Here is a 65,549-nt window from a genome sequence, read left to right as displayed (position 1 = left end):
CCAATTTCATCCAATCAGGAGAGAGAACTCATACAGCATTATATAGGATCAAATTGAAAGTGACGAAACGAAACAGAAAGCTGACAAAAGTGGAACTGGAACACTATTAAATGTAAGCTGATAGTGTAAATGGGTTCTCTCTACTGATTGGGTGAAATTGGCAACCCACCTGAAATGTTCTTTTTTAGTAAAGAGCTGGAGAGACAAGGAGCTTCCTGTACTGAACGAAGACTCTGATTACTATCAGAATATAGAGCTTTAACCATTTAACAAAAACCTTTTAGTTTTAACCATAAATATCACTTACAGCACCTTTAAGCCTAATTTTCCTCCATAGCATGCGATGTGTTGTGAGCTTCAAAATTTGTTCTTGTAGGCAAGCAACGCCATTGTGCCATGGAGTATGAATTAAGCATTAAGGATACTGAAATGTACTGTACATACGATAGAAGATGAAATATAAATCTGTACAGTCCACGTTATTTTAATGCAAGACCAATCCACTGAACAGTCCGAAAATATGTTTCCATAACATTTCACTATAATGTATAGTAGTATTATCCACTTGAACCACAGCATCCATATTCTGTGGGGGAACCAAAAATATCCGATCTACAAGCGCACAATACATTGCACTGTGAGCTTGTAGATCGGCATTTTTTTGGCATTTGGTGTAGGTGGAAAAAGGCTGCCCAACTACAGTTGTAACTCAAGTCCGTTTTACTAAGACTAGAGGGTTTATAGTGGTTATGTCCACCTTTTGTAGAGCAGCATGCCACAAGTCACCATCAGTAGCCTAACATAATCTTTCGGTAAGCGAGTATTTATCATGGTGATTTTAAAGTTTATTCAACAAATGAAGTAAATAAACATTATGTCTTATAGTCTAGTTGTGCCGTTGGTAGAAATTGAGCATGATCTATCTATGACATTGTTAATTTTCTATTAGCTTTATGAAAGCTTTTGTTTGAATCACATTTCTTACTGTGGAAAAAAAAATGCCATTTTCAAATTGTTCCAAATAAATGTATTTTTTTATGGAAGTACATCTCTCTGCCATACACATGCCTACATTATGTACCTATGGGAATATGCATTAGTCTCTTACTCTGTCGAGCAAGTTGTTGTCTGTCATCACAGATTTAAACTTTATGAACTTTATGAACTCACCTCTCTATAAAGCCTAATTTATAATTTGCCATACGAAGCATCACTGGCTGAAAATAACAGATTTTCAACATAAACGTATAGTTGAAAATATAGTTGAGATCGAAGAAAAGGCTATTTTCTGTGGGAGACACTGAGCTATGAAGAAGTATAAATTAGGCTTCATCCATAACTGCAGCAAGTCCTTTCTGAAACACACTAACCTTTTATCTGCCATGCAAGTATCACTCCTGACCTTGGCTATTACAGTAGCAGTGGCCCCTATAACAAATTGTTGCTGTCGGGTGGAAACCTTGTATGTCCAAGACCGTTCCTTTCCTTTGTAAGCTTGTTAGATGTGCTATTTTCACTACTTCTGTGCGACACTTTTGTATGATGATTGATGAAGTAGTGCATTCATTTTAGAAAAAAACATAAAAAAGTTCAAATATGGAGATATGAGGTTTCTGCCTGATGAAAATTATATTGAGGAAATTGCTGTTAGAAGCTGAACTTTTTCTCAAATCAGATGAATGTGTTTGCTACTTAACCACTTAATCGTGTTATACTTCATCTCATGACATTTTTGGACTGTTAGGAAACTTTTCACTAACAGTATGTTGACATACCCAAAATGAGGACAGCAGGTTTAAAGTGGTTCAACTTCAACATAATCTAAGGCACTCAACTCAACAGCTCAAAGCACAGCACTTACACAATATTATGTTACAACTGGACAGCGAACAAGCTCTCGCTCCTAAATTAACATCATTCACCCAGTGATCAGAACATTCCATTACTCTAAAATGATTAACAGTCCACTACAATGGCCGTGCCCACACAAAGCATTTTTGTATTATTATTATTTTTGACACGGCCCCTAACACAACACACCATCAAGTCTGCAACAGGTTCTCTCTCTCGCCAATGCTGACAGCTGGCTGGACAAAGCCAGCCAATAGCAAAATAACAAACCAATAGCTAAACGCAGCATGCAATATAAAACACACCTGTGTGATAGGCTATACTGACGTTAAAAAACATCATAAAGAAATGTTCCTATTTAATAATCTCTCTGATGTTACGCCAGGGGGCGTGGTTTTGATGTCAGGACTTGGGCCTTCAGGACTGGATTGTTGATAATGATTTGGACATTGTTTAAATGGTGCATGTCCAATAGCCTATAACAACATCCAGTAAAAGGGAATATAACATTGAACTAGCAGAACCGAACTGTTTACATCTTGCTGTCCCATTTCAAAGCTTACTTTTCCTTCCCTTACACTTTACTTATCACTCACTCATACAGGTACAAGCAGCGAAATGTTGATGGGATATGTTCCACAATGACTATGCTAAGTACACATCAATACAATATTACAAGATAATAATAATAATAAAAATACTGAATGTAATGAAATAAAAATGAAATTAATAAAAGTATAGATAGTATATAAAAAGACTAACTTTAACCCCTTCCAAAACCATGTCTAACCTTAAACCTACATGTACCAAAACCATGCTTAACCTTAAGCCCACCAAAACCATGGTTAAATTTCACCTCACCAAAACCAAGTCCTACCTTAAGCCCACCAAAACCATGTCTAACCTTAAGCCCACCAAAACCATGCCTAAACGTAATCCCACCAAAACCATGCTTAAATTTAACACCACATTCTCATACCCCACATCAAATATGTCCGCTTGGTCAAGTGTCACAGCCAGGCGTCCCTTTCCGATGCCGTGAATGCCCTCTAATGTCTTGTTTACATGCTAGCTAGAGGATACCAGTACAGTTCTAGAACGCCCACAACAACAGATAGAACGAAATAGACGCCTCAGGCATGTACTGACACATGAAGATGAAATGAGGACGATGTACTGTATACTCGCCATCGAAAACGAGCCAATGTTGCCATTAAAACACTGACAACAAGGGAGATGCGCTGTCAGAAGCGGGCTTGAGCCATGTGAGGCATCCAAGTCCCCGAAAATCCTCACTGTCAGGTGAAAAGAAGCAGCTGGCGACTCCATGTGTATCAGAGGAGACATGTGGCTGTCAACACCCTCCTCAAGACCAAGGGATTGACAGTGACAGGGACTATATATGCATACATGAGGGGAAATTGGCAACAGCTAAATTGGGAAGAAAAAAAAACAATAATATGAATGTGATTAAGAGGCATGGAAGGTCAGAAGAGACTGATGTGTAGTTGTTTTGTGTGAAACAAAACAAGGCAAACAGTCTGCCAGTACCCCTCAGGTTTGCCACAGCAAAATGGCCTTTTGTTTCTTTATTTTGCGTATTCTGGTCGGACCACTTTGACACAACGTAAATGGGGCATACCAATGTTCATCATTCTCTGGACTACCCAGAGAGCCTTTCTCCCCTACTCATTGTAAATTAACACTAGGACCTTCCAATAACTGTCCAGGGATTGCATGTGGTCCACAATCAAATCGAACAGTGACAATCGCTAATGGATGATTCGTTGCACACTAATGCCACACTCGATGAAAGAAAAAACATGCTCATCAATTTCACACTGCAGCTAACACAATATTGCTGTGGGCTATAATTGTTGTGGGACATTTTTCATTCAAGGTGTTACCCTGTCTATGAAAGCCTCCTCGAGTGCAAGTAAGTGTGTGTGTGTGTGTGTGTGTGTGTGTGTGTGTGTGTGTGTGTGTGTGTGTGTGTGTGTGTGTGTGTGTGTGCTGATTTCCTAGTAGGGAGGGGATAATTAATTTGTTGCACAGTGGGAGAGCTATGGAACTATTCCATTAGAATCACTCCAGGCTACTTTCCATTGTCCTCTCAGTGGGCCCTATGGCATTATGCAAATGGTTTCAAGCAAACTTCTGAGGTTATGCTAAGCAACACATGCTACAGATAAAGTAGGAAAGGCAATGGATTGGACAAATAGAAAACGTCCCTATCAATCAAAAGCCTTGCATTCTCATTTTTTCATCTCATTTAGTTGACCAGCTCACTATTGTGTTCACTCTGCATTCAGTAGCTGGTCCTTCATCAAGTCTGATGATTTGCTAAGTCAAATGTCAATAACTGCTGAACTTTGGATCACCTTCCCAAGAGATAAATTGTAAAAATGCACAACTCGAAAATTAATGGTCTCATATGGCTTATGAAAAACAGCGGGCTCTACTTTAGAATCTAAAGTAGCCTAGATGGTTTGCTTAATTTGGCAACTTTTATTATCTGGTGCAAGATACAAACAAAAAAATATCAAGCCACAAAATAACAAGCCACAGAATAATCACATTATGCGTAATGAATGAGTTTTCCAGCCATTTGGCAAATATAAAAATGCCATAGTTCACATTTTAAACATGTAATTTCTCCCAATAAACACCTGCCTCAAGTATTTTGAAGGAAAACATCATGCAAATACGTACACAGTCCAGTCCTATTAAAAATAAAAAGAAGTCCTAAAAACAACAAGCACAGAATAAAAGCACATCTTCTGATAATCGGTCTTCAGAGACCATAACAGATTTCTGCCTGATGGAGGACGTTATGCTTGTTTATGCCTCCGTCTCAATCCCATTGAAGAAGCATGAGGAAGAAGCTTCCAGTCAATTTGTCTTACTCACGTCTGATGCTGACAACACTTAAAAAGGAAAGTTTGATGAACAATAACTTCAGCGCTTATCCCTAAGAGACAGTGGCTGACCAACCAAAGGCAGCCGTAGCTCTGTGCGTAGGTAGAGCCTTGTTGTGTGTCTCTCTCGCAGGAAAGGAGACAAGCAGATCGGCAGCCTTTTTGATGGTTTTCCTTGACGGTAAACCTCGTTCAAACCAATGAGTAACCTCTTCTGAATCACTGTAACCTCAGCAGCAGACAGCTACAAGACATTGCTATTGTGACAATAGATACAGGGCCCAGACTGAGAGTAACTCCACAACAGAAAGTAAAAGAGAATTTGTACACAACTTGAGAGGAAAGACATGCGTGTAGCAGGCTACAGGTGCATCTCTTTGTTGTTATGAATAAATGTCAGATACATTTCAATGCCATGGGAGGTACTCTTGAGAAAGCTTCAAGGATTTTGCTGCGACCTTACCCTCAGGTCAGTTTGAGGAAGCCGTCATAAAACAGAACATAAGATTGGGATTCTTGTTTGTATTGCGTGGCAAAATATGAAATCCATTGTGCCATTGTAGATTTTCCACTTTTACGTGTTTGCTGCGATAGAGCAAGTGTTTGCTGCATTGCAGCTTCTTATTCAAATAAGATTCAAATTGTGTTCTCCTTCCAGGTGCAACCATAAATACGAGACAACCTTTTTTGTTTCAAGAAGTCTACTCAATTTGGCTTTGCATCAGTCAAGGAAAGTGCAACACTGATACAGATGCAAAATACACCGTATGTTTGATGAGGGTTCCTACCACAGTATAGTACTGCTTCTTCGAATCTGTATAATGGGTAGCCAATGCTAGCCATATAAAGCCAAGAGACACCGTTGTGAAATGGGGTATAAATTATGTGTTAACTTGTACAATGTAACAGTACACAGAAAAATCTTGCGTGTTAATTTCCCTCTGACCCTTATGGACCACACTTTCAGTTAAATTAATACCCTGGACTATGCAGTGTGTGATTTAATGTAATGCCTTCGAAGTTCCTCCAGTAAATCAGGTCTGGCATCTCCCTATATCACTTTAATCTACTGCTCTTGTGTTTGTTTTGACGTAGTACATCAGATTTTACTTTACAATGGGCCAGGTTTTATGAAATACACAGATGTGGGACACAGGTAGAGTCCTCCTTGGTTTCCTATTACAAACTTGTGATAAGATTACCAGATTTTACAAACAGTAATGAATCTGGCTCATTGTCTCACACCAGATAAGGTGTGTACTGTGTACGTAGTTAAAATATCTCCCCATCACAAAAGTGAGGCCAGAGACCAGAAACGGAGTCATAGCTTGAAATATTACCATAAATCTGTTTTGTTCTGCTGTTTTTATCTCTTGGAGAAGACATATTGCTCTGACCAGCTAAGACAAATAACCTCTCCAGCTCCCTCATTTTCGGGATTGTACAATATTTACATGAATAGATCAATGTCCTTGCAAAAATACATGTATTTCAAGTCAAAAAATTGTCCCCCTTTTCGAGGCGCAAGTATAAATCTGTACACTCTCCTCGGAGGCTTTGGGCTGCACAGTGTGAACTGGTCCATCCATGCATGGGCAGGAAAACACTCGAGACCATTCACTGAGACCACGGTTTCATAGCTTGCTGGAAGTAACTGCCAAAGAAGATGTATTGCTTTCGAGTCGGCCATAGACTCTCAACATTAAAACACATGGGGCGCTTCATCAGAGAGCTTGATGTCTGTGTGAGATGGCAGGTAGCCTGGCGAGGGAGAAGAGAGAGAACAGACAGTGGGGGAATTTTATGTGGCGACATTTGCATACGGGCGTATTTTCACATGCAAACACATCTATCTTGAATGGTAGCAGGCAGCTATTGTTAAGCTGTGTGGGTAAAAGTATAAATCAATCAATATTTCCTTTGATGAAAATGCTTTCAACGCTACCTTCCTGAAGCACTAATTAATTTATCGGCACCAAAGAACTGCTCCTGATACTCTCTGCACATTACCTCACGCTGGTAAATTGTTGAGTTATCTGTGATTTCTAAAAGCATGTACCGTTAAAAAAGAAGGTCAGCAACTAAAAACTAAAGTATATTGGCAAAACATATCAATACAATGATATACTTGGGGCACAATATAATACAACAACAAAAAACACTGAAACTTTTTCAACAAAATATTGAATGCTGTGTGAGAACTGATCGGCGTATTGCCTGTATTATCCTCTGTTGTACGACAGCGTCCGGGACGAAAATGGCAGATCTACGAGCTCACTGCGCATTGCATCGTGATTCGTTGTGAGATATTTTTGATTAGGGACACCATCGTACGACTAAGTATAAATCAGGCTTTAAAAGAAATCTGGAAATAAAAGAGATACTTCTTGTACCTATACTTTGTGAGTCCAACTTGATGTTCACATGTTCTTGTGAGGTCACAACAGCTCCCCCAGGGCTTGGGATGGCTATAGAGGTCACTGCTGGGATGACCTCTTGTTCTTTTTCTGGCTGCTCTGTTGTGTATGTATTGATGCCAGGAATCTTCCTGCACAGTGGAGAGGAAAAAAACAAACCTAAAATGCTTGGAGCTGAGAAGGCAGGGTGATGAAGGAGAGTGAAGAAAACAACTCGGTTTCACTAAGGCCATTCAATAAGCATGAAAAGTGTAACATTCTATTTTTAAATGGTGGACAGCAGAGCATTGCTGGAAAGCCATTGCGTTTTGTGTTCCATAGGTCAGTGCTCACTTTTGACATGGTGTACCAGATCAGTTTTTCATTCTTCATTCCATTTCTACTTTTGACATACAATCTTTCATTGGCAATTTCAGATGCCGCTTCATTGATGTTGTTCTACAGCTCATGCTGTTTTTTCTGCTCCCGTTTACGTAAAATAATCCAGTCTCCAAGTGTCATGTTTGACTTCCAGTAAGTGAAAAATAACATTTGTCCATTTGAAATGCGTTGTTGTTGTCGAGTGACACTTTGTTGCCAAAGCATAAAATCACCACTAAAGCCCTGCTTTATATTTAATAGTACAACAGTGTTGTACAAAAAAACAAAATGTTAAAATAGCCCATCTATAAGCTCTCAATATGTCAATGTGTTGTGAGGATGTAGATTTGCTATTTTCACTTTTGTGTGTGAAAATGTGTGAACAGAATTTATTTTTTTAATCTTTAGAAAATCTTAACAATGTAGGGAGCCAGGTTGAAAGTGCTTAAGATGATTCAAGGATGCTGACTACTGTCCGACTAGAGCGTTTTCCTTTGCCAGAGGGTTGTAGAGGATGATGTTTATACCACGTGAACCCCCTCCCCAATGCTGTATAATATATGTTGTCTCAGGACTTATCTCTTCAACCTTTCCTGCCATTCTGCAGTGTGCGACTCACCCTGAATGACTGTGTTTAGCATTTCCTAAAGGTCAACCCTCACATTGTCAGATAGATGAATATTGATAACTGCAGGACTCTGGCACTCATTCAGGTCTCCGGGAGAATTGATTAGACTGTCATTCGAAGTAATATTCTGCAGATTGAGACAGAGGAGAATTGTCTTATTCCTCAGGCTATTATTGTGTCGCTGATGTCCATAACTCAGAATTATATCGACTCTGAAACCGCTTTGGAAAGTTTTAGGAGCTGAGAACTGAGGTGCTTACTCCGAGGATAATGGGACTGACTGACTATAACTTGGGCCATTATGCAAGGGAATCTATATTATCGTTCTGATATTTACTCCAATGAGAGGAGAGCCTGAAACTCCTGACTGCTTTCAACTTCATTTGACTTTGCTGTTAAGTGTCACTGTATGTTACATTCAGGATACTGTACCTTTTAAACTTGTATATTACAAAGACGGCCAAGCCCATCAGTACGACTGAGACTAGCATGATGACTGCAGCACTATTGTGGCGGCCATCACTGCTGTCCACAAGAGGGGCTTTGACAAATAAAGAGACAGAATGCAAATGCTGGTCAAATGTAGCAGAGAACACATATTTTTTAGATTTGTTATGTATTACAGAGATGGTATGCCATAATATAACTGTAATATAAGCTGTTTCCGCATGGCAACAACAGCGAACCAGGGGCAGGTTTTGGATGGAAAAGGTCATAACGTTACCTACATTAATTTCCTGAGTGAAAAGATTACAAATCTTCGCTGTCGGGCAGAAACCTTGCATCTCCATATTTCATATTTTGTTACACTTCATGGTTACGCAGTGTCGTGCAAAAGGAGTGAAAATAGCCAATAAACAAGCTTATAACGCATCACACTGTGACGCATTGTGACTAAATAACTACTTTGGAACACGGGTACTTTTTTCCATTTCCTGAAATGTAATGGTTTTGGACATACAGGTCAAGGTTACCACCCAACAGCGACGATACGGTGTTGAACATAACTCATCTTATGCAAATCGACCCAATACCAGGGATTTCACTATTTCATGCCCCTTCACTTTTAAAAAAAAACATTGTATGGGAAGGTAAAGGTTTATGGCTGAAGCGGTGGACTCACCTGGAGACAAACGAGCTGCGTAGACATTCACCTTTACCCCTGGTCTGACTGTGAACCAAATAAGGTCTTGGTTGAGGGCACTTAACAAGACCTGGGAAAGCTTGAGGGGTGGGTGGAGGGGGAAAGACAAGCGTCTCTGTTAGCAGCAGTGGCAGCGCCATTACACGGTCATCAATATTTTAACCTCAAGTCATTTCATCCAGCAGTGTGAATTATGAATCATAATTTTTACTTGCCGCTAAAGAGGAGCAAGCGTTGATACGACATGGAGAACTAAACCATAAGTCAACTTTAGCTGCATGGAACGTCATCTATACCTGGCCTGGCGTGGCCTAAGACAACAATGGAGTTCCTTTGTGAAAGGGGCTCTGCTTAGGGCTGAGATCAATGACATGTTTACATCTTTTACCATTTCCATTGACCACACAGACTCTTTGATCCACAGTACAGGTACGTGCAGTATGTGTTTGTATATATAATTAATCTACCCATTAAGTGATTTAAAAGCTCAGTGACTCGGGAAAATGGAAATCAAGGCATGTTCCACGTAATATGAAAAATCCGGTTTAAGTATTTTTTTTTCTCTCTAAAATGCCCTGAGTTCCCCTGCTCTTCACACCTAAATGAAGCAGTGATTTAACAGGAGACCAAAACGCCTTCCCAGAGCCCATTTGAGTCCTTAGCCATGCACCGGTAATTCCATCTCGCTCTTTCTAAAATCTTTCCACTGGTTAAAATTAGACTGCTCGACACAGTATGAATAATTACTTTTTATTCTAGTGGCATATCAGGGTCAGTAAATCTATTACACATTTTAATAAGCTGCTCCAGACATCACATCACACGCACGCGCCAACACAAACACACGCACGCGCGGACACGCGCACACATACTCGTCCGCGCGGTTACACTCGCCACACATATGCAATGCACACTAACTCGTTTGTTGAACAACAGTGAATTGAAGATTTATTACCCTATTGTCTGTAAGGCTCTGCCAGGTAATCAGACAGGCTTTGGATAAATACATCCCTTTTAATTCCCAATACAGGCTGCATGCCCCACCGTTTGTCTCCTTTCTCGAAAGCGCCAATTATATGATGCATCAATGTAATTAAATACCTATTAACTTAGTTCAAGTCAAACTCTGAGCCAAAGGAATTGAGTTTACTGCTAATACATGGAGCCTCTATCTGTTATGATGCACAAACGAGCCTTGTGCCTGCACAGAAGTTCGACAACAGCTCCGGTTTATTGTTTCACATACATATTTCATAGCTTTCTAAGGCAACAAAAGCAATAAACAGCACAGCAGAATATCTATGAGTCAAAGCCCCATGTTGCAAAAATCTAAGTGCGCTATAATGACCATAAAGCATGATGATTTGAAATGTTTATGGGCCCCATATAAATGAGTAAAAATTCATACAAGTCTCACAAAGATGACAGTGAAGGTGTGAGGTATACAGAGATTTAAGAATGAATGTAATTGGTACTGATGTGAGGGATGCTGCAATACAGTATCTAGTTGTGTGTGGATGGGAAAAGATTGCCCTCTAGTGCTCAAGTTGTATGTTACGTTGCTAGTGGAGAAATTAATGTAATGGTGCACGTGTATCTCTAATAAAAGAACATTAATTCTCTTCTCTACGCATGTGTGATTAAAGCAATGAAGAGGGAAAAAAACTCATTATTAAAATAGAACCATGAAACCACTGACATAATGAATATTATCAAGGGAACAGTGTTTTCTTGTTATGTGGCTAAATAAACAAATCTAAACGATTGACGTTACCATTGCATGATTACACCATTGCAGTGCTGTGGATGCAATTATAATTTCTGGAGCTATAATGAGAAAAGCATTCTAATAGGTAACATTTACTCACTTGATTCCACCACCTTGTATTATGGCTGGTGGATGGTCAAACTATAGCCGAGATATAGGCATCAGTGACTATTACTGTAGATAGATATAATATGCATGTTTTTTATAGTTTACTAAAAATAACAAAATAACAAAAAACTAAAACAACAAATACAAAAACAAGATAACTGAAAAAAATAAAGATATTGAGAACATTTCCTAGATTGTTCTTGTCAATATTTCATACATACTGTAAGCCTAGTATTTTGCGTGGATATGAAATCTATCATGTATGCTGTGCCAGTTTAACTGTGTGTGTGTCTGTCTGTGTGTGTGTGTGTGTGTGTGTGTGTGTGTGTGTGTGTGTGTGTGTGTGTGTGTGTGTGTGTGTGTGTGTGTGTGTGTGTGTGTGTGTGTGTGTGTGTGTGTGTGTTAACAAAATACTTTTTCTGACCTTTTTGAATCTCGTCCCTGACAAATACCTCATATTACAATAAAAGCTACAGTAGAACTAAAAGTAATAAAAACAAAACATACTAATCTAGAAAATCTACTTTAAAACCAATTAAAACTTAAATTGAAGTTAACTAAATCAAAATAAAAAAATAACTGAATTTATTTAAACTATAATAACCTTGGAAGAGTTCAGTTCAGGCTTTAGTTTTGGGATGCTGTTCATGATTATGCACCATGTCGTCTGCCTACTACTGTATGTTCCTAAAATGGGAACATAGTAAACAATGTCCCCTTGTCCTCTGTGTCTCTTCATCACTTTGGAACTCTACGTAGTCTACAAAGGATAATGAAAAGGCACTGCAGTGACATTAGCTGGGTTTAGTTTTTCTATAAGTCAAAGACAAAGGCACCTTCCCAGGAAAGCAGCAAAGTGAGAAGGCATCCACATTTACACATCTGTAAATTCATAGTACTTACTTTATAATACAGCAGATGAAATAGAAAATCTTATGAGTGCTGTGACATTGTCTATTGTACAGTACTTATATCCAATTTTGGCAAACATGCAAAACAGTGCTACACGGTAAACTCTTCAGTGTTAATTTATCCACATAACTTCAGAGTGTACAAACTCTCAGATTTACCACTTAAGCCCTATATATAGTACTTTGTCATACCGAATGGAGAAAAAAGCCTACACGCCTACAATCCACAAGCTTGGAATTATGAATTTAATGTTTATGTTCACCTACAGTATAAAACAGGGACACAAGGTTTAATAAATTGAGACTCAGGATTTTACAGTACATTTAGAGAGATTGGTGGTTCATTAAATAGACTGTGACAGTACCTGATCTAAGTGTGCCCACTTGCCATCTGGTGATTGGTCCTTTGATCTCTTCTCAGGAACAATGAAAAACTCTGCAGCCGTGGGTAAACCAGGAAGTACTGAGACCAACAGCTGGTCTTCACTGATTCCTGTGACCTTTAGAAAACAACCACACACACACAAAACAAAATCCTAGTTTTAGTACCTTAAAGGGATAGTTCACCCCAAATTTTTTTTTCTTCTTTCTATCGATTAGTCACCCCATGGAGACTTGGTTTCATGGATATATATATATATTTATTTTTTTTGTCGCATTCCTAAGCCAATAATTTGATGACCGGCAGCGGTTACGGTAGGAGACACAAAGAGTCTCCTTTGTATCTCCTACCGGAACCGCTGCCTACCTACCTGCCTACACGTATGTGTGCTGGTCATCAAATTATTGCCTTAGGAATGCGACAAAAACTAAAACATATCCATGAATTCAAGTCTCCATGGGGTGACTAATCGATAGGGAAACAAAGTCATTTTGGGGGTGAACTATCCCTTTAATTCACACTGTTTTGATTTATATGGTCAAGCCGTAGTGAAGACCAGTGAAGACCATGCTTTTCTTGTTTTGTTTGCTAAAGGTCATAGAAATCACTGCATTTATGTGACCTTTAGAAAAAAACATGGTTGAAGTTGTCACAATAAAATGCTCAGTGAAAAAAAATGTATAGCTGGGAAACCAGACGAATCGGCAAGAGCAAATTTCATGCTACACCAGGCTACAGTTTTGACACTTTTTTTTTTACTGTGTAGCATCTTTTTTTTGGGTATTGTATGGTCTAGCCCTCAAATGGGATTGAGTGGCTCTAACTATATGAAAGTCTTCACTATTCTGCTTCAGAAGTCATCTATGTACAGTAAGTACCAGTCACTGTCAGGATAACACATAGATCTAGTTAAACATGCAAGTTCAATTTGACAGTCTATGGTAAAGGGCAGAGCTTTTAAGTGCATTTGCGCCGTAACCAGAGGTCTGCTGTCAACTTCCTGGTGTAAACCATGGTAATATATGACAAGACAGAAGGTCAGAGTGAATGTTTCATACTGAGGGCCACTGCGGGATATATATAACTCGGTATCCAGGCCTTTTACATAACCTGCTGTTTTTTTGACATCGATGGAGCTTCTGAGACAGGAAAACTGGAGGCACTTTGGCACTTTACCACAAAATTCACTCTGTACTATGTACATGACATGAGGATTTGATGTTTCCTCAAGGCTGAAGCCTTGCGGCTTACAGCGGCTTGATGGGCAAATGGCCACCATTGTGTGTGGGTGTGCTTTTATTGGCTTTCAGTGTTTGACGAAGTTTACTTTAACGCATGTGCAGTAGTAATACTAATGATACTTTTTCTGTTTGTGCTTTCTAGATCAGAGCTTACAGGTGTGTATTCTGTCCCTTAGCCATTTTTATATTTTTGTAAATTTAACCACTTTGACCCTGGAGTCCCTATTTTGGATATTTCATTATAGAGCACATTTTCTAAATCTTTCACAAAAACAACAAAGAAATCACACCCAGTGTGAAGTGAGCGGTGTTATTTAGAACACATGCCTGATGTATTTGACCGACTACATCAAACGTGAGGTAGACGCGGGCAAATACTGCGGCATGGTCATGTTGGACCTCCAAAAAGCGTTCGACACTGTAAACCATTCAATTTTACTTGATAAGCTGAGGGCGATTGGTTTTGACTGCACATCATTAAACTGGATGAGATCCTACTTGGAGGGTAGAGAGCAAGTGGTTGACATCAACGGAACCATGTCCTCTTCCCTCCCGGTGAGCTGTGGGGTTCCTCAGGGCAGCATTCTTGGGCCGTTACTGTTCCTTTTATACATTAACGACATGAATGCTGCCTGTAACTGCAAATTGTTCCTGTTCGCTGATGACTCGGCACTCCTGATCTCGGGAGAGGACAAGTTGCAAGTTGAGGAGGCGCTCAGCTCTGAACTCTCAAAAATCCGTACTTGGCTTACCGATAACAAACTGTCACTACACCTTGGGAAAACTGAATCCATTCTCTTTGGGACCAAACATTCCCTCAGACAGATGGAGGTAAATGATTTCAAGGTCAAAGTCGATGACACAATTATCGCTAGCAAAGAAGAGATTACCTATTTGGGTTGTATTCTCGACAAATACCTGTCGGGTGAAAGCATGGGGACAAAGGTGGTCAAAATAGTAAACCAGAGAACCAAATTTATGGGCAGAGTTTCCTCTTTTGTCAACCCACAGGCCCTCAGGACCCTCTCAGGGGCCCTGATTCAACCACATTTTGACTATGCTAGCACCTCCTGGTACTCCAACACCTCAGTGTCACTGAAGACTAAGCTTCAAACCTCCCAAAACAAACTGATTCGGCTACTCCTCGGATTGGGGCCCATGACCCACCTTTCTCCCGCCCATTTTGCCAGCCTAGGCTGGCTCAGGGTGGAAGACAGGGTTAAACAACTAAAAATGGGACTGGCCTTCAAAATTGTAAACGAAAATTTGCCCGATATGCCCCCTATTCCCGCATATCTGAGTAAATACCTCCAAAAGGTTAGTGACACCCACAGTCACAATACCAGAGGGAGCGTTAACAACAATTTGGTACCACCCACCCATAAAACAAACATGGGCAAATTCTCCTTCTACAGCACTGCCACCCAGGATTGGAATGGGCTAACCCCATCCCTCAAAAAATGCAGTTCGCTGGGCTCATTTAAAAGAGCCTTAAAAAATCACCTTTCAGGAGGCCAAAAGAGGAGGTAGTACCATTTTCCCATTAGATAGCCGACCCCCCCCTGTTCTTGTACATATCTCCCCCCCCCCCCTTTTTTTATTTTTTTATTTTCTTTTGTTGTACTTAGTATTATATGTATGTATATATGTATGTATATATATATATATGTGTATAGATATATATATAGATATATAGATGTATATATATATTCTTGCTGTTTTTTTTATTTTCTTTGTGTAATGATATTCGAACTGTGATGCCACTATATATGTCTATGAATTGAATACCAAGGCCCTCATTGGAAACAAGTCCGCAAGGACTTTTATGAACGGACCTGTTAGACAAAGTATTTTAAATGTAAATGTGTTGTTTTACATTTTTTTTGCCTAATAAAATATTCAATCAATCAATCAATCAAAAGAAACAACAGCGGTCATCACAGTGATGGAAGCTCACTTTAAAAAAAAAGAAGATTTTTTTGAACTGCGTGGTGCTATTTATTATTTCATCATGCGTCTCGCTAGCCAATCAAAGCAAAGGGTCTGAACAGAGTCAGCCAATCACGGTACGGCGAAAAGGGTGTGAATAGAGTCAGCCAATCACAGTACAGGGAAAGACGAATTCCCAACCCCACTTATAGGAGCGGCCACACCGCTCAAAAATAAAATCATCCACATCTACAAGGGAAAGGCGTGGCTGCAATATGGATCTCAGAGTTCATGTGGACAGCCTGTTACGCCAGTCATTAGTCATTTAACACTTAAACGACATATTTCCTCGTGGATGGACGGTTGTGTCACAAACATGCCCATATATGGAAAGATAGGCGTCACAAACACGGGATCGTAGTAACATGGCGATGCCCCCCCTTCTGTCACTGCTCACGCCATCTGGTAATGCATGGGTTTTGGGAGTTATTTAATGCGGTCCACTCATGTGAGAGGCTTCAGAGAGCTCATCTTCCGCGTGAAAAGGGCTTCGCCAAGTTACTACGATCCGGTGGGAAAGGCCTGTTCGCGTCACAAAGACTGGGTTGGGTGCACAGTGGACGGTCACTGACGTAACATGCCGTAACATGGACTATGGAGAGGTGGGCATAACAAACGTAGCGTATCACAGAGGAACTGAGGGAGAGTGGTGCCTGGTGTGAATCTCTGACAGATATGCCCATATATAGGTATACTTGGGGATCCAGTGGAAATACGGTTTACCAGAACCCCCGATCAGACGATATGCCCATATATTGCCAAATATGGGCAATGGACATATAATGATGACATCATGGTTCTCCATATATGGGCATATGACAAGGGAGCTGAGAAAAACCCTGACAAACAGAATTACACAGCAAGTGGCACTGTGTATAACCCAGGCCATACTGTACTACCATAGATAAAGTAAAGAGTATAGCAGTAGAAGTAAAGATAAAGAAACAAGGAAAAGAAAGTTTGCTAGTCAGAAGATACTTTTTCACCTCAGGCTAGCTTAAAATTGTCCTTACTGAGCAGAACTGAATAAGGACTGAATGTCCAATTCAACTAATCTCTGAGCAGAACATCACGCTCATTAGAGCCCGACCCATGCCACATATCTGGGTCTGAAGCCAATACAGATTTTAGAGAGTCCTAAACCACCAATTACCGAACATATTGACCGATATTTTGTCAGAAGGTGCAAATTGTATTCTTAAGCTTTGTGAGCTTGTAGATCTGCTATTTTTGACCAAAATAGGGACTCCAGGTTGAAAGTCTCCTGTATGATTCCGTACCGATGTATCATACCACTGTCGTCCAAAAAGTTAAATAACGCTCATTATAGCAGCTATCAGTTACAACTGACCTGAACCATGGAACTCTTGACAACTCGGCCGATGTCCTGTCTCCACTCAGCCACCCCGGGGTTCAGCTCATCCAGATTAGAGGAGAACGCCAAAATGTGTGACTGGAAATATTCTGCAGTGAAACAGAGACAGAAATGCAATTGACCAAATACGTAAAACAGTTGAACTTCACCTCTGGGAAACTGCCATTTAGATATCCGTAATCGCCTCCATAAAGGTCTCCACCAGGCCGGGGTTTCCTAACCAGGGCCCGCAAACTTTGGTCATAGCCAACTCAAGCACATCTTGAATCTTGATCACATGACCCCAGAGATAATGTGTACCAATTTGTGTGAGTTTTGGACAAAATTTGTAGGAGTAGTAGCAAAAAGTGTGTTTTGAAGAAAACACACTATGGCAGAAAATGTAATCTGGCACAAACAGGGCCTATAAATTGCGTCATTATCCACGGAATCCAGGGGAAAAAAATATGTTGATGTTGTAGCGCCACCATGAGGAGATTTTAAACATTTGGGATGGAGGTTCTTCCTTGGCTTAGTGGGAATGTGTGTGCAAAATTTCCCAGCAATCGGGCACTGCGTTCATGATGTGTGGCATTTTGTGCACCACCCCCACAAACTTTGGAAGCCAATCATAGCCAATTGGAATGGAATATGAGAAATGTGATATGGCGGAAGACTTGAAATGTGCATGGCTTATTTGGGGAGTTGCGTGATGATCCAAGGAATCCAAGGGGAAATCATTTTGATTGTATTCAAGAGTTATAGGTCAAAATGTGAATCGGCCTGTTATAGCGCCACCATGAAGCCGTTTTGAAAAATGTATGGTGGCATTTCTTCCTTGGCCTATTGGGAAATAGTGGGAATGTTTTTCCTTGGCCTCTAGGGAGTGTGCGTGTTGGGCGGGAGGAGTAGGACGAAGGCACTACGTTCTCCCGGTGGGGGCTCTTCTACTGGCAGGTGAGTCAGTGGATACAACAGCAGTTACAACACAGAAATGTGTGTGGGGAGGAATCAATTGGCATAACGAGGAAAAGGTGGTAAAACATTATTGGCTACTCTAAATCTAAATAAATAAATACATTTAAAAAGGAATGAAGCCCAGCTATCCAAGTGGTAGGCAGTTTGACACCAGCCTATATTAGATCACCACTGTTGGGATTTGTGTTGTACATAGAAACATGGCCTCACCATAGACAATTACAGTCCCTTTGTCCTGAAGGACGGTGCTGCCGAGTGATGCCTGAACAGTGACTGTGTGAACTCCCTCTGTGTGGAAAGTGAAGGACATCCCTCCCACCAAAGACACCATGGGCTGACGGAGAGATAGAGAAACAAAGAAAAAATTGATTCACAAATATAGCTCATGAACATGGAATGCCACTCTGCGACTATAAAGTTGGTACAGTAGCAGCAAAGCTGTATTTGTACTTGGTTGTGTGTCAGGTGTCACGCACCGGAAATAGCAGATCTACAAGCTCACAACACGTTGCACTGAACCGTGTTCGGAGCTTGGGAGCTTGGTGCGCGGCACAGTGTGCAACTAAGTATATCAAGCCATTAAGTAGTGAGAAAAAGTAAGGCTGACCTCAGTTCTGTTATCAAACCACCAGTAATAGGTGACAGTCCCTGCATTGCTGGGGTGCAGCACTGTGGTGAGGTTAACTGCTTTGTTTTTGACAACCACCGAGGGAGCCAAGAGCTGGACCTGCTCCAGTCCACCTTCAGTAGCAAAACACAAAACGGCATGAACGCGTTCAGGCAGAAAGGCAGAAAAATAATGTATGTTTTAGGAAATTGAGTCGTACATAGCCATTCAATCTTGCTCATTCATGCGGCTCATTGAAATACCACTAACAATAGGTTCATCTCTCCTATTCTGCAAGCATAGCATAACATAACATCACAATAGTGCTATGATAATCATGCCATAATCATTAGATTATGACATTATGACATTAGAAGTATGCATAATATGACTACTTATACACTAGCTCACACTGGTGATTGGTGAATCCTGACTCACAGGTGACGTGGAGGTAGAAGACCACCCGGTCGGACCCCATACTGTTCCGCGCTGTAGCAGACACTTGGTAGATGCCCACCCTACTGTAGACATGCTCAATTCCGTCCTCAATAGAGCTTATGTTAGCGTAGGATATGCCCGTGCCATCACCAAAGTCCACTGTTATACTTGTCGATGAGCCGAGACCCTACAAGAACAGAATTATAACACATTATTACACTGTTGTTTCAAAAATTGCCAAAAGAGAGTGTGTGTGTAATTTATCTCCACAGCAATTAAGTTGGTGAATGTACACCTGAAGATAATATCTACAGGCAAAAGCATATCTGATATGTTGCTGCCTCTGACACTGCTACGCAATATGGCCTTTGTTACAACCACGCTCAGAGGCAGCAATAAAGGTTAATTTATACTCGCACAGCGGTGTCGTTTGCTGACAAGAACGTATCTTCGTGCTTTGAAGATCTGTTCCTGTCATAAAGTGACATGGAGTATAAGGGAGACAGCAACTGAAAAGACACACCTCAAGAAACCAGCAGGTGGAGTCAGGGAGCACGTCACAACTCCTGGCACCTTTATTGTTCTGACTAAAATGCCTAATTGACTTCTGCCTAATGATGGTTCCACTGAAAATGGGCCTGCTGTTTGGATTTTATCGACTCCACTTTGTGGTTTTATTCATCATGTTTTGTGCTGTGCAGGTTTGAATGGTGTGTGTTGAATGTTCTGCTTTGTTGTAATTTGTTTTATGTTTTACTGTAATCCCTATTTAATATCCCTATCCCTAATATCCCTATCCCTATTCAACATGGAATTCTCAAAGTTTGAAACACCATACGGGTAACAACTATTTATTTTAAAAGAAAAGTAGCACAAAATGAATACAGTACATTCGTACAAAAATAATGCATGCAAGTTATAATGCGTACTGGTCCTTAACCAATTGAACCCTAGCATCTTTGTTCCTGGGTAAACATTCAGCTAATATATTTAGTGTAGAGCAAAAACAGGAGGGAACCTAGAATAGAGTCCTTGGGAATCCTACCTGGGTATAGGGTTTAAGTGGTTTTTCAGTATTTAACCTTTTTTCCCACACATTTTCAGCTAAAAAGCATTTAGAGTTTGACAAATACATGCCAACGCAGGTCATCAGTTACTGCTTTTGATTGACCACTGGTGAGGTCAGCAAGAAAAAGGAATTAGAGAACATTATATGCATCAAGCTGTACTACCTGACATATAAAAGTAGTGATTAGAGTTTAGAGTGTATACCATTAGTGTTAATCACTATGTAAATGCTTTTACTGTAAGTGCACTGTGTGCTTAGTGAATAGAATGCTGTAGCCTGCATATCATTCTCACACAGCAGATGTGACTGAGAACTCATTATTTAGTGTTTGCTATTGCATCCCTGTACAACTTCACACTATGGCTTTCACAGTAGCGAATATACGCAGCGTGATATTAGTCTGACAACATGGAGATATGTCTATCTTATCACAATCACAATCACAATACAGTATTATATTAAAAGAAAAAAACGATTTCAGCCATCATAAAGTATTGTTTAGCATTTTGAGCAAGCCTTGTCCCAGGCTATAAACTGAAACTAGACGACCTGGCACTCAGTGACATCAACATGCCTATGGATGGTTGGCTCAACAAAGTGGCCATGACTTGACACTGAAAAAAAAGATGCAGTAAACATTGCGGTTGTGTTCGGTCAGTGGGTTTAAAGTGGAAATGGAGAAATCTGGGCGAAATTCCTTGTGGCTAAACGACTGTATAAGTGAACAGCTGCGCGCGCATACCTGGGCATTACTGTATATTCTGCCCTCTGTGAGTTTTGTGTAATTTATGTGACAAATCTCTTCCGTTCACAAATGATCCATGTGAATTTCGAAAAGTTTTAGAACTATTACTTATGTAAAAGATAACATATTTAATTATTAATATTTGTACCAGGCCATGTGTGTATTTGTGTGTGAAACAAAGGCATTAATCAGAGGGATTACATGTACCAGCACTCAGTCCTTCAGGCACGTTGTATTTATTTGGCACGGGCAGTACGCAGAACAACAAACACATTTCGGCACACAGCCTTCTTCAGCATTGAAGAAGGCTTTGTGTTTGCTGTTCTGGGAGCTGCCTGTGCCAACCAAGTACAAAGTGCCTGAAGGACATTTCCGTGAGTCCTGGTAATCCTCTGATTGTAAAGAACTTTTCTAGACTGTGCACCCGGTACAGGAATTACCAGAAGGAACTTGAGTAGTGCATTGTCTTTAACTCACAAAGGATGTAATGCCATGCGCTAATCATCAAAACGATTAGCAGACATCCAAGAGTATAGGCAATGCATGTCTTCATCTAGTCCATGCATCTGAGACACAAGCAAAGATCATTCAAAATGTTGCTTTAGTGTAGCCCAGTTTAGTTAGCTTTTATTCACTTTAAAATCAACAACTCTTCTTCCTTTGTTGAAATGTTAAAAATGTATGTATTTTGTTCGAGGGGGGGATGTCCTTGTACCACATTCTTGTAGCAGAATCATGGACCTTGTACCACATTTTCTCCCTTGCAAGAAAGCCAAAAATAGCAGATCTAACTGTACAAGCTCACAAGACATCACGTAGCAACACGTTGTGAGCTTGCATTTCGGCTATTTCTGGCAAAGAGATGTGTCGACGGAAAAAAGTACAGAGCCAACTCATTTACTAAGTCTTGAGGGTTTAAATGGTGAAAGGGTAACAGAGATTCTCAACACATGGACGTCAGGCAGACACAGACGGTATGAAAATGTTATGGTTATGAACCAGGGTGGCAATGTCGATTAAGTCGGTCGGTTCAACCACTTTGACCCGTTTGGATGTAAGTTGCAGCTCTAGGAACTGCTAGTGGGGCTTTTAGACTTGTTTTACTTATTCATGTTTGGCCAATTACGGATTACGGCTATGGAACACCAGCATATCTCTTAAGCATTCATGCTTAACACAAAACACTCAAAGGGGACTGAACACAGCTTTCAATGCACAGTCTACTAGAGTTAATTTGTCCTAACTCTGAGAGTGTACAAATGGAACCAAATGGACCCAAAAGGGTCCATTTGGTTCCATTTGTACACTCTCAGAGTTAAATTAACATACATTTTACGTGAAGTTCTACTATGTACACAATACACATTACTATTATTTTGAGGTAAGAGCAGCACCTCTTCCAGGAAAATCAGGAAAGAGACATTCTTCCCCAGAGTGGCTACCATGGTTCCCTCGCTGGTAAGAAGCTGGAGCCCCCGGGGGGCCTGACTGGGACACCTCTGTCGCCTGGGGCTGTACCTCCACAGGGTCCCCGCTGTGCAGTTGTTGGACAAAGCCCTGCGATATCTGTGACACGCACCGTTGAAGGAACACACAAAGAGAATACCCAGGTAAAGCACTGCGCACTTATGAAAAATACAGATCAGTGCACTCACGAAGAGTCAGACACAAGCGGCCCGACACACTCGCGCCCGGACACTGCACAATCTCAATCTGCTTGCCATACATTTACTGTACGTGAAAATGCATGTGCATACAGTATGTACTATACATCCCCACAGAGAGCCACCGAGAAGCACACACACACACACACACCAACACAAGCACATACTGGAGACACTTTCATGCATGGTCTCTCTCTCTCTCTCTCTCTCTCTCACACACACACACACACACACACACACACACACACACACACACACACACACACACACACACACACACACACACACACAGAAGACACTTTCATGCATGATCTCTCTCCATCTCTCTCTCACACACACACACACACACACACACACACACACACACACACACACACACACACACACACACACACATACACGCACACACACGCACGCACACACAGAGGAAATAAAAAATACAACCAATTAATTTGTAGTCACACCTCCTCAAACCTTTTTGGGGGCCAGGAATCGTTACTGGCTAATGTATAATTCTGACTGTTCCTGTACAGAATGACTGGAATCGAAAGACTGAGCTCACAGAGCTGTTTGGTATTCAAGCGCTGCCTACTTCTATTTCTACTTGTTTCCTCTGTCAACACAGATGCATTTGGTATACCCAGTGGTGTTGAGGAAACTGTCTCCAGTGACGCAGTCTCTGGATGCGGTCGATGGAACGAACCAGAAAGCTGGGGAGCAGCTCCCATCAGGCTGCCTCTGGAACCCATAGTCACTGTTTGGCATAAAAAAACAACACACAATACTGTGTCATAAAGAGCAGTCACCATTTAATATAGGAAATCAAATATATTTTTTTATCAACTTTCTGTTGCTTTAATTTTCTTCAGAATTTGGTCATTGACAAATCCCCCCCCCCCCCTCTTTCTGTGTGTGCTGGAGACCCTGTCGCTGCCAACGCACTCTGTTGGCACTGTTGTTTTGGGGAGGGTGTAGAAAACCGCGTACCTCCTCAGATACACATAGAGTCAGCTGCCACTTTGTTTCACCTGACAGCAAGGAGTTTCACTGGAAGGGCACTATCTCCCTCAGTTCCCATCCCTGCTGAAAAGGTACCCCGACCAACCAATAGGTGTCGCTGGTGCAGCTGCCGGCTTCCAACCCGTGAACACTGCCAATAGGGTTCTTTGGAGCGCCCGGAGGCACTGCTGCCAGGAAGCAAACCTAGGGCCTATGCGGTGGCGACTGAGTGCATTAAACATATACATTAATAATAACCATATCTCCTGTGGTTAGAGGGAGATATTCCTACCCAAGGCAACATGTAAAGTATTACAACCCACACCATTGGAGATTTGGACGATTGGGGCATAGCAGATGTTGTACCTATTCATGTTAATTACAGTTTTGCCTAGACAGAGTATGTGCGTCGCTGTCATCTTATTTTCATCATGGAACACCTCTCGGAGGTCTAACTCACAGCTGGAGTAGACATTTATTAGGCACTTGAGAAAAAGAGCATTGAGATTATTTGATGGGTAGCCTACAGGCCAATACAGGTCTCTGATCAGTGCTTTTGACTGACCAGTGGTGAAGTCAACAATAGGACAATTTAATAAAAGAAAAGAAATCAAGAAACACACCCCACACTATGACCAATGAGCGATGACAACGCAACTACCAAGTGGCTACCGAGAGATAACTGGGCTGGCCAGAGATGCTACATGGAAGGTGAGGCATGACTTCCTTGTCTGATGTAAGAATTAGTGCCTGGTTATCATATCACAACTGTGTGCATGTCTGCATGATAATGAAAACCTATTTTTTAGTTAATAGAGTTGATCTACACTGTTGTCCTCTTTGTATCTGGAATCATTGATGAGTTTTGAAATAACTTACAGAAATGTACAGAATGATTGACAACAAATAAAAACAATCTTAGTTTTTTTATGGATATTACAAATTCTTAAATCTTTGGGTCGTATTATTATTATTATTATTATTATTCTAAATTTAGAGCAGCCAATTATTTTTACCCCCTTTTTCTCCACAATGTAGTCGTTATGCCAATTAATTCCTATCCTATTGACTCATGCACCTGTCAGTGAGGAGCCCCCACCAGGAGTACGTAGGGCCCTCGTCCTACTCTTCCCGCCCAACACTCCCTGCTGACAGGTGCCACTCCAGCCCGTAGGAATACATGTAGTAACAGTAACAAATATCACTCTCCCCATCCGGCTTCCCTGCCCCTCAATTGTGTTCGCATAGACCCCGACAAAGCCGGAACACAGTGAATTCGAACCCACAACCTCTGTAGTGATGGTCAAGGACTTTACCACTGCGCCACCCGAGCGTCCTATCTTTGGATTGTATTTATCTATAATTTCATAACTACAGTATACTGTATATATGTGTAAAATCCCCATACTAAATGATACAAACTTACAACTACTGCAAATTTCGCCATTTATCAGAAGCACGTCCAGGGAATAAATTAACACAACTCTGCTGTCCCAAAAATATCATGTAAGTAAGGCAAAGTAGAACACCCACAAAGCTGAACCTATGCCAGTCCTCAGTCACCTCTGGGGGACACTACAAGAGGTGCTTTGACATAGAGTCTAAAAACCCCACTAGAAGCCCGACTAGAATCCCCTAGAGGCCGTGCAACCATCCACTGGGATTCATGAAGCTCAGAAAGCACAGAAAACGTCATGGCAACAGCAGTTTTCGAGATATGTTGTTTGGGGACGAAAGTGTTGGCTAGATGGACAGGCTGACTGATTGACACAGTCATCCTTAGAGCCCTGCCACTAGTGGGGATAAAAATAATTCTGTCTCTCAGGATATGTTGCACAATATCAATAGCAAACTTCTAGGGGAAAAGATCCAACTCACAACCAACTCAACATCCCCAGCTAAATATTAAAAGCCAGCACTGCCCCTGAAAATGCACTCATGGTCATTTCTCTGATTGTGATGACAGGAAAAACATACTCTGTAATTTCTTTTCATTTCCATTTACTATTGAAATACACATGGCTTCGTCCAGGTGTACAGTATATTATTCAACCATACAGTATGAGAAAAAATAGCAAATTCTCCTTTAATAACAAAAAGTAATTCTGTTCAATATTCATAAATAAGACCCCTTGATTGATAAAATAAGGTTACTTCTACATAATGGATCTTATTTCTTTCAGAAAATTATATAAAGTGCTATGGAAGGGAACTTTTCCTGGTGTCTTCCTGTGTCCCAGTTTTACTGCATAAATTCAGTCTATGGAGATCAATAACATTAGATATAATAAAGCGAACACTGTAGCCTGCAGAGGAATAGACTCACCACTCAAAGTCTGCCTCTGTGCACGGGCAGGGGTCTGACATGTGTGAGATGTGCTGATCTCTGCTTTTGACACATCGGACGTCAGCTTTCAGATTTTGGAAGATTCTCTTCACCCCCATGATACAAACTTCACCCTACAACAGCAAAGAACAGTGGGTGAAAAACTTCACCAAACTTCACCCTGTCATAAATGATGCATCATTAAAGATTAAAGATTTCAGTTGTCTGTTTTCGTTTTCTTTTGCAAAGATATCAAAGAGACCACGGTACTTTATGTGCATCATTTTGATCACATATCCAGGCTTTATTTGCCCTGGATCTGGCGAAGGTGTGATATGCACATGGTGATAAGCCCGACCTATCAGCACAAGCTAAAGAGCCACACTGGACATTTAACTGTCACCATGAGGCAACTCAATATGTCAAGCATGGATGAAACCTGGCTGTCAAACTGATGTGATTTAGATTTTACCAAAATGATGTAATATTGATGTCTGAGGACTGAGACACTGGAGTTCATTTGGGAGCAAAACAAAACACAAAAACAGCAACCTCTCACCGACGCCAGTTTTCCTGGGGCTGTTCCGCATTGTCAGTAATGCTAAGCTATTTATTAAATTAAAGTGTTGATCAAATGCTATTTTCTCGTTGTTATTGTGAATAAATAAGGCCATGGGTATGTCATAAACAAACCATCACCCAGCATTTATTTTCCTTTGAACGTCTTTAGAGGCAGAAGTTCTAAGACAACTGAATGGTGCATTATTTTAAGGACATCTCTGTCTGAAAATAGTAACTCTCTATGAAAATAATGATAGGTCTCAAACAGAATCACAACATTATCAACAGTGAAATGCTACGTTATTATGCTATTCTTACTTCATTGTTTAGCTGCCATGTCTGGTAATCTTTGGGAGTACACCTTCGACTGAAAATAGAACCGAAGTCGATTTTGACAAGCTGCCACTCAGAGCGATGACTGAAGTGGCCGAATATTCTGTAGAGACACAAGGAAAGAAAGAAAATGTTGATTACTTGACTCACAAGGACTCCTATAGACCAGTGGTTCTCTTTTTCATGCCAAATTTATATGTATTTGGTCGTGGACCTCCAACTGAAAAGATGTTGTACCAAGGACCCCATACAAAATTTGTGTTGTTTCAAAAATATATATTTTCCCCCAAATCTTTCAAAATTCTTTGAACATAGCTAATCTACAAGCTCACAAAATGTTGGTGCCCCCATTGGCTGGTGCCCCAGGTCACTCGCCCCCTACGGCCTATAATCCGGCCCTGAGCACATTGCTGCTCTTCATTCATACATAATAAATGAAACAATGCTGCGGTCATGTCTAAATTTCTCAGGGGTGTGATATAAATAACAAAACTAACTACTTTTGACTTGGTTGTGTCTTACGTCATTATGAGGGTGTCCTCGCCGGGCTCCCCTAACACCCCATCCACGTAGAGGGGGGAGGAGGTGAAGCTGTATCTGTTCCAACTTCTGCCTTCATCAAAACTCAGCCTGATGGGAGAAGAGTGGGCAGAAATCCCAGAGGAGACCAGTCACAAATCAAACAAAAGCAAAATCTGACTTTTCGAGTTGCAAGGTGTCTATTCTGTTTTCTTTGCCTTCTTCATCCAATTCAGGGTAACAGAGTTGGTGGGTGGTAGCGGTGGTGTGTGTGTGTGTGTGGGGGGGAGGGGTGCATGCAATGGACTGAACGTAGGAGGAAACACTGGACAGGTGCCAGTCCATCACGTGGCCACCCTAGGCAGTCAATCACTCACATTCAAACCTATGGGAAATGTACTCTAGGTTCATCCAATTCACCTGCTTTCAACGTGAAAATGTTTTGCACCGGTTTGCAATGTTTCTCTAGCTGAACGATACGTCTACTCCCTACGGTGCAAAACGTTTTGCAACAGACTGATACAGTACATTTGCTCCTGTTTGGTGAGTGTGCCGCGGTGTAACCAGAAGAAACAGTGATGTACCTGAATGACTGTAAATATTTGGGAAATTATTAATTTACCTTTACAAAACATTACTTCCATAAACACTCACTATCCCATTTTTCTGACACCCACTTCCAAAACTCAAAGTAGTAAGTATCATTCTAATATACATTATTCAGTTGCATTCTAATAATTCTAATTCTAAGGTATCTCATTCAATGTAGTTTATTCATTAGCGTTGTAATGTTCGGTATACATTTCTCATATTCCATTCAGATTGGCTATGATTGGCTTCCAAAGTTTGTGGGGGTGGCCGTTTTGCACAAAATGCCACACATCATGAATGCAGCTCACGATTGCTGGGAAACTTTGCACTCACATTCCCACTAAGCCAAGGAAGAACCTCCATTCCAATTCTTTCAAATCTTCTCATGGTGGCGCTACAACAGCCCACTTCACGTTTTAGCCTATAACTCTTGAACCGGAGGTTGTACAATCAACATATTTTTTCCCCTGGATTCCTTGGATCATGACGCAATTCAAAGGCCCTGTTTGTGCCAGATTCCATTCCAAGTGGCTGGGTTTGCGGGCCCTGGGGTAGGCAACCCGGCCTGGCAGAGACCTGTGCTCCGAGGAGCACACTTTTCAAGTTTAGTATCATTCTAATGTAGTTTCAGGAGCATTCTAATGTAGCTTATTTATTAGCAGAGTTAGGGTTATCTGATGTAGTTTATTCAGTGGGGAGCTGATGGCTGAGTGGTTAAGGCACATACCACACATGCTCTGTTGCCTTAACATTGTGTCCCGGGTTTGATTCTCGTAATAAAGGCAAAACGCTCAAAACTAATCTTTTTTAAAAAGGTAGTTTATTCAGTAGGATTATAGTCTAATACAGTATTAATTCAGTACCATTCAAATGTAGTTTATTCAGTAGGATTCTAATGTAGCTTATATAACCTGGTTCACTGCCATAGTGACAACTGGTACCAACGTGTTGCAACAGGGCGTTTAATGCATCGTAGTTTTAAAATAAAAAGTTTCGTATTGGAGCAGGCTGAAGCAACTCTGAATTACATGGGTAGGGTGAGTGATGTTAGATTTGTAACACCTGGCATGAGCCAAACTAATTAGACTCTGGGCTGGGTGTGACAACACACCCAAAGATGTAAGGAACACAAGTGAGCAAGAGGTACGCACAACTCACAGAGTCATCGATCACATATAATGTTGTCAAAGTAAAAAATAAAGGTGGTTTTGAGCCAGAGGATGGGAAAGAGTGAGAGATAGAGAGGAAGACACGATGATCAAGAACTTCCCACAAAATCCTGTGGAGCTCAAGGCACTTTACAACGAGTACTATGTCCATTTCAAAGAAAGCCAAGGAGATGGAGAAGAGTGGGGCACCTCTGCAAACTACTGGAGGTATGGATAGAGTTTGGTTGCAAGTTTTACCAGGTCAAGCTTCCTCAGGGACTGCATTTGATCTAATAAATGAATGCACACAGGATAAATCTGCCAATACACACACTCAGGTAGTCTCTTTCAAGTTTGTTCGATCAAATCTTGTTTTTAACACATGGCACCAAAGGGGCCTGCCATCTAGAACAGGGCTGGTCTGTATGAGCGTCCGTGTGTGTGTGTGTGTGTGTGTGTGTGTGTGCGTACTGTATGTATGTGTGTCCCAAGGAAAGTAGATAAATCACAGTGAACTACGCAGCTAAGCCAGTGTTGCCAAGTCTGCTCATTATAAGCGACTTTGGGCTTGAATTTCTGTAAAGTTGCTTGTACTGTAAATATTGGTGGTTGCGTTTTTTTGGCCTTGTTACCAAAGTGTAGCTGCTTATTTGGGCTTGCTTCCAAATGTTGTGTAAATCAGTAGTTCTCAAACATTTTCATGTCAAGGACCCCCAAATTAATGTGTATTTAGATTAAAAACAAATTAAGGCAAAATTAGTTGGTGTGCTCATGTGGCTTAGTCTCTTCTTATGGCCTTGTTTTCGTAGACTGCTTGTTTCTCTTACAAAATCTGGCACCTCTGTACACAAAGCTCACGTCAGCATCTTAGCTCATTGCTGATGTGTAGCCATTATTCAAGAGACACGTTACAATGGTTCTCAAACCTTTTCAAGTCAAGGACCCCATCTGAAAATGTTTTGTGCCAGGGACCCCCAGAAGAGAAGATTTATGTTCTTCATTGTTTTTATGTATTTTCTCTTGTGCAGCACTTTGGAAACCGTGTGTTTGTAATATGTGCTATATAAATACAGTGGATTGGATTGGATGTTTTGGGAAAAAAAATAGCAGATGTACTAGCTCGCAGTTAACTTGTAGATCTGCTATTTTTGAATAGTCAACATATAAATGGATAATATGGTTAAAATGATTGTGACGCTACTTTAGCTGCCTGGGGACTAGCCCCTTTCGGGACCCTGTTTACCTTTTTTGTATAGGGAAGGCGGTATCCAGGGTCCCTTGACACTCAAACCACTCTCTAGTCTAGATGACATTTTGCAGAACCAACTTAAAATGTGTTATGAACCATATACTTGTTGTCCACGAACCAGTGACTGAACACCATAATACCAGACGGTAGGCCTACAGTTGACATGAAGCTGTCAACAGCCTGCAAGTCTCCTACAAAATCACAGCTTATATAAATGTTCAATTTGCCACTTGTTTGTTGATTGCCCTTCTGTTTCTGTTCTGTTTGTCTTAGCCCGGTGGCACACTTGAACTATTTATTACAGATATTCTGTTGGAAACCTGTAATTTCATGCTACAGTGAATTGTTCTTGCACATAAAGTGTGCTTAATTAGGAATGTTTCCACAAACACAGTGGCAGACATTATTATATTCATATGTATTAACAGCACCATATGCGCACTCGCTCCATCGTAGAACGGTGCGCACCATATGCGAACTGACAGGTTGTTGGATGCTTGGACATTGGAGTTGGAAAGCTCCTTTATATACCAAAGCAAGAAATGCAAATAAAATACTGTATAGTATTGCTGTTTAGTCCTAGACCTGAAATCAGTAGCCATTATAATGTTACCCATCATGATTTGTGTGCTGTGATTACATACTATGACATTCTTGCCTTTCAGCGTTGGGAGCATGCACGCACGCACGCACAGACAAAGCGGAATCTGGCCTGTACAAAGTCGCAGTTTGACCAATGGCCACCTTCTATCCATACAGGTCAGTGTACCTAATAATAGTCTATAAAAATCATGCAGAAGCTTGACAATGTAGATTATTTGGAGATCTGCCTGGAATTTAAATGGGTAGTGTCATGTTGTGTGCTTCGTGAAATTTAAATATTTTTGGCCAATGAGCACAATAACTAACAAAGAGCATTTTGTAAGCGGTATCTTCGCAGGGCGCACAGCCACACACAAACAGAGCGGTAATGAACTTGGGGACCTCCTGGCAGTGAAGCGACAGAGCTTATAAACATTCAGCTTACTGTACCACCTGTTTTGAAATATGCATTAACATATCTTTGGGGGAGACCTACCAGATGTGCCTAATTGGCAGAGGCGTGTGTCGGATGGCGACCAGAGCTCCTCCCTGGTTCAAGAATAAAACACTGTACTCTTCCTCAAACACCTACAGACAGGAAAAGGAAACAAAATGAACACTAAGGATTTTACGGTTAAATGTACAGTATGTACAATTGTACATGTATGTGTTGTACTGTATGATGAGAGTACATGCACACTAAATAAGTTAAAAGTACACAAATCGATACAGCCGCGTTCCCAAAAGCAAATGCCTCCCCAAGTCAGTCAATGCTGTTATGCATCATTCATCAAAAGTTTGCTCATCTAGCAGATTTATGGACTCATAAGCCAATGAGAAAAATCAATACGCTCCCTTGGATATAGTTTTACAGGTTACAAACGCGCAGTTCTTGCAGTCAGCATAATGTACCTCTCTCCACGTGTTCCCAGCATCAGAAGTGATGAAAATGCTGACGTTATTGTTGGTCAATTCAGGCCCAACCACACCTGAATACAGAGGGAATACATATATGTATTCACTCAAACACGTACTCATCCATGTAAGCATTCAGCAAAAACAATATCTCTTTCAAGTTAATGATTTAATCTGACAACACAAAACCAACAAAAACAGGTAACAGGACAAGTGCAATGGAAATCACAGAGGCTGTTTCAAATGAGAAAATACCATTCCCACATCAGCAGAGCAGAGACTAAAATGAGCACTATGAAGAGCAGCTGTGTGACTTCTGGAAATGAAGTGGAGACAGACCAGGAGGCCCTGAGTGGTAGACGCTAATGAGTAAACAAAGATGTGGTTGCACTGATCAAACAACCACCTTACCTGATGCTACAATAATTCCAGGCGCAGAGTCTTTGCTGATGATGTTTCCCGAGGTGTAAGGATTTTCAGACACATGGAGATGCAGGTGCAGTGAACAGTATGGCTGAGAAACAGTAAAAGCCTCATTTATATTCCCGTGGAACAGCCGTGTCGCTTGCCTAAAAGAACTGATCTACTGCACAAGCTAACACAACGTATATCTGCTCTTTTAGGGAGTGACACTGTCGTGCGATGGGGTATATAAATTAAGCTTAACATGGAAAACATACTGTAGGTTGGTTATCAGTCATAATACATGCAGCATCACCTACTGTATATGAAAGGTTTGATTCACATTGTATTGTGGAAATTGTGAGTATTTGTTTTAATTTGCAAAGTACCATGGGCCATACTCACAGAACATCTTAAGGCGAGTAGGAGCTCCTAACTGGGCGATTTAGGAGGAAATATTTTAAATAGTGGCCGTGTTAGTTTAATTAAAACATTAGATTTTTTTAAATTAACGATTCACCATTTCCTAAATCTGTGAAACGTTAGGGAGAACGTAGGTGAACTTAGGTGCTGCCTCCCCCTAATAAATCCAATTCATATTTCAAATGATATATTATGTTGTTCCGCAATGACATGCATAATGAGATTTACTGTATGTATAAATACATTTATATTCATTTTGTATGAATGCAAAAACAATGGATAAAACATTGTTGCCTTGTATAGTTGAAATTAAATATGCCTCATGCCCTATTAACTGTGGCAGAATTTTGTGTTTGTAGCTTAAGTTCTTTCAGCAGTGGCAAAAAAAACACAAGCATTTTTCACATTCCTTGCTGCTGATTCTGACAGAGGTAGCGAGGGCTGCCTTCGTGGGGATGTTAATGCTTAACCAAAAACTCTGCTTAATGAGGCTTAAAGTATCTAAACAAAAACATTTATTATAAGAAATTGTTATTTTATGCTTGTCAAACATCATTCCCATAAATTAGGCTTAACGTACAGTACCAAACTGGTAGAACTCCCAGATGTTAATTATAACAATGAGCAAAATTATAAGAAAACTATTTAAAGAAAAAAATATTAGCACTATTATTCCCACTTAACAAACTGATTAATGAGTTATGGTAGTTTCATTGCAGTTCCAATAGCCTTAATGTTTTGTGTGTACTGTACGTATTTTGTACGAATTCCTTGGCACTGTCTACTGTTTTGGTGAGGGGGTGTTATTTATGGGTATGGGTATGTGTGTGAACTGTGTTGCATTGTGTTTTATTCAATTAGATAAAATAAAAGGAAAGAGATGACAAAATTAATTTAATTGTGATCACAAACTGCTAAAATAAATGTTGTGATGAAATACACAACCAACTTACATTACAGTGGCTATTACTGAGCTTACCAATGAGTGTAATTTATTAAAGAAAATAGCGAAAATTCCAATATACAAGTGCAACGCGTTGTGGGCCCCACAAAAATTAAGATCATTGTCAAAATATGGATAACGAGATATTTGGTCAAAAATATCGAGATGTTTGATTTTGTCCATAATGCCCAGCCCTAGGTCAGGGTTGCCAGATCTGCTTATTATAATTTCCCTGCAAGATCTTATTTGAAAATAGCCGATCTACAAGCTCAAATAGCTGATGTATATGTTCAAGTGCTCATGTGGCCCATTGCCACTTCTTTTGGGCTGGTTTTCCTAGACCTGGTTGCTTGTTTCTCTCACAGAATCTGGCAACACTGCCCTAGGTGTGTAGACTGACAAAAGGCATCCAATCAACCAGTGCAGTCCCCTGTCAGGATCCACCGTACCTGTTCACAATCAACCATGTTTCCCCGGAGATCTGTCATGGGAGCCTGTAACAGCCGCCAGTCTCTCCCCTTGTTGTAGGTGATGTACGTTTTCACTTGGTTCTCGACAACTTTATTCGATAGGAACACACCTTTAATCCCAGCTACCTACGAATGTGATAGACAGAGAGGAGGAGAGGGGAGAAATAACAAAGTCGAGAGAGAGAGAGAGAGAACCATAAATTATTCAAACTTAAGTAAAGCTGAAGGCCTTGTTCTGAGAAAGAGCGATGTGTGTACACGCTTGCTTCACTGACAGGGAGCACTATTTTGAACCATCTGCAGGATTACATGGAATCAAAACAACATATGGCACAGCCCTGAGACATTTCTTTGTATTTGTATGAGCGGGGAGACAGAGGCAGTCACACACAGTCTATTACTTCGGCTCTCGATGCTTTTCTGTCTAAAGAGCACAAATGTTTGTCAAAGTGGGAGTGACCTTTTAATATCATCAGCTGGTTGTCCAGTGAAGCAGAATATTTGGGGGCATAAAGTCTGTACAGATGGAGGTCAGTGAGCAGTATGAGTAATCACTGCTGATGGCAATCTGAGCTGAATTGTAATATTGCTAGTTGAGGATGAGGCTAATCTAGAACGAAATATGCATTTGCATTAACCGCTTTCTGAGCTTAATAATGTTAGCTCATATAGCATGTGTCAACACGCATATACTATATTATATTTCAAAAGCCAATTAGGGCTGTTTTTGACCTGGTTAGGCAAGTTAGGCTATACTTCTATACTGTACTGGCAGTACAGTTGAGAGTCTGGCTCTGTGGGATTGCCTTCACGAGGGAGACCGTTAACTTATTTATTTGAGGGGACGCTAACATAACAGAAGGGCAAATGAGAAAAGAGCAGCTCAGACTTGGATGTGACGCAGCCAGCCACTCAGATGCTACGGGGTAAAGTAGACCATCTGTTCCTTTAAGGGTCAGGGCAAGTTCTCACCAACCTACACATAGAGCCGACAAAACAGAGAGCTCAGAATACATTAGCTCTGGTCGCCCTGTTCCTCTTTCCATGACATACTTTTATTTTCATTGAACCTTTATTTAACCGGGCAAGTCACTTAAGAAGAAATTCTTATTTACAATGGCCTGGGGAGGGATGGGGAATTGAGAAGTGGTTCCCATTTACAACATTGTCAGGTTCCTGAGAATCATTTACTATAGCTCCTGGACTAATGATTAACTTAGGAGCGAGTGCTGTATCCCTTCAAGCTGGTACAAGTGCATGCGACGCGTTAACCTCAGGTAAAAATCATCAAAAATCATCAGAACTCATGTCAGTGCCATGCAGGTTAGCAGGTGACATCCCTTGACAAACCTGAATGAAAAACTGATGTTTTGCAAAACATTATAAATAACCCTTGTTTCATCCATTTTATATCATGTTCGTCAGACTGAGGCTTCAGCTAGTAGCACTTACAGTATTTATGTGGTAAGTGCTCTTACTCAGTGTTGCCATGTCCGCTTATTATAAGGGACTTTGGGCTTGTTTTTCTGTAAAGTGGCTTGGAAATACTGGTAGTTGCGGGTTGCGTTTTTTTTGGGCTTGCTTCCAATTTATTATTATTTAAACCAGTGGTTCTCAAATATTGTCATGGACGAACCCCCAAATTAATATATTTTGTCCTTAAACCCCATTTGTGCCAGGGAGCCCTGTATCAGATTTGTGTTATTAGAATCTTTAAAACATTTTCCAAATATTCCACATTTTATTTCAAGATTTTTTTTAAATAAGCAGACCTACATTGTAGATCGGCTATTTTCAAACATCCAACGTATAAAGTATAAGTATATGTATATATAGTATATAGGTTTAAAGTGCTCATGTGGCCTATAATAGTTGTTTCTTTTGAGCTTGTTTTCCTAGACCTGGTTGCTTATTTCTCTCACATAATCTGGCAACACTGCTCTTACTTGGTGAGTCACTGGGGCGCACCTGGAATGGGGATTATTTATGACATATCGCCTCTATGGTTTTATCTCTTGGTACAATCCATTCACTTGCTCGTCCCTCTCCTCATTATAAAAAAATGGTTCATTGGTCCATTACTGTGAAACACTGGTTGGATGACCAAACCGTCTGTCTTCTATGTGTTACTTTCTGTACTTGAGCACTGAACACTGTAAGCATCATGGTTTATAATAGCCATTAAAAATGACTTTTTTATTTTATGCACATTTTCAATAATCATGATAATTAATTGCTTAACTGTTGAGCCATGCTCAAGGCAAACCAAACTCTGCCCTTAAAAGTAGCTACATAAACAATGTCCAGTAATTATGTTTATCAGCTAATTCAGTTTGAAAACATTAATAACTCAAGGCAATATGCTTAGCTTAATTTTAATAGTCTCCTGTTTGTGCACCACTGTGCACAAATGCTCTATCATCACAGTGGTTCTCAACCTTTTCAGGCTGTGCCCCCCCCAAAATAATCATATTTGAACTGGGTACCCCCCACTCTGATAAGCACTCGCAATGTAGGAGTTGAGGCATAAATTTTAGTTTGACTCGGTTCCACAGATAAATAGTGTGAAAATGCCTCGTGAGCTTGTAGATCGGCTATAAAAAGACAAATCCTCTTTCTTATATTATTTGACAATTTGGTCAATGTTTGACCAGTTTTTATAGCATAGTTTGTTGATTACTTGGGAAAAAATGTATAAATATTTGATATTTACTCACGACCCATAAAAATGGGTCCCCGACCCATTGTTTGGCAAACACTGCATGGTTCATAATAGGCATAAAATAAGCTACCTCATAGAGTTCTATCATGACGTTGCCCTCGGGTCCTCCACTGCTCACAACGTCCTCCAGTGTCAGGGTGTAGAACTGGCCCCTGGACTCTGACATGTACAGGTTATATGAATCGTTGTGGTGCCAGTCCTGAACAGCGGTTACCACCTGGTTATCGTCTGTGCTGATTATCTGCAGGTCCTAGATGACAGAAGACATGATGCTAATTGTAAAAAAAAGGTATTGGTTGACTGAAAGGTTTTTGGTCATATACAGTATATGATATACTGTACATGTAATTAGCATTTGATTGGTACACTTTTGACAATATCTTTAACCGCTTACATACTATTGTACTTACTGTAGTTGACCATGGTCCCCTAGGGCTCTATACTAGGCCCCCTCCTTTTTTCACCAATTTACAAGCTCACAAAGTGTTGTGTTGTGATGCGTTGTGAGCTTGTAGATCTGCTATTTTCGCCGAATGTTCGTCCCAGAATGGGGACGCTAGGGTTCAAGTGGTTAAAACTAGTCCATCCTATGAGACCGCAACCGCGACAACAGAGCCCATAGGCTGCGGGGACCACGACTACAGAATCTCACAGCCTGTGACACAAAAGTCGGCTTCCTTCCAGAGTTTTTAGAATGACTATTGTTAAATGTCTCAACAAAAACATTTCTAAAGTGGATATGACGCAATTTTGCATCAACTGGATGATGCAAATTAGATGGCAGTTTGTGATGAGCACCTGTCATCAACCTTTCAGGTGTGCATCAGCCTTCTTCACAAAAGTTTGTGATAAGCAAAATCTGATTTAGAGCACTGGCAGGCCAGTCATTGATATTTAAAGTATTCCCATACATATCGGACGACGATTAATTTCAGAAATACATGTATTGGTCTTTGACAAACATTAGAGCTAAACAGGTACTTTAGTATTAAAATGATAATGATGAGGGAACGTACGTTTAAAACATTAATCAGCCAGATGTAATATAATTAGTGGCCTGGAAAATTCCTGAGTCAGGGAAGGTGTCATCTACAGTTCATCAGCAACAGGAGACCAAAACCAAGACAGAGCAGACAAATATTGGCCCCTATTTAGACGACCTACTGTAGTCTAAAAGTCAGGGCAAACGCATCAGGGGTGTCTCCACGGCACGCCAATTATCATGGTTAGATTGCACATTATCTGGTCACAAAGCCTGGCGCATGGCGCTGTGTTGTATTAAGCCTCTGAATTAGTCATGGCTGTGTTTTTTAGCATTATATTAAATAAACCAATCAGAGTGTCTTCTCCCATTCCCTTGAAGACAAAGCTATAGGCGCATTGCTATTTAGAAGACGGCTTGGAGGTGACGCAAACCGCTTTCTGCCGTGGAAAAGTGTAAGTGTGGGACCATCTAAGTAGTATTATGTGATACACATCCATGATATCTTTACATATCAACTTAATCACTCGCTCATTCTCAGTTATGTTTTTGATTTAAACCACCAATTAAAGTCCCGTGCAAGTCGGAGCTCTATGGACGACTGTTAACTGCTGTCCATTAATCAGAGACAGATAAAAGAAAGCCAGGAGGCAATGGTTTCACAACATTATTTCAGGATGAGAGGTACAGGATGAGAGCCTTACAGGAAGATGTTCTTTCATTAAGTGTAGGCTACTACTAATTGAAATTAATGCATCTATGTTCATTCCACTTTCTCTCTCCTCACCACTCGTCTACGGGCAAAGAAAACAGGCACTTACCCCATGCAATATATTGATAATCTAGCCCAGATCATTAATAATTCTCAATGCGGAGCGGAGTCCCTTATGAATGTCATCTACCATGTTGATATGAATGTTATTGTGTTGAAATCGGATTGGATTTGGATTGCAATCAGCCTTGAATTCATGGATATTTTGGGGTTGATTTTGGGGTTAATTTTGGGGTTTAGACAATAATTTCATGACCGGGTCATCGGTCAGTAGCAGACTCTTTGACGCTCCGCCGGTCGTCAAATTATTGGCTCAGGAATGCGGAAGAGAAAAAGAAAAATCTCCCATGAATTCAAGGCTTCATGGGGTGCTTAATTGATAGACAATAAGATTTTTTTGGGGTGAACTACCTTTAATCCCAATAATGCACTCCAGACCACACCTTATTTTAAGACGAACATGCCCATGGGCGCTAAATGGGCGCACGGTCATTTGGTATTTAGAATACATGGGTGCTGGGTGTAAAATGACAACTGCATTGGTTGAAAATAGCAATGATTATTGTGCTGTGCCCACTTTGTGCCAGGCGTGGGACAGGGCCCATAGGTTAGTAGTTGATCTAGAACTTTCTATTCCTACCCTTTATTCCACTGCAAATGTGTTAAACAATCAATGTGACGTTTCAGCCTTCTTACCTTTGGCAATGTATACTTGGGAAGCTTCATTGGGTAGAATGTGTTTCTTTTATAGGACACATAGTGGACAGATTGACCACCCATTGGCACCTAGAAAAACAATACAGCATGATTTGAAATTCACCAGGCGTAATCTGAATGTCTATTACAATCCAAACAGTATTCATTGTTTTCATTGATCTCTAGCAGTATATGTACAGCATCAAATATTTTAAAATGTCAAAGCCTTAGGAAGCGTCTTAGATGTACCACTAATGAGGATGGAGTGCATTAAAGCACTGAATGGTAGCAGGGATATGTAGCACTGAGAGATTGAGCTTGATACCATCACGTTCCAACATAATGGCCACTTTTAGTTAATGAAAAACAGGACTCTACGTTAAGATGCGATTCAGCGCGGTGGTTTTACAGCTTTTAATTGTCTTTTAATGGAGCCAGATCTTGCAATAAAATACCCACCTGGATGAAAACGTACTCATCCTGAACCACCAGGGAATCGGGAATGATAAATCCTGGGAAGGGCTTGCCCTTGTTTGCATCGGAGCAGTTCTGCAGTTTACATGTTATGTACTGTGATCCTGTAGTTAAGCATGAAATTAGTGTTAAGAATGTAACAAGGGCGAAACAACAAAACAAACAACCTTCGGCAGTCCCCAATTAAGGTTTAGCATTTCTTATGCTGATGCAGACAAAACTTGGAAGGCCAATTTCTGTTGTCACTAATAGATAAAGTAGAGAGCTGTCCCACTGTGTTAGCCTGAGCCAAATGAGGTGGCCTCCCCAGAGAGAGGGCATTAACACCGGAGGCCTTATGGAAGTGCCCCTCTCTACACTGTGGCCAAGAAAAGAGCCAAGTTGGAGCCTAGTCCCTTGGAAAAATGAATTAGCTTAATCGTATGAAGAGAGTCTCAATGCTGCCAATTCAGATGGGGGGAAGAGAGTTACAGTAAGTGCACTGAAAGATCTGTTACCCTGTGCATCCTTTGGAACTAGACTTCAGGAATTACAATGAAGGTTGGCACAAGCACAGTAGGTAATTCGATTCGGTGTCTCTTCTTATTTCAATAGGAAATATGATGAACTACAGTTTGAACCGACAAAATCTAAAGCATATAGGACGTTAAAGAGAAGGCATAGGGAACTTTATATGATTTGTAACCATTTTTCACTACATTTCCACAGGTGCTGCAATTACATCTTATTGAAAAACATTATTTGCAGTATTACTGCAATTTCTAATCACTTTCTCCGTTTGAAATATTATTGCTATTGGCAATGTCTCCACCATTGTTGTTTTACAGTACCATATTTTGTGAAGCCTGCTCAGCAGGCTTCACAAAAAACAAGTGGTCTGACCAAAGTGTCTTTAATTATGTGAATACTCACGTCCATCAAAAACACGTGTCTCCAAGTGTATCATTCCTGGCTCTTTGTCTAAACCCAGTTTGGACCTGTAATAACATAATAAACATCTTGTTTAAATGGACATGTTACAGTATCGGTACATTATGTATTATGTATTATATTGTACATTATGTGGCTTCATGTCACCCAACTGATGCAACATGCGATATAAAGATGTGACAGTCTTGTCATCTTATCTTTCTTGTTACTTGTACAGAATATTTTGTAAATGTATCTTAGTACTGATGTTAGTCAGTGCAATGCACCTATCTCACCAGAACAAATGTCTCATACTTAAAAAATCATTCTGATTCTGGTAATAGTCCAATTTTATGCAGATGAGACACTTAGCGGGGTGTTCCAATTCCTGCTTGACAAATACCCCAAACTCATCGATAAAATGTTACAGAACCATAGCAAAAAGAAAGGTGACATTTCAGAAATGTAAAGAGAGCTAGAGGCAAGTGCTGTCAGTTCAATGTTTGAAAGAGAGCTGATTTACATTACATTTACATTTTAAAATGAACCTAAGAAAGCTTGTCTCATGAGTCATGATTAATAATACTACTGTATGAACTCTCCCACAAACACCGGCCTGCCAGCTATACCTGACCTGAGCTATAATTTACTGGGAAGGTGTACAGGACCCAATGTACGTATATGGTTGATAGAGATTCTGCAGTTAAGTGCAAGTGACCACTTGTTGCATTAATAGCTGCTACTGTGGCAGAAGATGGGTTTCTTCTCATTTTCCATAACATGACAGCATCTGAACTATAATGAAAAAAATAAAACGAGCCGTGATCCTGCTTCCCTCAGCACTCTGTAATTGCCTCTCACCTTCATCTCTTTTAATGGTCTTTCTGTCAAATACTTCATTCCATTCTATCAGTGAATAGCGGGCATTGCTCTTATGAATAGGTCCTCAATGTTACATGGTGTGTAGGAAGCGTACAAAGTAAAAGCCTCAGTGTTCATTTAACTCTGAGAGTTTGTTTAATTTATAGTACACCTTCAGAGTTAAAGTACACCTTCAGAGTTAAAGTGACATTCAGGATTTTACAGTGTACCCGGACATGCCAGACTGTCGCCAACACGTTTAGTAAATCTTTTTCTGACAGATGTGTTGGATACAGTATCCACAGTAAGTTCACAGTGTACGGTGAAAGCACATGTGAAGACTGTGATGGCCTTCTTCCCTTGTGTTGAGGGCCATTTTCTAGCATTGATTGATGTACTTTATTTAGTAAGACATGAGAACAACAGTACATGGAAGTACAAATTCACAATACAAGGTCTACTAAACTGGAAGTCTCATTAAGCACTGAGCTTGTTTAAGATGAGAATGTTCTTTGATCCACCTATTACAGAGGAAAAGGTCAGTGCATCTCTCTATGAAATGTTGATTATGACTGAGCCCCCCGAAATCCTCCAATTTATGTTCGATAAAAACGTCATCCCAGATGGAGCTCAGGATTTTAACGTTATAAAACACAGAACATGAGCATTAGCTGTACTTAAACTTAAAATAATTTTACTGTGAGCAGACTGAATATCTGTATATTGTAAAATTCTATACTGTAGGTCAAGCCTAACTTTGCTCTGTTACCAATATAATAAGTAAAAAATCACACCCAGTGTGAAGTGGGCGGTGTGTGGTCATCACAACATGACTCACTTTAAAAAAAGGATATATGACTTTTTTTAAAGTCCATACTGCTATTCATAGGGCTGCACATGTGTCATGTGTTTCGCTAGCCAATCACAGTCCTGAATTTGCAAAGTCAGCCAATCACATTACAGTTAGTGGTGATGACACTAGCTGTAATGTGATTGGCTGATATGAAAAAAGTATCGATTTGCATTAACAATGGAAGGGTTAGGGGGTACACAAATTTTTTGGTCGGTGTCCAAAACTCACTTATAGGGGGCGGCTACACCGCCCCAAAAACTCCATTAACTGTATTTAAAGTTAGTGGCAGTATGCTGGTGAAATTGGAGGAAATAGCCACCACTAAAGGAAGTTATACTTTTCTTCTCAGCCCCCAAAGGAAATGAGCACTAATAGATCCCTTCATCCCTTTGAGGATTAAAATATCAGATGCTTTCAACAAGAGGCCAATAATATTTTATTGGGCTGAGAAACTGCCTCCTCTGCGCCTTTCTTTGGCTCTTGTGATTTCTCTAAAAGCCACTTTGTCATCACTTACCCAAGTGCACACGTTTGTGAAATCAGTCAAAAAGAAGTCAAACCAGATTTTCCGTAAAGGTGAAATGCAATGTAATTACTTGGCCTATAATTAAGCTTAATGTGATTGTGACATCATCCTAATAGGCTTGGACACAAACCTGGATAGATCGATAATAGACAGATTGATAGACATATAAATAGAGACATAGGTGACTGTAGACACGCTTATGTCCGTATGGCAGATTTGTTAATATGTACAAATCTTGATTGTCAGACACCGTTATAAATGCTGGGTCAGTGTTAACCAGTTACATTAAATGGATTCAGGGCATTGCATATTATCAGGCGACAAGAAATGTTGCTGCAATATCAGGCAATGTCCTGGTAAATATTACTTCATTTCCCCAACATCACAATGCAATATCTAGCCGATTGTAAGCATGCGCTGCATGTTGTGCAGGCACAGCATACAGTATGCAAATATGCATAGAGAAGGAATCTCACCACTCTTTCATTGTACTGTATAGGATGGTACTGTAATATAAACATACATATACATAAATGTTTTTATTTGTTAATGCATAATTCTCCACAACTACTTTTATATTCACTTTACTTCTAGAAGATGGGGAATAGTAGGTAATATTGCAGCATTTCTGTCCCAGTAAGATTGACAGTATCGTTCCAAAGGAGTGACTGTTGATCTTACCAGTAGAATCTGTTGGGGACAACACTGTCATGCACAAGCTGCCATCTCCTCCCAAATTCAACAGAGACATAGAGCTGAAAAAAGAAGAACACATCACCCCAAACCATTCAAACAAATCATTTGTCATAAAATAACCTGGGAAAATGTCCTGTTCCTCATTTCATATCCAACAATATGCTCAAGCAGCTGTCACTTAGACAGTGGTGCCGTATTAATTAGGATAATCTCATGGGTGTGTTTTTTCTTTTAGATTGGGGAGAACTTTTTCATTGCAATTTAGGAAGCAGATCATTGAAATACTTTGGGTACAGGTGCTTAAAATAATGTGTTTTAATACAAAGTAAACATTACTGGAACATTGAACATGGGCTCTGCAATCTGTCTCTGCTACAAGAAAGGGAAAGCGAGATAAATATAGAGAGAGACAGCGAGGGAGATATAAAGGGGAGGGGGCGGGCAGGTTGGCACTTTTCACAGATAGGGCACCTTGGCTTCATTTTCCATGGGTACCTCTCTCCTCCCGACTGTAACTCAGCAGGAATCCTTCCTAATTGCCAATATTAAAATGCCTCACTTAACTGTAGGTGAAACGTTTTTGCATAATGCTATTAGTCTGCAAAAGTCTGCCTTTTACTGCACAGTTGGACTTAGTACTCTAGAGATATGTCATCTTCACAGCTATAATCTAGCAACTATGTATCTTTAAACTCAGCTTTATGGGAATTACTGACATAACTTTGAGTCATCCTTGTACAGTTTAAAATACATGACAGTACATCAGAAAATATTTGATATCTGTTGCTAATTTATATATTTTTATGGCATGGCACTGAAGGGGCAGAATTGTCTAGAAGAGGGTGTGTGTGTGTGTGTGTGTGTGTGTGTGTGTGTGTGTGTGTGTGTGTGTGTGTGTGTGTGTGTGTGTGTGTGTGTGTGTGTGTGTGTGTGTGTGTGTGTGTGTGTGTGTGTGTGTGTGTGTGTGTGTGTGTGTGTGTGTGTGTGTGTGTGTGTGTGTGTGTGTGTGTGTGTGTGTGTCCATGGCTAATCTGACAAACCACTGGACCGCTGAATTTATTGTGCATGCTACTAGTACTAAGGAAGTATAATGCATAAATGGTAGGTGGTGCATTTATAGAGCACCTGTAGCAAAGCAAATGACATTCACCCATTCACACACACCGAACGGAGTCAAGCAACCACGCAAGGCACCAACCTCTCTATTGCTGCTGTCAATAAAGGCTTAAAGAAATAATAAATGCAAAAGAAAACCAAGTGAACGATCATAAAAGAGAATAACAGATGTCACTTCTCTCCTTTTTTTTCCAACCTCATTGATAACTCTCAGTTGAAAGTGTTGTCTTCACCCCATGCACCATTTATCTCACTTTTCAGCCCCTAGACTGTTTTTCTCTCTCGTCTTCCAAAAGCAGGCAGGGGAGGCATAGTTTGATGTCTCTGGTGTTGAGTAGACCAGACAGCAAAGTTCTCACTGAGAATAATGAAGTGTGTGTGTGTGTGTGTGTGTGTGTGTGTGTGTGTGTGTGTGTGTGTGTGTGTGTGTGTGTGTGTGTGTGTGTGTGTGTGTGTGTGTGTGTGTGTGTGTGTGTGTGTGTGTGTGTGTGTGTGTGTGTGTGTGCATGCGCGCAAACACATCTACTGTACACGTGCTAGTGCGTACACACATGAGCAGGCATCAGCATGTGTGAGGTTGTGTATTGTTTGATGCCGCCTTACTGCTTCCCTCGTTAACTGTCTCCTGTTTCTTCTGGGATACAATCATTCAAACTAGGACACGCTGTATTTAGATCCTGCAACCAGACCTTATGGCTTGTTTAAGGGAACAGGTGATTAGCCGTCTCTACTGTGCCAACTGCAGCCCTGGCTGTAGTGACAGATGTCTCTGCTAGTGAAGACCACATCCTGATAATGAGACAAAATGAGGAGAGTGAAGCCTTTCAAGGGCGCCGGCCACACACACTTTACCTAGCTTACGTAAGATCTAAGCAAGATATTTGTTTTGATCACACCCCGCCATCAGGCTTGCCACAGAGCCAGTGCATGCAACTCAAAAAAAGGCTCAAACGAGGGCCATTAGACAATGTTGAGCAGAACAGTTCACATCAAATAAGTCAAAAGGCGTTTTTAGCAGCCATTAGCATCCAACCATTTGTTTTTGTGTCACACTTCCATCGTTCAGTATTCACTCAACGCTGCTTGATTGGCACATCATTACCTTCTGGTCGTGGCTGTAAGCCAGAATCCAGTCCTCCTGCTCAGGGTGGAAGAGGAGGCTGAGGATGTCGAAGGCTAAACTGTGTTTCTGATATGATGCTCCCTCGTCCTGGCTAATAAGCAGACTACTCTCCACCTCCGGGTCGGTCAGCAACATGATCTGAGATGAGACACGATGGCAGGACGGAGGAATTAAGCCTCATTCATTCTTTGTCATACACCAAAAATAGGCACCGTCATACAACCAAGCATAGATTGGGCATTAGCAGGTTGCCTTGATGGCATCCAATCCCCAGGGCTTAGGTATGCTTGTGCAATTTAGTGCCAGAGATAAAGACACAGTCTGTAGAATCCTTTCGTGAGAAGATTATAACAACTTGTGCAATAAAGGTTGATGAGAGCGAAAAAGTTAAATGTTATCACTCCATATTTCTATGTTTAACAACACATATACAACTCATATCTGTGTAATAAATCATGGGTCTGTTTAAGCTAAGCCATATCTTGCATCTTTATCAGTGTGAATTTGAAAGCAACGGATGCATGTTTTTCACAATATCCTAAACTGGAAGGTGAGTACATACGATAGCAGCTTACCTTCCTTTTGTTGTTCGGACTCACATATAAGTAGCTCAGTATCGTTTTTAGCCCAACCTTTTCATTGAGTTTTTCATATGTGGTCCCATAGTCTGTTGACCTAAAATTAAATTAAATGAGTTAAGGAGGGTGTTGAAGAACAGAATATTGCATACTAGTTAGTACACTGATAGCATCATTAAGCCTCTCAGGCAAGCAGAAAATTGCAACAGCAAAAGTCATGAGGCAATTTGCTAGATGAATGGAGATGTTTTTAATTACTTGAATAAACAGGAATATCCAATATGACATGCTTGAAGAGGGAACCATAGGAAACTGTACACAAGTGTTAGTATTATAGTATGTTTTTATTGTTCGTTATCAACAAATCAGATTTATTGGTCTCACTTCCTTGATGATGCGTAACAACCAGGCATGAAATTGGGTAGTCTAGCATATTTGGACAGACTTTATATTTCAAGAAGCAAATATTTGTAGATTCCCATTAAATGTTTTAAGAATGTGTTTTTGAGACATCTGTTGTTTTCTATCTTGTTTGTCAAAGAGGGAAAGTAATCATTTGGGAGTCATGCAGGCAGTGTGAAAAGTAATTATCTAAGCCATAATATAGAGTTTGTCTCACTGTATCTGTCTCCCTTTCATCTCCGGGTGGTGATAACCCATAAAGTGTAAATCATGCGAACAAGGGGGGACTTGTGGATGATGGAAGTCATTCTTACCTCCATAAAGAACTCTCAGTCACTCGGCCAACATTGAAGTCAAAGAATTTTGTCAGCATGAGGATCACCTGCAAAATAAATCAAACACATTAATGGCTTAGGAGACGTGCATTGCCATTTGAGAAATACTCCGGCATCAAATTGCTACCCACTAAACATGATGCATGTCGAACAATAGGAAAAGACACAAACATCTAAGATCGATTCTGCTACCACCCCAGGAGACAGAGCTTTAACAAATCCCAAACCAAAACACTGAGTAAGTCAGAGTCAGACCACTTCTCTTTTTGTTTGTTCACCTGAGCATGACATGTAATTCTTCTCCAAAGGTAAAGAAGCTTAAAGCATGTAGTACGTCAAACCCTGTGGGTTTGTCCCATAGCAAAAGACGACGACTGCTGCTCTATAAATAAATGAATAAATAAGTAAACAATGCATCAATCATTCATGCCAGGAACGGCAAGGCTGGCCTCGTAAAATATCACAGACATCTGTTTTGAAGAGGGTCGTAAAATATGCCTTAGTTATATGGGGCTTACACTTTACTAATACAAATGAAAAGCCATAAATTTCAAGCCATGTAAATTGGTCCAGCTGTTAATGAATGGCTGGGCCACCCATCACCCCCTTCATCTTAGTTTTTTCTTTCTTCTTCTTTTTTTTTTCTTTTTCTTTTCCTTTTTCACAGCATATGAGCCAAATCAAAGCCCATGTACGCAACTTAATTATTTATCCATGGATTCATGTTTAAATATCTTGAACATACTGTATCATTTCCTCTAGACAATGTGGATAGAGGAAAAACTGCCATAGTTACCTTCAATACCTTGTATTATTTATTGTTTTAGAATGATGTAAGTACAAGAAAACAGCGAGTCACTGCATTTTATGCAATTTTAAAGGTCTTTCACACCTTCCAAGAGACAGAAGAGGGTTTTTCACCTTGCGCCCTTCGCCCTTTATGCCAGGAGTTGTTTGAGTAATGTCCCACACCACACGGTCATAAAAACTGAAGATGATACTACTCTCCTGGGAGTGCTTACAGGGAGCCTGAAACCTGCTGCACTGAAGCATCTGAATATTTTGATGGCTGTTGATAAACTAAGCTACTGCTAATGACCATTCGCTCAAATGGTAAACTGTACAAATACCTAGGCACTGACATCAAACACAAAATAACAAACTGGTGACTCTTTTTCCAGGGGAGAGAGACTTGCAATATAAACTGAAGTGACAACAACAAAAAAGTAAATGCATTTTCTTAATCTAAAACCTGCTCAGCTTCTGTTGTGCTGAATGGTATTCATTGTTTATTTATTATTAATAAGCAGAACCGATAGATATTGTAGACAATCAGGATCTGCTGATCCAATCCAATTGGTAGACATGCTAGATAGACAGTAAAATCCTCAGTGTTCATTTATCCATTTGTGGTCCAAGTACAGAGCCAACTTGGGTCCAGTTTACAGGGTTTAAGCGGTTATAGCTCACAGGTTGTTTGTCACAGTACATATTACAGCCAAACTGCAACGTGCTGTTTTTTAATGCATTTTATAAAGAAAGAAACACTGTTATTAAAAAGAGGATGGTAAATAGCTTTAATTTTGGTCTACTTTTGAGTTTCTAGTTGAAGCTATGCAGTAGCTAGCATAACCTTTTTGTCAAAAGGTCTGATGGATGGTTGTCACACTGCCCTGGCTGGGGGTCTCAATGTGACAAGGTCACAGCATGACAGAGGACCCCATTGTATGTGAAATGGCTGTTTCAGTGATATACAAGCAGAGCTGTATATCACTGACAACGTGTAGCAAAGCGCCATGTCAATCATCGTGTTCAGGTTTTGGGTACCCAGCATTGGCTGGGTTATTGGTTGATATTATAGGCTCTTCCCCCCTCTCTCCCTCCCTTTTGGTGAGGAGATTTGGTTTAGAGGGAAAAAAGAGGGGACCAAGTACAGGGAAAAGTCATGTCAAGTTTACTAGAGTTTAAATGGTAAAAAAACTATTTGTATCAGACGGCGGGATCAGGTCAAATATAAAATATAATTTCTGTTTTATTTAAATGAGTTATACTGAACCCCCAAAGATCCCCATAAGGACAACCAACCACATACCTTGTGACGAACAACCTTGTGATGGGGTTGATTTTCACAATGTGAAATGACTATGATATAATAGCTCACTGCTGAAATGCGTTTTGCGAATGAAAGCAATAATCATTTCAAAGTCCTTAAAGTCATACTTACTTAAGTAACTTTCAGAAGTTATTTTTGATGTCCTCTTTAACTGGCATATATTTTTGACAATAACCATTTCACATCCACATTCCACATTGTTTTCCATTCCACGTGAGTGTCTGATGTAGGCACTGGCAATTTATTTATTTAGTAAATGTATTTTACAGTTAATATACATTTCTGATGGCTTGTTGCATTCCAAAATATCCTGCTAGGTATTAGGACCCTGCAGCATTACCTTTTTAGTGGTACTTCCGTATAGACAAAAATGCTATAATGACAACAGAGCTACAAGGGTTGTCGCCAAAAGAAAACCGGCCTACTAAAATAATTGGTACACGCCACGGTATAGAGCACCGAAGTCTGACGTAATGTACGCATCCTACCTGTGTCACGTTTTTTCCCCCCTTCCTGAATTCCAATAGACGTGTTTAATATTGCGGCATATAAGAACTGTGTTCCAAAAGTAAACAAATGAGCCCGGCAGTTTGACTCATATGGGTCTGCAGCATCAACTGACAGTGAGAAAACGCTAATGTTACCGCAGCCAAATTCATTACATTTTCGTCAGAAACAGACTGTATCAAATATGAGTGACTGACTATTGTAAAGGATACAGAGCCACCTTCCTGGCCGGGACAATTTGTTTATTTTTGGACCACAATTCTTATATGAGACGATTCTCAGATGACCCAATATTATTTTCCATAGAGAAAATCTTCCGTGACCCGGGGGATCAGCGAGTGATGTCAGGACTTCGGTACTCTATGACTTAAAGCTTTAATGTTAAGTGTGAAAACCAATTGCAGATTCCAGATAATTTGCCCTCTCATTTGACAGCATTGCGCGCAAAAAGGGTTGGAGTAATGCACTGATTGGTCAGCTGCCGTATCGCCCACGAGCGAACTCGCTGTTGAAGGAACTCGCCATTAAACATGGACGAATCCCTGCCATTAAACATGGTTACTGAGGATGATGTGGTCAAGTTCATGGCTGAGGAGACACTGGAGTTTATCCAGGCTAAGGAACTCACAGAGTAGAAAAGCTGCATGACGGGGCGTGCAGCACCTGCAGTGTTTTCAATAGCTATCGCTGAACGGCCATAACTGAATGGTTAGTGAGCCCGACTTCTGAGGTCCTAGGTACAATTCCAGCTCTCAGCAATGTGTCGAAGTGTCCCAGAGCAAGACACTTAACCCCTAACTGCTCCCCCCTTCGCACTCCTCTATGGTCAGCACTCAGCTGGGTGAAGCTGAAAAAAAGCCCTCCTTCTCCACTCAGTTGGGGGGAACGGTTTTGTTTTCTGGGGCAGCTCTTCGTTGACAGCAGAGCTCATTTCTTTATCACACATTACCCAAACTTTATTTATACGATGAGAAAATTATATTTACAACTAGAAAAAGTGCTCTGCGGAGCACAGGTCTCCGCCAGGTCAGATATTGTAGGCCAGCAATGTTCAGAATTCGCGATTTGGATGGAATATGAAAAATCGGACTGATCCGTCTTGATCACTTGACTATAGAGATAATGTGGAAGAGAATGGAATTGTAGGAGTAATATCTATATTTTTTGTTTTTGCAAAAATCGGCCTCTTGGTGGCGCTATAATAGGGCAATGTTAAAAGGGTGGCATTTGTTCCTCAACGTAGTGCGAATGTGCGTGCGAAGTTTCACGGCAATCGGATGCTGCGTTCATGATTTGCGGCATTTTGTTCAAAACGGGCCACTCCTGCAAACTTTAGATGTGAATCTTAGCCAATCAGGATGGAATATGAAAAATCAAACAGATCCGTCTCGATCACATGACTATAGAGATCATGTGTACCGACTTAAGTGTAATTTGAATAGTAAGTGGGAGTAATAGGAGTAATAGGATAGGAGTAATATATGTGAAAAGTGGGAATGTGCGTGCATAATTTCACGGTTATTGCACGCAGTGTTCATAATTTGAGCCATTTTGTTCAAAACGGAGCACTCCTGCAAACCTTAGAAGCCAATCTTAGGCAATCAGGATGGAATATGAAAAATCTGAATGACCTGTTTCGTTTAATAACTATTAAGATACTGCGTACCGATTTGTGTGATGTTTGGACAAAATCTGTAGGAGTACTGTCAAAAAATGTGTTCAGCAAAAAGCGGCCTCCTGGTGGTGCTATAACAGGCCGAGACTCTGCTCTGGCATCCAGGGAGTGTGTGTGTGCACAGTTTCGCTGCCATCAAGCCAACGGCGCCGGAGATTAGCTGATCACAGACAGAATGCGCGAGGGACACACTCACACACACACACACACACACACACACACACGGACGGACAGGGTGCAAAACATAGTCTCGGCCATGCCTTACGGCCTGGCGGAGACAATAAATAGATTAACATTACTGTCAAAAAGCAGCTGCCCCAGCAAATGAACAGTCCCACAGTGATTTTACAACATTATGGGAAGTGATTTCAGAACAAGGAATGGTGCTGGCGTTTGTACGCACTACGGAGCCATTCTGTGAAGCCTTGACGGTGTCTGTTTGCCCCTCTGTGTTTTGGTTCCTTTCCACCCAGATAAACTCACGTGTCTTCTCAGATGAGAATTCTACCAAACCACCCAGCAGAAACTGTGTTTGGCAGCCAAGTTGATAACACTGAACTTCAGGACAACACAAAATGAGTATATCTTGTCACAGACGAGATATATTTTATTCTTTTTATTTATTGATATCTTATATTTTAGTTGATTAGCTGACTAAGTAAACTTTGATCTGCACATTTTGTGCTGAATTGTATGGAATCCATTAACAGGGCACAAGATCAGAAATAATCCATGTAGCTTGTTAAACCAGTGGTGACATTGTCCACGTTGGGCGGCAGAGATTTATGCACTTTCAATAAAGTAGCCTTTACAGCTTCCAAAAGTCACAGCCTGCTGGACATTGTCATACACAATAAAACAACCCGTTGCAGTCTGAAAAATAGTAACAAATTACTTCCTACCTCCTGTCTAGCAATTAACTGTATGCATTTTCTTGGGAAGCATCCAGTATTAGAGTCAGATATAATTTGCATCCAGTCAAGTGCCAGCTGTAAAACATTTTTTGCGTTCTGGTAGAAGCTATGCGTATGAGGTGAAGATCTGCGGTAGTTGGTAGTAAATAGTTAATGCAGCTATGCTGTGGTACAATATTCATTTTGCAGTTAACCTGTGCAAAATGGTGTCCATCACATTTGAAATTGATTGGGACAAGGCAATTTACTCTATTTATTCAGTATAGGTATTTTATAACTTCCAATCTGAATCTAGGCAAAGTACTGTTTCTGAAGTATCATGTCAGATAACATGTAGACCACGTTTCACCAAGCTAGCGCCAATATGTCCAAAAGGGATTGTCTGACACACATGTATAAGCAAATTGATTCTCGAGCCCTAAATCCTAAAATGATTTGGAATGAATCTGACCATTATTGAAAAATGAAAAGGGCTTTAATGGGGACTTAAAGGGTTTAGGTTGAAGAGATTAATGGTGTGAAATGAAGGTGTTGTATCAGGAAAGAGAAGGGGTGAGGGCGGAGGAGTGTGGTATGGTGCGGTAGGAACCGATGGAGAACACGTGAAAGACAGAGACAAATTAAAGGCAAGACAGAGTAACCGAGGGAGAATACGTGATAGAGACAAATGAAAGGTAAGACAGAGTACACATTGCCTGCCCCTTGATCCAGCCTTATCAGCCGTTGGAATTAAGTTACATCGTCGAATAAAACTGTCATCATATTTAGTGAGCACACTTAAACAGATGGATGACTCCATAAAAACAATTGTAACTAAAGTTACCGACTAGAATTTCAATATCAAGATCAACGAGATACTTATCTTTAACAAAAACATTATTTGGTTTAGGGCAGTTGGTTATACACTGCTAAAAACAACAACAACAAAACACAGGTCTTACAATCAGTTCATATTTTTTAAAGATGTTGGTAAAGAAGATATAATAGCATTTACAGTCTGATTCTAACAGGGAGAGGAATACTGATAGTAAAACCCACTTTCATTATAAAAATCATCAAGTTTATTTCGCCAAACGAAGTAAACTCATTCCAAAATATTCTCATTGATGTCGGAAATATCTGAAGACCCCCATGGGTCCAGTGAAGCGTGAGGCATGAACTCTCGCTTGTAAAGAATCACCACATGAAACTGCATCGCTAATCGTCTTTATAGAAACAAGAGAAAGAACTGTCCTTTCCTGTTCAATTGTTGATTGCCTTTGAGATGGAGATACTGTCTCTGTGAGGATGACTATTATGTGGAAGCACATAAAGGACTACCCGGAATACATCAATAATATCACAGTTATATGTGTATTGTACAGAGGCTTTTGTCTGCCACATCAGTTTATATCACTTCATTAACAAAGGCAATGTCTCCCAGTAGACCAGATGTTGCCCTGGGTCGGGATTGTTTGAAGTCAGAATGACTGGCTCTCCGATGGATAACAGGTCAACTCAGTCATTAAATATGCAGCGACTTTACACTATCACAAAAGAGAAATCACTAATGTCCTGATCTCACTCCCCCGGCCTCTCTAGAGAGCTAAATCATGCATTTTTGGAAATGAAGAAACCTTGTCTATTTAGAATTCTACTCCAGTAACTGTATGAATGTGAACCCCCCTGGTAATTGCAGGTATTACAAATATACGATGTGCAAATCAATGCCTATAAGAAGCTTAATTGTTCCTAATTTGATTCAAAAGAACTTTACTCTTGTCCAGCATGAGATTATAATTAATTTATCAGCAACATTGTGCGGCTTTGGGACAATTTATTTCTGAGACCTGAATAGGCAATGCTCTGCATTTCAAATAGACAGCAAAGAGAAAGTCTGCTCTCCAGCAACACCTATCAAGCAGAACAGACACTGCCTGAGTTATTGACGTCCTCTCTGCAGAGATCCCAGTCCAATGTGGATGTGGCTTAGCTTGAGAAGTCATCTGAAACACAGCGTCCTGCTCCTTTGCACTTAGCTTTTTCATCATTTAGTCCTTCAGTAAAAGTGAAGCTTAGCCTAGAACTCCAGCTAGGCTTTGGTTGCCTGCTGAGTCCGGATGCCTCCATTTTTTGGAGGGTGGCTGGGTGTGGTCTGAACAATGTATGCAAGATTAGACATCAAGTGAGATTAGACATCAAATGGACATCAAATCCCCCCCCCCCCAGGCCCCAACCAGCCAAAAAGTATGCACAGAAGCTGCCTTGATGCTTTAATTTCACAGTGCTCCTTTTGAAAATGTAGGGGGGGGTTCTGCGTGAGATAAAGCATCAGAATTGTTTGTTGACGAAATGAAAACAGCAAATTAATTACATCTCCCCTGATGGATAATTGGAGAAATATTTTGGGAGCTCAACACTCGCCAATGATGCTTAACCACTTAAATGCTATATACTTTGTTGTACATCAGATGGTGAAAATAAACAAGCTCACAGCACATCACGCTGCGGCCCGTTGTGAGCTTGCAGATCGGCTGTTTTAGCTGAATGTTCGCCTATTTTCACAGAATGTTTGCCTATTTATGCCAAATGTTTGCCTATTGTGACATGCTCAGAATAGGGATGCTAGGGTTCATGTGGTTAATATGTTACGATGAAGAAGAAAATAAATTGCTGCACACACACACGCTGTTTTTAAGTCTCTGTGTCCTCAATAAAGTACTGGCATCGGCAGCTACGAGTCTGCGTCGACTTTTTTATTCATCAGTGTTTCTACCGTTGGCCGGAACCTCACAAGGACTGTGTGCGTTGCACCCCTGCGGTATCTGTGTAATAGGTTATGATGGCCATTCTAGGAAATGAAGTTCAGAAACTGCCTTTAAATGGTATGTGGATGTGCGCCTCTTTTGATCCTCGTTCTGAGGAAACAAAGCATTATTATAAAAATACAGAGGAGTCCAGAAACACGAGTCAAGGTCAGGTGGTGCTGCTATTCAATTGGAAGTAATTGTCAGGGGATGTGCCCTAGGGTTTGAGAGAATATATTATATAGGACAACTCCAAGCTCAAAATGAGAATATATTTGTCTCTATGATGAGCTAGAATGTTTTACCAGCCTGAAGCAGACAGCTCATTTTTAGTAAAGAAAGGTGAATGACTCAGGAAGGGGTTTATTTGTGCCTTTCACAATATAATTGTTACATTGGTTATGTGAGCCACTAAAGATTAAAGTGTTAATCTTTGTGCAATAATAATATTGCATTGCAATACTGTATTGCACAGCAATATAATATAATGGTATAATGACAGACATCATGGAGTTTTAAAAACATTGTGTTTCGGGACAGAAAATTGAGAGTTTGGAAAGACATTTCAGGGATGAATCGTAGTATTACAATGTTGCACACCAAGACATGACCTTTCTTGAACTCATAAACTCTTATCTTAGGGGTAGATATATTCTACCTTCAATGTCACTGAGCTGGCAGAGTGTTAACTATCAGGGTTAAAGTAACACTTAGGATTTTATTGTGTGTAGGAATATTAATGGAAAAGGTGTGAGTTCAAGTAGTGCATATCTCTCATGTATACATACTGTCAGAGTGTCCGCCCTGCGATTGAGAGGTCGAGGTTCGATCCCCAGGCCTGATCATACCAAAGGTCGAATTGGGGGTAAGTCCCTGCCAGGCTGACTGCCACATAAAACATACATCAAGCCACCTCATGCTACAGAAAGCCGGGGGGGGGGGGGGGAAGGAGAGAGAGAGAGAGAGAGAGAGAGAGAGAGAGAGAGAGAGAGAGAGAGAGAGAGAGAGAGAGAGAGAGAGAGAGAGAGAGAGAGAGAGAGAGAGAGAGAGAGAGAGAGAGAGAGAGAGAGAGAGAGAGAGAGAGAGAGAGAGAGAGAGGAGAGAGAGAGAGAGAGAGAGAGAGGAGAGAGAGAGAGAGAGAGAGAGAGAGAGAGAGAGAGAGAGAGAGAGAGAGAGACTAAAAGGATAATGCAGCATTCATTAATAGACCGCTATAATATGAATATTTCAAAATTCAACAAATTATCAAGTTGTAATTTACTCAAGTGAAATTGCAAGCTCTCATTTTAAACTTAAGCCCACTTGCCACTATACAGAAAGGCCACAACACAAGAAACACAATCATGTATGTGGGCTTGAAAGAGAGGAGAGAGGACAGAGGAGATGGAGAGATGGGGAGATGGAGAGATAGTGAACGACAGGACTCGACAGAGTTTGTATAGGCTATACTAGAGGAAGGAAGAGAAGAAACCAAACGCAGGAACTGCAGATTCCAGCTATTTCTCAACATCATCCTCACAATTAATCTCTCACCACTGCCACCACTAAACAGTCTGATATTTACTCCAGTAAGCCTATGAAAAATGAATTCACATACTTTAAATCAGAGGTGTGCAACAAACTCATTTCGGAGTGAGGGGGGGAAGGTGACTTGATGAGGGCTGCGACCAGTTGCGGACAGAATGCATGCTCATGCACGTTCACTTAAGTTACACTAACTGCTGTCACTGGCTTTTTCCAACCTGCTGTCTCAGCCATTGCCATAATAGCTATAGTAGGCCTATATCACTTTACACATTTTGTTTTATTATTATTAAAAAGAATAGCTGCTTTAATTATTGATATTACAGTTGCATGCTACGAGACATTTGGTATCAGAGGTGAATCATAAAAGGATGTTTTTACTATCCTGAAAACCATGTTGGGAGCCGCAATTGATTGATTGGTTGATTGATTGATTACTTTATTAGCAGTTTGCAAAAAAATACACAGGAAAGTAGGCTACAGTTCAATACAAGGTTTGCTATTTTAAACCCAATAAAGCCTATGGCTTTTTTTCCATTGGGGTCATTTTAACCCCCAAAACGTGAGTGCTTTAAATACTATTGTATCAACAAGTCAATTACAAAAAAAAAACGTTATCTGCGTGTGTGGTGCCGTGCGTAATAATGGAACACGCGAGTAAATAACTTACGCTGCTGTTCTGTCCAGACCAGTGCACCACTGCCTGGTTATGAGCCGAGTCTCCGGCCAGGGGGAATGTAGAGCTGGTCAGATGGAACTCCTGCTGGTCCTCCTCGCCGCTCCATGGGAATCCGGACCACGTTCCAAGGCTCTCCGCCGTCGGCGCGCTGCGCCTCCGTCTCCGGCACGGGTTCCTTAAGCCAGATACAACGGTATTTGTGATCACCTCACCTTGTGCCACGTTTTCTTCGTCAAGCGAATAACTTTTATCGTCGTTTTCTGTGCCATCCTCGGTCAAATTCTTGTCACCCGAGGAAGCGACCGTTGCGCGTGGATCACCACCTCCACGATGCGACTCTTGAGAAGAAGAAAGTTTCTCTTCGGCGCTGATCGGTGCGTCTTTCTCAACACAAATGGTGTTATTTTCCCGAGAACTTTCCTGGCTGCCGGTAAATTCCGCGACGTTGTCGACTTGTTCTCTGCTCGTAGATTTCAGACCCATTAGCCTTTCGGCAAATCCGACGAACTCCTCGGTCGGTAACTCGCCATAATAATAATCAGCCACATCCAGCGCCGAGAGTTCCCGTGGAAAGTGTTTGACTGTTGTAGGTATCTTGCATGATGGGATGATGCACCTTATCTCCGCTTTTGTTATTATGCCCAGTATGGAAGTTAAGGAGAAGAGCCAGATCCACTTAGCAATCAGATTAGAAAGGCAACAAACGAAGCTCGTCTCCATTCTACGTTAAATTCCGCTTTCAAATGTCCCCAAAACATATCATTTTTACTCTTTAGGATTTGCCTATAATATCGCCCGGTAAAGTGGAGTGTGTAATGCACTGTGGGGTGATGATGGACAAGTGTTCCCAAGTACTGATGCAAACGATGCACTAGAGCACTGTTTCCCAAGCAGTGGGTCGGGACCCATATGTGGGTTGCGGACACATTTTTATGGGTCGCGAGTAAATACCCATTTATTTTTTGTTTCTACATTTTGATTTTGATTATTATTATTTTAATAGATTTTCCCAAAAATGCAACATTTTTCATAAGTTAAAAACAAATCCACTTTTTTTTTTTAATTAATAAGAATATATTAATTAGAGGGGGGAAATACTTTTAAGAAGTAGTGAACTGTGTTGTGGCTATTTTCTTGTAGATTGGCTATTTTCACTAGTTTGGGTCCCGGGGAGACCTACAATTTCTCTTTTGGGTCTTGAGCTAAAAGGTTTTGGAGCTAGTGCACTAGAGAAGGGGCTGGAGGTTGGATGCTGCACTAAGAGGAGTGAGGGGCAATTCCCCCTCGTCTTTAGCCTATCTCAGCCGAGATGGGGAAAATAATTGCACTCGATTAGTTTTACATTTAAATTATGTTTATGTACATTGTCGATTTAAACATAGTATAGATCATTAATCAATTAGACCCCATGGACACCCAATGGTTTCTGAGGTAAGATTGAAAAATAGATTCAGCTTCTTCACATAAAAAGCAACTTTTTTTACCAGCTCAATACGAGATTAAACAAGAAATCTCCCATTTGAATTAACTACTTCATCACTTTTCCACAAATTTCATTGCCAGAAATAAAACACCCAATATTATGAATATCTACATTTCATAGATAAAAGTTAATTAGTTAGTTTTTGGAGATATAATCATGAATTTCTATAGAAAGTCTTGATAGCAGCCCTTGCAGGCTAGCACACAGGCCTAAAGAGTCAAGAATCATATTTGCCTACATGGTCCATTAGGAGTCATTATGCAGAGAATGAATGGAGCTCAGCTACAAATTGTCTTAGAAATTCCTTGATTTCTCATGTTATTAACACAAGATGTAGAAAACACTAACTTTGGTCCCCTATTAAGTAGGCTGCTGTTGTCTTCTTGAGTTAGTATTGCAGTGTTTATGTCAGACAAATAGACAAATAATCATTGGAATGAGAGCAGAAATATTACGAACAAATGTATTGAATACAATAGAATAATGAACACGTGTCAATGCAGAGCCCTTTGAATATATTCTTCACATTTAATTTAAATATGTTGGGCTTTGATCCAGCAAGCTAATGTAGACCATTAAGAGAGCTAGAGCCAATTGCAACTATTTGATTAGATTCTGTTTCTGCTGGCTAACATTTAGTCAATAGGATGAGGATGCTGTTGACTGGTGACTGATGGCAAAGAGTATCTCTATATTGAGCTGTTCCCCTGTTGCTCTGAGCTGGGACGTGCTCCTGTTCGACACACAGGGTCAACAGCACAGAGACGTCTTTCATTGGCCGCCATTAGTGATGCAGCGTCGTGCGAGAGCTGTCTCAATCTGTTTCAGTTAGCCCCCACCAGACAAGAGCAAACCAGTCTATAATGCAGATTGATGGCTGATTGAGAATTTAAATCATGGAGGACTTGAGTTAAAAAGCTCAACTTTGAACTAGGAGGTGAGCTAAAAGCGTAGCCTCATCAGAGAAAGGCGTGGGGGCTCTTAACGAAAATGCTGACAGTGTTTGATGTATTAATGTTTTATGTCACATGTATTTTGAATTAGTACGTTTATTCATGTTTGTATGTATATGCAACTAAAGGACACAGTCCTGTTTTAAGTTATGAAGTCTTCTGAAATACACATTACACACCACAATTGATATGCTATAAAATACAATGTTGAACCTTCAATATTAAGATAAAGACCATAGAAATCGTTTAGACCAAAGAAGCTAAAGTACAAGTATGATTTTGCATTAATTGCTCAGGAACAGGAGTTGAACTCATCTTAGTCTACATTTCACTTTGTAGAGATACACATGCAAACTACTATGTGTTAATTTAATTATGAGAGTGTTAAAACTGGACTCATAGTCCCACACTTTATCACATTTTGAGTGAACACCATGGCAACTGAGAGGAATCATTGTCTTTCTCAAAACAGAAATTCTGCTTTGCCAGTTGTCACACCGACTGAATATGAACTGTTTTTCTCCATGTCCTAGAGCCCAAGACACAATGATGGGGAAACCTGCAAGTAGGCAGTGTGAAAGGTAAGAGAGATCTGACTCAGTGAATTGTTCCATTTCTTTTAATTGAACGGAAACAACCAATCAATCACAAGAAGAACAACACAATTTACAATTTAGGCATTTAGCAGACACTTGTATCCAGAGCGACTTACAAATGCAAGTAAAGAGTACATGGCAGAGTTTCCCTATGGGGAAACTTTTCCAATGTGCTAAGGGGGTGTGGGGCTGGATCATGCCCTGAAGGTAAAGGGGTGCCATGCCCTTGATTGCCTTTTAGGTCATGATCACCAGTGTTTTGTACTGGGTGTGGGCAGCAACCGGAAGCCAGTGAAGAGAACACAAAAAGGGATAGAGATTAAAGATATTAGGGAGGTTGAAGACCAGGTGTGCCACGCCATTCTGGATAATTTGGAGGGGCTTGAGTCAGAACGCCAGGAGACCAGCAAGAAGGGAGTTGCAATAGTCAAGCCTATCTGAGGCCCGGATAAGAAGCTGGGCATACTCCTTGGTGAGGAAGGGTCTGATCCTTCGTATGTTGTTAATGTTAACTGTAAACCTACAGGATCAAGTGATCGCTGCAAGGTGGGCCTTGAAGGACAGGGGGCCCTCATTTATCAATGGAATGTACAAACCAGCTTAAATATGAGCCCAGGAATCAGCTTACACCCACGTCCACGTGATATTTATCAAGCTGGTGTACCCTGCCAATCCCAGCATAAAATCTGTCCGCTGTTGATAAATGTGGCGGAGACTCGTCACACCTGTTTTTCGACATGAAGACGTCCAATAAGACAATATAACACAAATAAAACAAAAATACGACCGCATTCGTAACAGCGCAAGTCCTGTCAACTATAGGTGTCACGATATGTCAGAAGAATAATGTCAGAAGAATAAAAAATAATAAATAGCTTAGGCAATTCTGTCTGTTTCCCGCAGGCCTTCGTTGTTGAATAACACCAATCACATCGTCATGATTTGAATAAGTTTGGGTTTTAATTTAACCCCCAAGCAGCGCGCACTGATAGTGGAGACGCACACACTCTTCTGTTTTGCAAAATAAAGGAGTCCTAGCGTCCTTCCGTGGTCCGTGACTGACACCAAGTTTATGACAGATAGATAGCCTGAGGCTGTCATCATATGAACGTTTATGGAGTGACTGATTAATGCGTAAACATTAATGGATGAAGGCTGGTGTGTGGTGGGTTGGTTACCTCCGATCTCCCGCTGCGGCCTCGTGGTCAAAATCCACAATGAAGCTCACTTGCACTGGGCACAGAGGCATTTGAGTGTTGGGTTTATCCTTAAACGAGGTTGCACATAACTCCATAAAGACGTAGCGTAGCCTACTGTAAGCTACAGTACTCACGTTGGGGGACTTCACTCTCCAGTGTCTCCATGTCATGAATAAAAAATATTCCAGCGCAGCGCTCCCAAAATCCTATCGTGTAAATCATATGTATGCGCTCATGTCTTAACAGTACACAGAGCCAGTAAAGCACCGTTTAAACGTCTGAATGATTAAGCATCTAACTTGTAACATTGTAAATATGTTATATGGTTTTTAAGTGCGTGATTTTAATTGCTTGTACACTTGGAAATATCCTACCAATTTCATATGACACATCGATGTATGCCTTTACAAAATATATATTTTTCACGTCCTTTTGTAGCTATACATTTTTGAAGTGCAAACACATGTTTAGATGCCTGTCAGATGGTCAGACAATATTGCTCCGCATGTCTACTATAGAACAAACTGGTGTAGATAAATCCTACACGCCTTCAGACCAGACGTAAGATCTGAGCGGGCCGTACGCTCAAGTCAAAGTCACGATAGATTGATAAATCCCGACAATTGCTGTGATCTCGGCGTACGCCCGTTTTTTGGTCTAGACCACTTTGATAAATGAGGGCTCAGGGTGTTGTCAATGGAAATGGAATGATCTGACTGGAGGCCGGACTTTCCAGGGAAGAGAAGCTCAGTCTTTTTTGTGTTGAGCTTGAGATGGTGGGAAGACATACACTGTGAGATGTCAGCCAGACATGCAGCAATGCGCTCTTCAACCTGTGTGGCAGAGGGAGGGAAGGATAAAAACAGTTGAGTGTCACCAGCAATACAATACTATTGTCCTGTCTGAAACCACAACTCCTCCAAATTGTTATCAGAATCTCTTGAATTTGGTTGTGTTCTTGATGGAAAATAAAACGCATATATATTACGTATATCACGACTTGCACATGAAACTCAAAAGGGAAGATGTAGGGAGTACAGGAGGCAGTCAGGACATTAGTTATGCACAGTGCATTCCTTCACCTTTCTGCTCTAGCTGAACAGCCAACATCTGCCGTTTACTGCTGCACCATCCATGGATTTGGAAGGAGCCTAATCACTGATATTACGTACAGTAGCCTCAACAACACCATACACAACCACATACATTTTCCATATGAAATTTGTGTTTAGTTCTGTTTTTCTCACAGTAGGCTATTATATGCCTACTCTACTGTTCATATAATTTATTTTATATGAAATAGAAGTGGAAAAGCCCTTGGTTGCAGATTGATTAGACAATCAACATTAGTTGATTGGCTTGAGGTACTGTAGCTAAAAAACTCATTATCTGAGACATCTACTGTACTTCAATTAGCACCGAACACTGCTCTGAGGCAACAAAAGGAGATATCACCTTTTCAAATCAACATTTCATTTACTTCACTGAGAGATAGTGAAAGTGAAATGAAACACAGACAGGAGTTTAAGTGATTTGACCTCTATGAAACGCCCCAGGCTTTATCCATTTGATGGTTCAAATGTCTTTGTCTTTTCTTTTTTCACAGTGGAGGGTGATGCAAGCTTTGCGTTAGACAGTTTGCAGTGATTTGCCACGTTTTCAGTTTGGTAAATTGGTGAGATGTGTTCTAAGGTGTGGATTGTACTACAGCACAATTCACACCATAGTTGTGTGTAGTATATCTCACATATATCTCACATGGTCATGTGAGAAACAGATTTGTACAGATACAAATCAGCATAACTTGTTTGTTTTATCCAAAGACAGAATACAGAGGAGACACATACTGTATGTGCAAATGTACAGTGACCAAAAAATACTCCCAAACGTGGGGGTTTATACAGTAGCCTCTGTTGTTAAAACTGTCTGAGTAAGATGAGCAAATTTCCCCTATATGTTATTTTTGTAGTGGAGTGGCCATGAAATATCTTTAGGGATATTGTGCATATTGTGTGATAAAATGCCCTACATGTTGCACATTCATAGGAGAAATCACGAGGACTGTCTTAAGCTATAGGGCCATTATAGATTTTCTTGCAGTTTCAATCCTGCCATGGGGCAGAAAAGTATTGACTCTGTGCAACCATAACTAAACTGTGAAATAGACCCTGTGATAGCTTCCAATTCTTGTAGGAATAGAAGAAAAGAAACTGAGCTAATAGCACCATGAATCTGCCTTTTTTGTTACTGTACAGCATTTGCATAAAAAGTGTCTACTGTGGACTTCTTCTCTTTGTAATTGGGTTGTTTGGTATAAAATTGGGTCTTTTTAAGGCTGCCTCACTTTTCTTCTCTTTATGTGGACATAAATAAAGTACTGTGGGTATTATTATGCTAGTCAGTAGATGGAAGTGCTAACTGATTGATTAAAGGGACTGTTTTATGTCCACATGAGTGACATACTAGTGTATTATTGACTGTTAGTGACTACTCAAATTAAGCAACACAGTTGACAGATTATATTATTTTAACACTCTGGGTCACTTTGCTTTGGATATTTACAGAGAAATTACAGAGAAAGGTAGAGAAATTCTCTATTTTTCAAAAACTGATTTGGACATAAAGATTTTAACAGGCCCCCAAATTGTTCTGAGGGAGCTGGTACACAGACCTAATCATCAAGTCCCCGCAATGTGATAAAGCTGACACCGAATGGGCCATCTGTCTAGAACAGTGTTGGTCTGTATGCATGTCACCCAAGTATGTCCCAGCAAAAGTGGACCCAATCACAGCAAACTACACAGCTCGGCTAATGCTACACCAATCACAGCTCAGCGACATTAACCACACAAAGCTCATGTTGGCATCATTGGTGATGTGTAGGCATTGTTCAATATTATATCCATATACATTTGCAATTTCTCCTACAGATGTTGTCCAAAACTCAAACAAATTGTTACACATTTTCCCTGGATAACTGTAGTTTCCAGAAGGTGGAATACCCGTTTGCTTTTCTAGTTAATTTTGCCATAACTGGGGGGCTCCTGTATTCAGAGTGAGAGATAGACGTGTGTTTTCCCACTCTGACCACCTGGGGTCTGGCAGTCAGGAAGTCCACCCAATCACACACTGTAGGGCTCAGATCCAGGTCTGCCATTTTACTGACAAGCCATGCATAATTGGACCAAACCACAGCACTTTCTCATTGTTTGTATTCAGTATCAATATCAGCAATATCAGTTTAGAAATGCACTTGTAACTTCGTACGGTACATTTTTACTCTCTCAAAGTTAAATGAACACGCTGGATTTTACTGAGCAAGGAAATGGAGCAGAAAGAAACAGTGTCACAAAAATCACTGGATACCTCAAGGTGAATCATGGAACTGATGTTCTACATTACTGGTCCCATTCAGTCCACTGACTTGATAACTTTCACAAACTTAACTAAAACATATGGCTGTCAGCTTAGACAAATATTACAGGCATCACTCATGCCACTATTCATAATTGCTACTTTTTGTTTTTATGGTGTGTCTCGAATCCTGAGTTGCTCGCTCTCCAGTGTGCCACATTACTAATTAATGATTATGATTTGGACACGTTTCTAAGCAAGTTGTAAATTTAATGACTTCTTCAGCTTCATTACATGAGCTACTTATAAAAAACTTCTCATAAAATGAGCTCATGAAAACTTAAGCTTACTAGTGTTAACCAGCCAGCTTGTTAATGTTCCACGTTCCAGTCCCACATTTAATTATCCACATACGTTTGGGAGATATTCACATGAGATAAGAGTAGAAGTTTTTCTTTCTTTTTTCTTTTACATAATTCATAACCTATCAGGTCTGTCTCACTTGAATGTCTCATGATTGGTTATGTGGAAAATGTGCATAAAAATATGTGCAGAGGGCCTGAGGGCATATAAGAATAATTTAATTGCTATTATAAACCATGGTGCTTACAGTGTCACTAGAATGTCTACTAGCATTTCTGTTCAGGTTAAGATCTGTCCATCCAGCAACTTATCTGTAGAACTGTTT

General features: G+C 40.5%; 1 pseudogene across 1 annotated transcript; it reads right to left on the bottom strand.

The window, feature by feature from the left end:
• Window positions 1–6,079: 6,079 nt before the first annotated feature.
• LOC311058637 (VPS10 domain-containing receptor SorCS1-like) lies at window positions 6,080–57,759 on the bottom strand (annotated as a pseudogene). The gene is made up of 27 exons (XR_014602913.1): window positions 57,268–57,759; window positions 47,058–47,125; window positions 46,339–46,438; window positions 45,743–45,901; window positions 43,510–43,583; window positions 40,592–40,656; window positions 39,665–39,783; window positions 39,206–39,295; window positions 36,826–37,005; window positions 34,013–34,159; window positions 32,207–32,309; window positions 31,793–31,869; window positions 31,377–31,468; window positions 27,314–27,421; window positions 26,777–26,894; window positions 25,898–26,031; window positions 23,213–23,326; window positions 22,303–22,474; window positions 19,095–19,281; window positions 18,657–18,790; window positions 18,260–18,383; window positions 17,062–17,181; window positions 12,471–12,598; window positions 9,298–9,397; window positions 8,607–8,715; window positions 7,163–7,317; window positions 6,080–6,530 (listed from the first exon to the last, which is right to left on the bottom strand). The product of XR_014602913.1 is annotated as a VPS10 domain-containing receptor SorCS1-like (transcript).
• Window positions 57,760–65,549: the final 7,790 nt, after the last annotated feature.

The sequence above is a fragment of the Gymnoscopelus microlampas genome (assembly GCF_963454915.1).
Source record: "Gymnoscopelus microlampas genome assembly, chromosome: 13".
In the NCBI taxonomy this organism is placed as follows: Eukaryota; Metazoa; Chordata; class Actinopteri; order Myctophiformes; family Myctophidae; genus Gymnoscopelus; species Gymnoscopelus microlampas.
Note: the sequence above shows the minus strand (reverse complement) of the source record. Positions and strands in the feature narration are given on the sequence as shown.